The following is a 54,432-nucleotide window of genomic DNA, read 5'->3' on the forward strand; positions in this document are numbered from 1 at the left end:
AAAGCCTTTTTTACGTAAGCTTGTGAATGCTGTTTAAAATAAATTATACGGATTTACCCTTTCACATTTTGAAGGGTCAGTAGTAACATCGCATACAACAGGTTGAACAGATAAATGATGAATTCAAAGAAAATCTCAATGAATTTCCTTAGATAGCCTTGTTGATGACCTTATTAATATACATCGTGAACAGTCTGTTGCATGCGTAATTGTGCAAGGCTCTGAGTTTCTTAGTGGCGTAAGCTACGTCCCCGTTGCTATCGAACTCTTCATCAGTTAACTGCATGAAGATTCTCATTCATGAGGCATAATTAAACAATAAATATTGCGGGGCAGAGAAGTGATAATGAATAATTTTTCTTTTCTTTTTTTTTCTCATTTTTCCTTCTCTGTTTAGTGTGATATTATATTCGTATCCTGCTTTTGTCACACGTTCTTTATCGTGCACTCACTATGAAAAAATGACAGATTTTGTTTTTAAACATTAATCCCATCAATACCCTCAAGCTAGATACTTTTAACTGCAATTTGCTTTTTGTAACTGTAAAATAAAGTTGGAACCCTATTGTTGCTAGTGTCACAGGCTGTCCTAAATGCTATCCAGAAGGATCAAAGACTTCGTTTCCTAGGATTATTAATATATAATAAAGATAATTTTTAATGACACATTATTATTAGCAATTTTAAAAGAGAAACTTTCCTTTTAACCCTTTTTAGTTTAAATTCTGCGGTCTATAATTAGGCACCAAACAGAGCTACAGGATCCGGGGCAAGAATTCACATTTTAACTACGACAAGTAAAGTTCCAGAGTTGTGCTATGAAGTACCTATCAAACCTTCCTCGGATTAATGCTTATGCTGAACTAAGTACATGAAACATGCTTGTATACTTTAAAATTTTTAAAATTTACTTCGCGTTTCTATAACTTTTCAAGATCTTTAAAACATTACCGTTCTTTTCTTCATGTCATCCTTACCAATGAAGCTGAAATCACATGTTTTAAGTAGCAATATAGAAGTGCATTTAGATAAAAAGAAGATGCATCAAAATGTGAATAAATAAAATTACTTGAGATTTTAATGTTGCTTTAAAAATACTAACTAATAAAAATATCAATTATCTGAACATTGACCAAATGAGGAACACTGATGTATTGCAAATTCAAAAGTGAAAAAATAAAAGATGACAGCCTCTTTGCTAGCAGAAATTATCTACCATATACTCTATCGCATCGGTAGGAGGAATATATGACTTACAATTAACCACCGACCACTAGCAATCATGTTCTTGAGTGTATAAGCTTGAAACTTAAGGAAATTTAAACAAAATTAGCATAAAGTAAAATGTTGTACACCCCTTCCTCACGTGTCTGAAAATGAAGTGAAATTGAAACATGCAATACAAATGTTTTGATGAAAATAATGACGATAAAGGAAATATGAAGTTATAGCTATGAATATATCCTTTAAATTGAATGCAAACAGCTTCACAATTTAACATTAAATTCGATTAACTAAAACAGCTGCCAAAAATTTGCATATAAACCCGTGGAAGATAAATCAGAAGCAGTTTGCTTCTACATAGTGAATAATACAATTTGACAATGTGGCATGAAAATGGTTTTATTAGAAATAATAATGTTTATTAAAATATTGATGGAGAAATAAACAGTAAATATTTTACATTAATTGCTAACAGAGAAACCTCCCTTTACGTTACTTTGCTTTATTTGAAGTTCTGTAAAGATCAGTGACAATATTATGTGATTTTTACCTGTTCTTTCTCAAGAATCCATGTTTCGTTTTTCACCAGTACTCTCATCAAAACCTTTGTAGAGACATTAGATTAATTGGAAGCAGGCAAGATGAAAAATAGCAAACGCCTTCGCCGGGAATGGAACCACGGACCTCTGGAATACCGGCCCAGTGCAGAACCACTGCACCACGAAGGCGCGCTAGGAAGGCGGGAGAAATACTTTATATACTCCCCCCTTTTAAAGGGCAAATGGGGTTTTTAGAGGACTCAATCGCCAAATCCTGGGAGAGGAGAATCATCTTCCAAAACCCTTTTAGTTCGAGCGCCACTGTAGAGACATTATGATTATTTGGAAGCAGGCAAGATGAAAAATTAGCAACGCCTTCGCCGGGGATTCGAACTATGAACCTCTGGAATACCGGCCGATCGAGCAGATCACTACACAACGAAGGCACGCCAAGAAGGTGGGATAAATACCTTATACCTTTGCATTTTATACTTAATTTTTGCATCCTTTATTAGTCATATAGAAGAGGAGTGTATAGCATTTAACCTTATATATGTGTATAGCATTTAACCACACTAGTGTGGTTTAATTTACATTGGCAAAACTAAGAGAACCTTAAAATTTCGCGTTAAGGAACATGAGGCATATGTTAGAAAAAAGGAAATACAGAAGTCTTCTGTTGCTCACCATTGTTAGTCCGAAAATCACACTTTCAATTTTTCTGCTGCGAAAATTATTCAAAAAACATCTTCCATTGGTGAAATGGATTTTCTAGACGTATTTCACATTCAAAAAAAATCTTTCTGTTCTAGTTAACGACCCGAATTCCAATCCATATTTGCCGTCAGCCTTTAAAGAAATTATGTTTTAGTTCTGGTTTCATCAACAGATGGCGACAGTAGCTTATCTCATGTCCAGGCTTTCTTGTCTTATCTTATCTAATCATTAAATTGTTGCGTGTGTACGGGTTCGCTTAAACTGAATGCACAACTCCGATGAAAAATGAACAAACTTTATTATTATCACATCAAATAAATCAACATTCTTCAATTTTCGCAGATATTCGTACAGTACTACAATATCTCACAGTATATATCTTTTAACTACTCAAACTTTCAACAGAACTTAATTCAAAACAGCTAAAGAAAGCTAATCCGCGAATTCGCTACAGTCAACAAGAGCAGTTTTCTAAACAAACTCTTAAAGCAACAACAAACTAACTAACAACTCACTGAATTGAGAGGTTTTCCTCCTTTTTATAAGCTTTTAAGTGCGCGAGAATTTTCTGGAACTTTCTCGAAATCAAAAAGATATATTTATTTATTTATTAAATTTTAAATGCACGCGCTCTTGTATTTTTAATTTTCCGGCTTAGTTTTCTCATAATATTCGTCACGCGCTGCATTGCACAGGTAATAAATGCCGTAACAGGTAATAAATCCGTAACACTGCCCCCTTCCCAAGGACTGCACGTCCCAGGCAATATAATCTCTGGACAGGAAGCCAAAGTTACAACTAAGGCATAAATGCAAAAATAAACATTACATTACAATAACAAACAACATCAACAATAAATGCAATAACTAAAACAAATCAAATGCTATCAAACACTAAATACAAATGAAATACAAAATACAAAACAAAAAGGACCATGGTCAACAAAAAGGTCAACAAATACAAAATTAGAAACAAAAAGGACCATGGTCTTACACTATTTACAATTATTTACACTACGTACTATGGCCATAGTAATGAGCTAACCTAACTAATGACGTCATTCAGCCTATTTAGGACGGTGTACGGACCATCCCAAGGAGACTATAATTTCAGACAGAGTCCTTTACCGTATATACCCGCGTATAAGTCGAGATATTTTGGACAAGAAAAAGACTTCAAAGTGGGGGGGGGTCGACTTATACGCGGGGCCATAAAAAATTAAAAGAATCGGAAGCTAAAAAATTTCTTCATATAATGCAGTTTTTTTCTTCCCGCACTCGAATTGGACGACTTATCAAATAAGTCACTTACTTGAAGTAATTTCATGACTTAAATTATGTGACGAACTAATCACAGAGTTTCATACTTTAACTAGAGTAAGTTTCGATTAAACCAAAGAATTTTCGGCCGCCGAACAACCGATCAATATCGAGCAATAGAAAAGTTTCGCCAACACGCCAAGAAAAGAGAAATGCAGATAGTTTTTACGTACATATAAGTCTTTATAATAGTTATTGTTCATTCATGAAATACTTTTGTTAACAGGCGTACACGTCAAAATTTTAAAAAAATTAGCCCACGCAATAACTGAACAGTTTTGAATATTTCTTTCAACTTTTAAAACGTCAACATTAAAAAGCCCGATATTACATTAAAATTGCTCAGTGGGTTAAAGATGCCTGGAACGAAATACCCACTGAAATGATTATAAAATCATTAAAAAATGTTGTATTAGCAACGAACTAGACGGCACGGAAGATGATACTGTTTTTGAAAGTGAAAATGACGACGAAGTCTCTAGTAGTGATTGTAACAATACAGAGTTCGAGACTGAAAATATGTATAATGACGAGCCAATGACGACAGAAGAGTTCTATGAAATGTTTGGCGAATCTGACCATGAATCAGACGTTGAAGGATTTTGGTTTTGTTTATTTACCAAGGTACTTTTTATCGTATATTTACTTTTTTTCCTCAGATGGCTTTGAATAAATGTAGTACTTAAAAATCGATTTCGGAAGTGGGGGGGGTCGACTTATACGCAGGTTTCTTATTTTCTACGAATTTTTTATGTCGAAGTGGAGGGGTCGACTTATACGTGGTATCGACTTATACGCGGGTATATACGGTACGTCGAATTGAGTTCCACAACCACACCTTGTCTCCTTCGTTGAATCTGTGCCCAGTAGCTCTCTTGTCGTATCTGGTCTTCACTTTCTCCGTCGCCAAGTTGACTCGCTCTCGTGCAAAATTGTGCATCACTTCAAACCGGGCCTGGAGATCTTGAATGTATTCCTCAGGCGATGAAGGAGCATCCGGAGAGCAATCAAACAAGAGATCACAAGGCAGACGAAGGTCACGACCGAAAAGCATCTGTGATGGGGAATAGCCGGTAGTCTGTTGTTTCTTTCCGACCTTAGTATGATTTCGACAGCTTTCTGAGCTGGGTCTTTGAGACAAGGCGTCGGCGTTTCCAGGTGAGGATCCCTTCTGACGATGGATAGATGCTGAAAGCAATTTGTTGTTTTTGAAGTCTAAGGAAAAATTGTATTTCCTTAAAAGTCCAGTTTGAGTATGCATGGATCTGTAATCCGCCACATATATCGTGGGATGGTAGGCGGCACTTCCAAACGTGATGTTCACGTTTAACTTCCCAGCTATGTTGATCTTATCACCAGACGCAGTCTGAAGGGTAATGCAGGATGGCGTCCAAATAAGATTATCTTTAAACTGTTCAGCTAAACCTTTCTTAATAATGGTAACATTAGCTCCTGTGTGAATGATCATATTGCAAGGAACTCCATCGATATCCCCATTGAGGGACAGTCCGTTACTGTTGCCACTCACTGTTGAAATCTTGAGCGCTTTAAAACAAGGTTTTTAATTATCTGGCAACCTCCGTTCCTTGATATGGTCATTAATTTGTTTCCTGCGTCGTTGCTGAGAAATGGTCTCAATTTTCGTACCCTGGGGTGTTCTGCAATTCTTTCGTACGTGGCTTTTAGCTCCACAGTTCCAGCACTTTAGTTTCTTGTCAATCCTTTTCCGTCCCATGGCATTTAATTGTCTGTTTAACTCGCCTGTCATATTTTTCGTGCCCTGGGGTGTTCTGCAGTTCCTTCGTATGTGGCTTTCAACACCGCAGTTCCAGCACTTTAGGGTTGGTTTCTTCTGACCAGCATTCCGTCTCAAGGCATTCACTGGTCTTATCAACTCATCTGCTTTATGATCCGTGTCCTGGGGTGTTCTGCAATGCCGTCGTATGTGCCCTTCAATACCACATTTCCAATACCTTAGAGCCATTTTGTTCACCCTCCTACTTCGTATCAAAGCGTTGACTTCTCTACCTAAATCATCTAAACGAGCATTCAATTGATTCACTGGCTCGTGGACTCGCACAGCTCTGACTGGGTAGCGAACTCTACGAGGTGCTGGCTGAGCTGCCTCGAATTTAATGGCGTACACTGGAGCGCTTTTTAGATCTTTAACATCCGCCATTCGTAGAGCTTTCTGTATTTCAGGATCTCGGATGCCGTCGATGAAGTATTGCAGGGACAGGATTTCCCTTGTTTCTGTCGGGCATTCCGAGAAGGCGAGATGGGGCAAACTTTCTACATCCGTGGCGAGCTTCTGGAGTGTTTCGGTGGGCTTCTGTTGACAGGGATTTTAATTGAAGCCTGCTGTAGTCTTTCAAACATTTCTCGCCGAAGCGCAGCTCCAACACGCCGGATAGAGCTTCGAGTCTAATCTCTGGTTTTCGGGAAGAGTCTGCAGGATATCCGCTGCGTCTGCTCTCAGAGAAGCGGCGAGATGGCAGGCCTTAGCTTGGGAATCCCATCCATTCGCATCCGCCACGATAGAAAATTGTGTCTTATACACTTGCCAGGAGGTCTTCCCATCATATGTAGATAGTTTCAGAAAGGGACGAGCAAGCATAGTTAGAAATTTAAAACCATCCGGATTGCTTCCTGCCGTCGCTACGAATTTCTTTAAATCATCGACTTCTTTGGTGACCGCAGAAACCCTATCATTAATTTGTTGTTTCACGGCAGAAACTCTTTCTTCTATTTCTTCTTTTACCGAAGAAATGTTTTCTTCAATGTGTCCAACTTTATTTTCAACTGCGTTAATTCTGCCTTCCATAACCTCGAATTTGTTTTCTATTACGCTGGTAATTTCCTCTTGACATGCTTCAATCTTTACTTGAACAGTCTGCATTTCTATTTTAACAGCTTTCATCTCTTTTGTAACAAATTCTTCCCTCTTTTGCTGACCAGATCTCATCTCTGCTTTCATTTCTTCCTTAAACGAGGCAAAGGCTGATATCAACTGCCTTTAACTGTTATTCCATCGCTCTTATTATTTTCATTCAAACCCCACTCCTGACACCAAAAATTGTTTGAATTGAATGCACAAGTCCAATGAAAAATGAACAAATTTTATTATTATCACAACAAATAAATCAAAATTCTTCAATTTTCTCACATATTTGTACAGTATTACAATATCTCATAGTAGATATTTTTTAACTACTCAAACTTTCAACAGAACTTAATTCAAAACAGATAAAGAAAGCTAATCCGCGAATTCGCTACAGTCAACAAGAGCAGTTTTCTAAACAACAACAAACTACGTAACTACCACGAACTGAAATCGAAATCGAGGGAATGGTTAGGCGGCATTTAGTAGCCTCTCTGCTACTTTAACCGTCTCTTTGAAAAAATTGATGTTCTCATACTAATGAAAATGTAGTATATACTATGTACAATCCTTATTTTTTGGAGCAGGAAACATGAAAAATCAGCTATGATCATATTCAAACCTGCACCTTCTGATTGCTAGCTGCGCGTGCTTCTAGTTACACCAGGAAAAAACGCGAAAAGTAGACAGAAAGTTCCTTGCATCTATAAATTGTGTATTTCTTTAAACAATAAGCTTATACGTATTTATCATATTTTAAAAATGAATATTACCTTTCTATTTTAACTCCATTCTGATGCATCTTTTAGAATTTTATTAACCCAGAGGGGCGTTAGCCCAGAAGAGCTATTCGGTTTGAATCACTATAAACGGCTTTCGCCTTGAATCACTATAAACGGCACTATAAACAGCATTTTGCGTTGAATCACTATAAAAGGCGAATCACTTTTTAAGGGCGAATTAATTTTTCAAATTGTTGCCACTAAATATTGTCGCCCTGTATTATATTAAAAAATTAAATAATGAATTATCTACATGAATGTATGTATGTTTCTCACATTGTGAAAAAATAAGGGTAGTCCTAAATCCGAATATAAGCATCTGAAAGGCCAAATTTGGAATTTGTTTTATTGTCCATTTCATATTTTATGAAACTGTAACGAATTTTTGATTAATGAATTCAAGGATTTGAAAGCAAGCAGTGGCAACACTGTATGGAACAGAATATTTTTGTCTGTCTATCGGAAATTCTAAAGGTATGCTTAAGAATTTCCGCAAAGGGGCATTAGCCCAAATGCTTTCGAAACGTGTATTTGTGTGTAAATGGAAACAAAACACATCTTTGAGAGTAATATAAAATCTGACAGCTATCAGATTTATTTATTTATTTATTGTAATTTAGCTTCTTCCAAAACAGCTCAGAAAAAAAGATTACATTAATTTTTTTATATATGAAATCTTTCAGACAACTTCAAAGATTGTTCAGTTTATTGAAACCCGATAGAGACATATTTATGAAAAAGAATTTTATGTGCTTCTCTTTTCGCACATTTGTATTTAGTAAAGTAAGACATGGAAGTACAATAAGCACTTCAAAATCTGAAAGAAAATCAATATTTTGATCTCTCACAAATATATTTTCACATATTTTCATATAATTTCAGAATCGTATAACTTTCGTTCGTCTAATATCCTTTGTATTTTTTAATTTAAAAAAATTATGCGCGTGTAAAAAATAAGTTATCCTTTATATCATTTACTAATCAAATATCGAAAATACTATGCCTAGGTTTCTTGTCCTTTCCTTAAAACATAATTTTTTTTTATAAAAACTAAAGAATAATTTTATGATAAATTATTTTTATAATGTTAAATTTTGGTCTGCGGATAGGAAAAATAATGTAGATTTTAACAAATAAAGAAGTTATTTACACACTTTTGCAAGGTTTATGGTATCAAGGTTAGTTTTGATTGTTGCCAGTGTCTGGAATTAAATTAGTAGCCACATTTATTCCTTAAGTGGTGAAATACTTTGTGCAAAATTATGACATTCCCTGTGCTTATATTTTTTGCTTATAGTTTTGGTGTAAATAGTTAGAACACCCAAACAGCAATTGGAAGATTCGCGGACTGAATTCTGGAGATGATGCAATTAATTTATCTCATTTTCTTTTTCTCGATAATTTCCACAGTGACGCCGGGATTAAAACTTGGATGGACGACAAACGATCACCACTTCGATTTTTATCGACTAGAATTCTTGCTTTTCTCCATTTGCGTTTGTAGTCGGATAGAATGCGAGGAAATATTTCATTTCGCGTTTGTGTTTGCGTGATATAAATGGCAAGCACATTAAGTTAGCGATCGAAAGAACAATTGTCGAGTGATGGTGTGAGAACATTTGATTTTTTACATTCTGGCTTCTTGACAACCTATGCTAGTGTTCTGTTTGTTTTGGAGACATTTTATTGGACACATTGTTTGTCTATAATATATTTTCAACGTTAAAATTATTTTAGGAAAACTGAGTATATAAATAAGGTCTTTTATATAGTTACAAATTCAGCAAATAAATTCTTGAATAGAAACACTTTTTCACAATTAAATTCAAGGAGACAGTTTTTAAAAGTATATAATTAAATCGTATTAACTCAAAATGAATTGCATAAAACCAGAACTGAAGTTGCCCTCCACCCCAAAACATATTGCTAAATCCTAATATATTTAAAAATACATGTAAAATGAAATTAAATGTAATGCTGCTAGCCACTTTTAATCGATATTTTCAGTCAATAATATGCAATGAATAATTTCAGTCAATAATGTAGAATTATTCAGAGAACTGCAAAAACTTTTCATGTTTTAACCTGAGCAATAAAACTAGCAATGCTAATATAATATCCATTTTACATGCAGCTTCATATTCACCATCTCTCTTTTTATCTTCGGATTTGTTATTTAGACATTCCGTGATGCAGTGTGATGTCTCATAAATCAGAAAATATTCTAATAATTGTTTCAAAACCTTTGTTTGCAAGTTTATTCTTGGTTTGAAAACAAAAACAAGAGGTAAAATTAGCAAGGCTACAAATTTGTGTTTGGCGTAGATTTTAATTAAGAATCAATTTCGAGGGCAAACAGGTACAGGTCTCTCTTCATCAGGAATAATGAAATCTGATTAGCTGGCGAGAAACTGTGCACAGTTAATAACGTGTACAGTTCTAAGCTCTCGTTTAAAATTTTTCTCTGGTAAACCTAAGCGCAACTTTATCGGTACAGTAGTACTTTTAGTACTCCACCACAAGTAGCTTACTTGGATGTTGAACAGTAAATTTAAAACATAATATTTCAAGACCTAAATTTTTATTTAGTTGTATATTGTCTTTTTAAATTGATTTTGAACACTAGTTAAATATCTAAATATATTGTGCATAAGTTGTTCTCATATTTAATTGTATAGCTTCTTTTACTTTAAGTCTAAATAGGTTGTATTTTTTCCCTTTTCCTACTCTATTATGAAAATGTGATATTATCGCGTCCGGGAAATCAATCTTCATTGATTACATATTTACAATTTTAATTATTAAATTAAAATTTTATTTTTTTTGTTATAGTGCATAGCATAAGTAATTTATTCTTTTGTATTCAATGATCAATTGTGGCGAAACGCGATAAACCCTAAATTATTCTACATCTGCTAAAGGAAACTTATTTCTCCTTGAAAATTCAGTTCTCCTCTAGCAGGTAAACAATAATTGAATTTTGATTTTTATGTTTTGTTCCCTATTGTACAAAAATTTTTAACATTTATTTTATTTGTATAATTTTATTAATGTGTCATATATATGTTCGGGTAACTTTAATAATATTTTAAATGTTTCTATTCTTCAGCCTAATTTGATATTTATTTCTCCCACAGCTTTATATTAACTTAATTTAATTTCATATTAACTTAATTTAAGTTACAATATAGTGAAATACAGTTTATGGGAAATAGTAATTAAAAATATGGAAATCAAAATTACTATTAAAATTAGCAATAATCCTTAATTCCCCCTCTCTATTCTAAAAATCGTAACAACTTTCCTGTACTGCGATATTTCTAGGTCAACTCATCTAGCTAGGTTAATGTAATGCCGATGACGTAGTTAATTCGGAACTTAAAATTTCGAGAACGGAAACCTTTCTAACCTAAACCAAAACATTCTCTTGGTGAATCTCGATACTCGGTGCACTTTCGCTTTAGCTCACTTGCAGTCAAGATGCTACGTCGATCGCTGACGTGGCGCTTCGTCTCTGATAGCTATTGTCTATAGTTCTAAAATGTGATAATCTATATAAAAATGAGAGGTGCATACTGAGCCCATGACGATGTGTGATGAAAAATATGTTTCGTTGATTAATACGTGTCCAGCAATAAAAATTATGTTCAATTCGGCCACGTCTATCTAAAGGTCTCTCCTTCGAGTGTCATCTTTTCTAATTAAAAGTCTGTTCAAGTTATAACGCGGAGAACCATCGCTGATCTGTTGCAGCTTTTCTCCAAGTCATCTTATTACACACATACATATGTATATATAAGACATAACAAAATACGATGGCTGGTTTAAGAATAATTAGCGACCTCAAAATTAACGATTTTAGATTTTGTGCTCTCCCCCTAAATTCAACTGTTCTCCCAACGTCAAGATCTTTCCATGTTACGTAACGCTTAATGCAGATGAATCTTGTCTGTCCAATCAAAATAATTGTAAACCAGAACTTTTTAACTCAGAACTGAAACATTTGACTCCATCCCCTTTTTCCTTTGAATTGTTGCTACCCTTTCACCTAAGCTTTCTTCCTGGCCAGACGCTTTGCTACTATGCTTACTCATCTAAAATGACGTTGTACTTTAAAACTCGTGTACATGGAAATTATTATATTCAACTATAATTAAAAAATATCTTCTCTGCAAAAAGGATGATTTGATATGCTTAAAAATAAAGATTGTGATACTTCGAGCTCAGTTGAGTTATTTGAGTCATCATACCTTTCCTCTCGGTCCATATTTATATACATATATAACAGAGCAATAGACCTTCTAACTAAACGAAGAAGATTCGTCATCTAATCTGTATTGGATACTTATCGATGAAGTCTGAACTCAACACATGTACATTAAACTGCCATGTGACCTGAAATGAAATGCGATATAAAAGCTTAATTGCGTCGCAACACTCCTCTTCTTTCTTCCCTTCTGCTTCCAAACATCTTGTGTCGCCTTGCCGCTATCAATGCAGAGTTTGCTTTTCTAATCTCGTTCTTTAAGAAGATGTAATCTGTATAAAATTGGAGGAGGCATAGTGCACCCACAGTCATAATGTTTATTCAGAAATAAAATTATGTGTGGAATTTACCGTTATGTGTGTTCTTCGAGTGTCATCTTGCTAACTATGCAGTCTTCCCAAACACCAATCCATTGCAACTCTCACCAAGTCATCTTATTTTAATAATAACACAGTTTTATTATATATCTCTCTCGATATATATACATAAGCAAGCCGTAACAAAGCAAGCAAGCCGTTTGAAAGCAGCATAAGCTGATATACTAATTCAGAAGTCAAACAACAAAAATCAGCGTTAATTTACAAAATTTTCACAGGACTAGTTTCGATGGTTTTACCGAACCATCATCTTCAGCTGCAAAACCGCAAATGAACAAGATAGGAAATAATGATTAGATAAGATAAGAAAGCCTGGACAAGAATAAGCAAGTGGCGCCATCTGTTGGCGAAACCAGAACTAAAACATAATTTCTCTAAAAGCCGAAGGCAAATTTGGATTGGAATTAGGATCGTTAACTAGAACAGAAAGATTTTTATGAATGTGAAATGCCTCTAGAAAATCCAGTTCTCCAATGGAAGATGTTTTTTGAATAATTTTGGCAGCAGAAAAATTGAAAGTGTGATTTTCGGACCAACAATGTTGAGCAACAGAAGACTTCTGTGTTTCCTTTTTTTCTAACATATGCCTCATGTTCTTTGACGCGAAATTTTAAGGCTCTCTTAGTTTGGCCAATGTAAATTAAACCGCACTGGCAAGGAATCCTATAAATACCACAGGAATTCATATCCGGAATGGGGTCCTTGAGTATAGAAGTTGGAATTTTATTGATGGGAGATTAAACAACCCGAAAGTTTCATTTCTGAAAAATATGTGCAACTTTATAGCTAATTGATGGAAAGAAGGGAATGACAACAGAATTTTTATAATCTCCTAAAATAAGAGTGTGGCTTTTAGTGTGTTCAGATGAGAATTTTTTAACTGCTTGATTAATAATGTTGGGTGAAAAGCCCCTGTCAATAGCTATTGCTTTTAAATAATTTAGTTCTTCATCAAGGGATAGTTTGGAGGAGCAAACTTGAAGAGCACGGAAAACATAGGAATAAAATGAAGCTAACTTTTGTTTAGTCGGATGACATGATTTAAAGTGTGGTGGAAGGCAAACCGATGAAGGTTTACGGTAAACTGTAGTACTGAAGTTGGATGTGTTACGTGTGACCAGAATGTCGAGAAACGGAAGAGAATTGCAAGTCTCAAGTTCAAAAGTGAACTGAATAGCAGGATCAATAGAATTCATTGTTGAAAGAACTCTATTTAAATCACCTTTATTACCTTCAAACAGGGTAAAAGTATCGTCTACGTAGCGGAACCATGCCGGGAAGTTTAAAGTTTCAAACAATTTTGATTCATAATAATGCATGTAGATATCAGCCAGGATGGAACTGAGGGGGCTTCCCATGGCTAATCCCTCAGTTTGCTTGTAATATTTATTTTGGAAAACAAAATGTGTTTGTTTCAAACAGAGTTGAGTGAGAGAAATTAGCTCATCAATTTCGATGCAAGAGAAATGAAATTCGCGAAGTCTGGTTTCTAGACATCTTAATGCACCCTCCACTGGGACATTGGTGAATAATGATTTTACATCAAAAGAAACCATGAGTAAATTACGAGGAGAAATGTTTTTAACCTTTTTTACAAACTCTATTGAATTTTTTATGGTGTAAATGTTATTGTCTAATAGAGTGGAAAATCTAGAAACTAAATATTTAGCTAATGGATACGAGGCAGTACCTAAATTTGAATACCTAAATTTAGGCAGTACCTAAATTTTAGGAGATTATAAAATTTCTGTTGTCATTCCCTTCTTTCCATCAATTAGCTATAAAGTTGCACATATTTTGCAGAAATTTAACTTTCGGGTTGTTTACTCTCCCATCAATAAAATTCCAACTTCTATACTCAAGGACCCCATTCCGGATATGAATTCCTGGGGTATTTATAGGATTCCTTGCCAGTGCGGTTTAATTTACATTGGCCAAACTAAGAGAGCCTTAAAATTTCGCGTCAAAGCACATGAGGCATATGTTAGAAAAAAGGAAACACAGAAGTCTTCTGTTGCTCAACATTGTTGGTCCGAAAATCACACTTTCAATTTTTCTGCTGCCAAAATTATTCAAAAAACATCTTCTATTGGAGAACTGGATTTTCTAGAGGCATTTCACATTCATAAAAATCTTTCTGTTCTAGTTAACGATCCTAATTCCAATCCAAATTTGCCTTCGGCTTTTAGAGAAATTATGTTTTAGTTCTGGTTTCGCCAACAGATGGCGCCACTTGCTTATTCTTGTCCAGGCTTTCTTATCTTATCTAAACATTATTTCCTATCTTGTTCATTTGCGGTTTTGCAGCTGAAGATGATGGTTCGGTAAAACCATCGAAACTAGTCCTGTGAAAATTTTGTAAATTAACGCTGATTTTTTGTTGTTTGACTTCTGAATTAGTATTTATTCGGCGTGTGATTGTGTCTTAATTATAAGCTGATATATTCATGCAAATATATATCATATATCGGCTATACAAATTCCTCCTCATTCTAACTGCAAACAGTTTCCTCATCAAAACTAAAATGTGATGATAGTAATATTTTTAAGAGCACTTGGATTGTAATCTTCTTTCTAGTATATTCTTTTTACTTTTTTAAGTTTCACTCAATTGTCATGTTTAATGCTTAAAGAAACACTTGATTTTTTTGTGTCTTATAAAACTAAATAGTTTAGTTTTATTTAGCCACAGCGATTATGATTTTAGTTTAGAAAAACAAAGGAAATATTTGTATGATCACAGATTTTGACACTTTTCTGGCAATAGAATGGTATTTTAAAAGCAGGTTGCATATTCTAAGAAATACAAACTGCTTTCAGAAAAAGCTTTTAAAAGACGAAATTATCAAAGCACAGCGGAAAGCATTTTGCACTTTTTAATGTAGCGTCAATTCTTTGTACGTATTATACATATGCATAATTTTTACCATTTACTTTGCAAAATGTTCTAAGTCTAAACTTCGTGCAAATTTTCTTTAACATTCCAAAATAAATCATCTTTATCCACCTTTGCTGCATAAAATAATTTATTTCAAGTTGAAATTGGAATACATTTGTGAAGTGTATAACATAATAGTAAATAATATTTAAATATATAAGGTATTTTATGTAATTAACCAATTTTTATGGATTTGGATCTGTAATATGACTTTTCCTTTCCGTTAGCCCACACCAAGATGCAAATAAGGTTAAAACGTGCTTAAGGCGAGGATTTGTAGATACAGAGCTTTTGGCAACAACGATTTCAACTTTAATTTCTTCCCTCAATCTGCCTATTAATATTACGGCATTAGCCAATTGCTAGCCAACGTTAAATAGCGCCATTCAAGTTGAGAGAGATTAGTTAGTCCAAATTTGTGTAGTCTCTGATTACGATAGTTTTAAATTTGTAATTAAAAATTTCAAATATATCTTATTTTTCTACCCGTAAAAGGCACAGGTGATTGTGTGTATAAGTTGTGCTTTCTGTTTAAACTCAAATAATATATACGTACATATATTTAAGCCTTCTCAGGGCTTTTGTCGAATTTACGCTATACGGAGATCAGACTTTGATCCACGTTGAGTTAAAATTACACGGTTTTAGGACTTTGTGAGTAATATGGAGATTTTCCTCTGAAGTCGTAAGAGAGGAGTAGAAGTTTCATTAAATATCTTCGAATTCTGGAAAATGTTCTTTTATTGATTACAGATATAAAAAGAAGTTTTTCACGATTATTTTGTCAAAAATTTACAATTGGAATAATAAAAGCAGAAAAAGAAAAGGAATAGAATGTAATCAGGATGGGGTTACATTTATACACATAATTTCATCTGGTATTCAAAATTTGAAACATATATGACACGTGTGTTTGATATGTATGTCCTGATACAAATTTGGTACGTATGCATAGTATATATGTTCTGATCAAAATCAAAGGGAACATTCTTCTAAATTTTTGCGATTGCTGTACTGGAAGTCTTCCCAAAATCCAGCACATTTTTTACTTTGTATCTTAAATCCTTTTTTCAACCATTTGTTAAACATGCTTCTTCTTAAAAGTTGGCAATCATATTTAATTCGGTTATGTGTTGGGTTGTTAGGCTTAAATTAGGTTAAACTTAATCTATCGAGGAACCTTCATATATATGTCCCGGTACATCTGATGTTAAATCTTCTTTGAGACTGGAAAGGTCGAAGGAAGTTTTGCGTCCTTTTAAGAAGCGGGCATTATCAGATCTCATGTTTTCCATGAATTTCAGAAAAGGTTGTTTGTAGAAATCATTGTTTATGGGCCCCAGGGTGCCCCCAAATTCTTGGGGTAGCAAGGACACGTTGTAAATTTTGCGTAAGGATGCCATAGTTTCACCTTTCAACTCTCCGTGCATATGGATCTGAAAAATACAAGAACTATGAAAGAAAAATGTATTTTTATCAAGCATTTTACTTTTTATTATCATATAAAAATAATTTATAATCATATAAAAATAATTTATAATCATATAAAAATAATATAATCATATAAAAATATATTATTTTATAATCATATAAAAAATAAAGGTCTTTCAAAATTTGTTTATAATTAAAAAAAGATAAATTTCAAGAAGATTCGTTACTTAATTCGAAAAATTTTTTTTCACTTCACTTACTGATATTCATTCAGACAGAATTCAGAAATTTGGATCCGTTGAATCATTAGAAATGTGGATTATGAATCTTTTGAATCCACGTTTTAATTCTGTAATATCGCTTTAGAAACGCAAATTTTGTAAAACAGAAACAAGGCTGAAATCTTGGATCCTTCTTGAGAGAGAATAGTGAATAATTAAATTTTGTTCTTTAATTTTTATTCTAATTTGTATTATGTTTTAGATTTGAATTCTAAGTGCTATTTTAAAACACCGTGATAAAAAAAGATATCACAAATCGTAACATAATGATAACATTCCAAATATGCTTTTACTGGCTGAAACAATTGTAACTGAATTTCAGCTTAAAATGATTTATGTATCTTACTCTTTTTAATATTTTTTATACTATATTTTATAAACTTTTTAATACGGTTTCATAAAATAGGATAATTAGATTCTATTAACTGTATTCTTCTATTCTTCTGTTAAAATTTCTATTAACTGCTCTACGTCGCAGTAAATTTTAGTAATTTCCAGATTTTGACTGCTTGAAATGAAAGTTTTCTTCTGGCTTTTCCAGTAAAAATTTATTAGCTAAAACAAAAGTCTGAAATAAAGAGGAAACAATATTTATTTCTTCTTGTATTCATAAATCATTACGCGACATTCGCTTACAGTTTTTATAGTTAAAAAACGCGTGTCTGCAATGTGTTCGTAAATATGTAGATGCTTTATTTAAAAGATTAATTTGTACGACGGTGTTTTAAAACTGCAAAGGTTTTGCTATACGGCTTATATTCTACCACGGTGCTTTAGAACAACATTCTTTCCTTTTCTTCCACGATGTTTTGTTCTTGCATTGTTTTCCTTCGCAATATTTTTGTCACGATTTTTTCGGCAGACACTTAATTAACCAGCAGAAATAAAGTTGGACTATAACTTCACCAATATCTGTCTATATTGTAATTTGGGCATTTTTAGCTGTTCTGTCCTGCAAATTTGCTTTTCCTTTGTTTTTACTTCAAATGTATAAGAAAACTCTATAAAGTACGAATTTACCATTGAAAAAAAGGGATGCATTTTACTCTAATTTAACTTGTATTTTTACATTAAAATGATTTTATCAAGAATGAAGAGGGTTTGAATCCGTAATGACTGCAATTGCGCTTTTTATCACTTTCTACATTCTCCATATAACCATTTTTTTTACCTACATATATACAATTCAGAAAACTCTAGTGTGGGTACCACATGACTTCCTCGTACGGCCTGTTAAGTAATACCAATTTTTTGCCGCACTCCATTTAAACGTATTTCGTTCAGTTATTCTAACTTAATTAACCGATTCCTACAGGGAAGTTGAAAATTGCAAATTTGCAAAATCAACAATTGCAAATTTGAATTAAACTAAATATCCCGGTCAATTTTTCTCGTACGGGAGTCAACTTTCTTATAACTTTATTGTATCATAACGAGTATAAAACTTTCCTAAATATAAGTGTAGAACCATTAAATGAGGACCAGGAGACCATTTATATTAATTGTTACCTTTCATTATTTGCGAAAATTAGTTTTTAAAAAATTTCAAATATCAATATTTCCGTGATATCTGTAACTACGACCAACGATTTCGAAAATAAAAGCCACGTAAGTACTTTAAAACCGACTAAGTGAGTGTATATATATATATACGTTTGGTACTACTGATTGCAATATAATAGGGAATGGCACAACTACATGTTTTAGCAATCCCATATACGAAATTTCAACATTCTAGGACTAATTGCTTTATGCGAGTTATGCGAGATACATACACACGTACGTACGTACGTATGCACCGTCGTCACGAAAAAATCCCTTTTGAATCCATTTTACAATCCGTTTTGGAAAAAAAGAGTCCTTTTTTTGTTTGTACGTACAGATATCACGAAAAAAAATCGTTCAAATGGATTCGGGAACGGTAAAAATGAATATTTCCTTTGAAATATGATAACACGAAATTTTTCGCGTTTACAGTGCTTCCTTTACTTCGAACAAGGAAGTAAAACGGGGAAGAAAATAAAAGAAAACGATTTTTAGATTCTATTAATTGCGTTCTAATTGCTGCTGGTTGTTTTTCCTCGTTTCCTCTATGTGTAACTTGAACACGAGCCAGTTTCGCTTAAAATGCCCTACACTAAGCATTAATTAATTCGCTTAAACAAATAGTTATGGTGAACTTTGCCGAATTCACATATCTTCCAATTATTTTAAATGATTTTATTGTTTTTTTCATACTTTGTTATATTTGTTTTTGCCATCTAGTCTTGCGTTTCATGAGAATTGAGTAAAATTGAGTAACTTCGATAAAAAGATAGTTTACTCAAAAAACTCAATAAATAAATTAAAAAATGAAAACTATTAAAAAATGTGAAGGTTATATATACCCCGGTCTGCTAAACCGATTGACAAAATTCAACTTGAGTTTTTCACGTCCCAAAAGGGCGACTTAAAATAATTTACTGTCATGAATTTTGCATGCTGTGTACCCCAAACCACTTACAAGTTTTATTATTTCTTCCTCCCATTATATTGTATATGTATGAGATTCTGTTGTTTGCATTCCTTCCTGGTGTAGCAAATTTAATGATAGATTAGTGCTTTCTAGTGACCGCCTAGGCTGTGTGGTTAAACCCACCGAGTACTGGTAATTCATCCCGGTTCAAACCTCGAGGCAAACCAACTTTCTGCTTGAGTTTTTCCTCGATGCGTGTAATTTAAATAGAATCCAGTTTCCATTTGAAAGTTCTCAACGAAAGCATTCGTCCCTTTTTAGGGGCAGTTAACACCCTTGTACTCTACCATATTTAATAAATAGCCTATTTTCAAATTAGCTTTTCTATGAAACGATTGATTGAAAATTCTTAAAGAATTTGGTCAAAAAAGAAGCAAAGTTAGTACAAGAGCTTAGATTAAAAATTGAGAAAGAAATATTTCTCATAACTTGCTTAATAATACTGATAATAAGAATAGTTGTTTCAGTCTAAACAACTGATAATAAGAACAGTTGTTTTAAAAAGAAATTCAAAGTTGACGAAAACTTACTTTTTTCACTGTTTTTGAAGGTAGAATTCGGCTCAGGATGTTGTAAAACCATCGAACAAGGGTGTTTTCGTTGATAATTTCAAATCGATGTAGTCGGACAGGCACTGACAGCTGTAAGAGGAATATAATTTCAAACAAGAATCTGAAATTCTAACGTTCTTATCGATCTCGTTATTAATATAATAATCTTATTATTATGTGATATTAATCAAATTTAATACTTCATGTTGTCTTCTCTCTTACTGATAAATGTTGAAACAGTGCATAATGTCTTCTTTTAGTAAAGGAATAAAGAACTGAAAACTTCGAGCCAAAAAAGATATATACATATGCGTCACAATATAACGTAAATATATGAGTTTGGGTCTATTGCAAATGGGTTAAGATTCAATTTAGCATTTAGCAATCCTGAAACGCTGTACTTAAAATAATTAAACATATTGTCGTGCACGCAAAAGCCTAGTGTATTATGAGGTTTCAGAAGAAAAAAAAATATCACCGATTTTCCATCATCGAAATCAGCTTTCCACTTGTCTATATGGAAGATTATTATTGTATAATAAAATTACTAAAGGCTAATTCTTTAGAACTAATTAGCTACGCAAAGTTATACGAGGAAAATCTTTCAATGCAATCCTAAAAAATCCATCTGTTATTTCTTAAAAAATAATGAGTGATTTGTGGTTAATACTCTGAAAATCTGGTTCGAGAGACACATACCTCACTTGTCCTTGTCTTAAAGCCTGAATTTCAAGCTAGCGGGTATTAAACTTAGTGATACATGATACTAGAAACTGGACAGTTGGACAAGATATGTTACTTCAATGATCACCGAAAGTATGTTGGGCAAAATACTAAAAAAATTGTTAAGAATTTCGTATGCATGCAATTTTAGTGAAATTTTAGCACTTTTGTAAAATATAATATGAAATTTTTGACAAAGCAGACTTCTGCCGGAAAAATAAGGTTACAGGGGCAAGTCTATTTAACATTAAGGTGAATGGCTCTATCATTAAACTGGCGAGATGCCGGCAACATGGCGATGGTTATGGCGACTAGATTTTGTTATCCGCCAAATTCGCCAAACTTGTAAATATATATGGCGGCATTTGGGTCCGATCCCTGAACAACTGTAATTGCTACTCTAATTGATTCCTATATGCATCAGTAGCTGTATCCGGCCCTTATATGAAACTTTACCTTATATCACTTCCAATTATTTCGAGAAAAGGAAAGTGCTAGAAATTTTTCGGCGGCTAGGGGTAAATTCTATGATTCCGGAGAGAGTATTACTTCTCAGTTTTTAGATCACGGCTGACTTCGGAGTACTGAGAACCTTCCAAGTGAGTTTAGCCTTTTAGATGCGCTTTGCATTCCGTTGTGTTTAACGTTCTTAGTAGTTTGAAGTGTAACTACTAATTGTGCTCTGTAATACTGGGAACAGCTGTAAAAATACTTTAGAAATGTAAAGTGGCCTTTGGGAAAATAGATGTTATCAAGCTATCATCAGTTCTGTGTGCATTCAATTCATTACGAACTCGTACGCATTCAACATTTTTTTCTCAGAAATGGGGCTGAATGCCGATGACAAGAGCGATTGAAGAGCAACTAAGACAACTGGTAACAACCTTTGCTGCATTATAAGAGAAGAAGGAAGGGGCCACAGGCTCCGTTAAAGACGAGCTGAAAGCGAAGTAACGGTCCGTTAAAGAAATTCGACAGCAGGACAAGAAGAGATGAAACTGGGCCGAGAAAAGATGGAAGTGGTAGTGAAGTGAATTCAAGAAAAGGTTAAAGCAGGTCAGTGAAAAATGAAAAGAGAAATTACTGCCATAATATAAAACGAATTTAAAGCTATAGAAGGCAAAAAAGACACAGTTCAAAACAAATTTGGATAAACTGTAGAATAATTTCATGCTGCCGAAAAACATATCGAAGAGAATTTTGACTGTAGAACAAAAATAGGAGAAAGAGTTTCTGCTGTGAAACAACATATCGAAGAAAGAAGTAAAGAGTTTTTGCATTTGAAAAACAAATAGATTAGAGAGTTTTTGTTGCAGTCGCAAAGGAAGTTGACAGCTTAAAACATCCATAATTAAAAGCAGGAAACAAAACTGACGCTTTTTAATTCCTGAACATATCTTCTGATCTCTCCTTAAAGCTATCCATATATGATGATAAGAATTCTTGGCAAATGTAGGAGACTCAGTTTTATATAACGGCGGACGCAATTGTGGTGGGATTCCCAAGCTAAGATCAGCCACCTCGCCGCTTCTCTAAAAGCGAATGCAGCGGATATCTTCTAAATTCTGCCCAAAACCAGAGGCTACACTTTGAAGCACTACCCGACACATTGCAGCTGCGCTTTGACGAGAAGTGTTTAAAATGCTATAGCAGGCTTGAGAACATCTCCAACAGAAGTCCACGGTAAAATAACAGGAACTTTTCGGACTGTCCTTCAGAAACAAGAGTAATCCAGTCCCGGGAGTACTCCATGGATGGCATCCGAGTTCCTGACATTCACAAAGCCTTGCGAATGGTGGATGACAAGGGTTTAAAAAGCGCTTTAGTGTACTCCAGGAAATTCGAAGCTGCCTATCAAGCAACTCGTAGAGACTTCCACCTAACCAGAGCTACTCACGTCTAGGAGCCAGTGGATAAACTGACTGCTCATCTAAACAATTTAACCAGGCAAGTCAACGCCATGAGGCGAAGTAGGAGTGACAAAAAACCGAACTTAAAGTGCTGGAACTACAAAGGTAAAGACCACGTACGAATGAATTGCAGAACACTCTAAATCACGGAAGCTAAGACCCCATTCATCAAATACGGAAACTAATTAATGTACATCTCGTGACGCATAGGTTGACAAATATAGTGAAGCCCCATTTTAAAGCGCTTAATCTTTCTGCACTAAAAGACGGCAGTAATGCATTCTTCATCGTGGGATATATAAATGGAATTCCTTGTAATACTATCGCCGATGCTGAAGCCAATATTACCATTATCGAAAAAGATTTGGCTCAACAATTGGAAGATAAATTCATCTGGAATCCACCCTGCGTTACCTTCCAGACTGTCTCCGAGGATGAAATCGGCATCGATGGAATATTAAGCATTTGGAAGTGCCGTCTGCCATCACATGGCATATGTAAGAAATATTACAGACCCCTGCATTCTCGGATTAACTTTCTATGAAAATACAAATGTTTTTCCTGCACGTTAAAAATAACGAACTGTGTTCTGCCTCTAAGGATATAACTCTCTTCGAAATTAAAAATAAAGGATTCAAATCTTTGCATAAAATCATACCTGAAGACGATATCACAATACGAGCAAAAACAGAAATTTTACTACTAAGGTCTATAGCTGTAAATATAAATTTCCAGGGCTGTATAATGGAATATATTGAGATTGCCCGAAAATGGAGCACTAGTGGTCTTTGGAATCGTCGGCTTATTGAGGACCGTCGTCCCGGTGAAAGATGCCAACGTAAGTGATAAGGTAAAAGTCATTAGGAAAGGCGAAGCATTTGCACCATATACTTCGGTAACCTACATTAAACCACCCAATAGTCCTCCAGTCTCTGTGTCTTCGGAGATCATAATATCGGAGTTATTGTAAAGTTATTATTATTGGAGTTATTGCTGGCGATCATTCAAGAATTTCAAGATGTTTTCTCCCGCACATCTTTTGAGGTAAGTCAAACCAGTTTGGCACAGCATAGGACTGATACGACAGATCATCCACAGGTCAAGTAACATCCAAGACGTCTACTAATTGCTAAACAGGAGGAGGACGAAGATGTTCTAAAGAAATGCAACAAAGCGATATTATGGAGGCTTCTACAATTCCTTAATTCTTTCCTATTATCCTAGGCCATAAGAAGGATCTTCGAGTAAATTCTGCGTTGACTATCGCCAGTTGAACGAGGTCAAGATGAAAGATAGCTGCTCTCTTCCTAAAACTGATAACATTCTGGACTTACTTTCTGAAAGATTGGCTTTCGGCGCTTGATTTAAAACGATACATTCTGATGACCGAGAAAAGGCAGCATTTACTACTGGGCAAGGACTTTGACAGTTTAAGGTAGCGTGAACTAGACTAAACCGCTAAAAGACATAGTGACTTTTCATTATGACTTGTGAGTACCACAGAGACTGGGAAAGTGTGTAAAGGACCCTTTTATTTGAATCAAATAAAAGTTTAACAGACGGCACAAACTCGTCCTTACAGAAGCCAATAGTTATGGCTTAAATCAAAGATAAGAGATTGAATGAAATTTAAAAACGTAAGCTAGCCTAACGACTGCACATTTAGAAGAACGCCCAACCTGGCTCTGACCTAAGATTGGCGTAACAAGCCTAATTGGGAGAATAACTTAACATCGTACAACACTATTCGCAAGAACATCAAACTAGCAACATGGCCTTCAAACAGGCAAAACAGGCTCTGATTCAACCTCTAAAACCTTCCTTTAAATTGCCACTTATTTCTACCTCACTTGAATATCACGCAAGCTAGAAATTTACATTCTGGCTGGAGCATGAATATGAGAGTGTTAAGAAAGTAAACTACCAACATAAAATAACTGACTAGAAACTTAAACGTGTATTCTATAAAGTGATGCCGTTTGTATTATATAATGCGCTGGCAACATTCGAACACTTTATGGACACCGTGCTGAGAGTTCTTTCCTAAGAACTCGGTCTGATATACCTGGATGACGTAATTTTCGTCGGGAAAGTTTTTGAAGAACATTTGAAAAATATTCAGAATTTGAAGCCAATCTGAATGAAGTTAAATCCTACTAAATATAAATTGTTCATACAGGAAATGACGTACCTCAGACACACGTTCACTCAACCGGAGGGGTGTGTACGGATGTAGAAAAAGTGTCGAGAATTAAAGATTGGAGACACTCCAAAAATGTCCATCAACTGAGAGTTTTCCCGGGGCATTGAACCTACTAAAATATTTGTGAGGGACTTTTCTTTCATCACAAGAGCCTTTCACAATTTAACAAAGAGCAAACAAAAGTAATTGTGGATAAAAGAATGTAGGGATGCATTTAGTAGACTGAAGAAGGCTTTAACATCCGCCACAAACTTGACGTATCTACAGCTCGACAAACCATTTATTCTCGACATGAAGGCGAGCAACGAGACTGTCGGTGCTGTTTTGCCCTAAAAATTAAATGATTAAGTAGTGCACTGGAGCAAGTGTCTATCTAAACCGGAGGGGAATTACTGTGTCACGAGGAAAGTGCCGCTCGACTTGGTTAAACCCGTACGCTCGCAAAAGATCTCAAGCAACTTGCGGATATAACCCAGAGCTTGGAATGGGCACCTGCTACATGCTATACTATGCTGATACTGTGAATTTTACAGACATATTCAATGCCAGTTTGAATATTTTTCCTTGCTATATATAGAATTTGCCTTTTATTAAATAAAGATCTTAAATAAATATATCCAAGTTGCGGAAAATACATGCAAGCTGTATTGTTAACTTCATTATTTATAAAAGACTCTGATGCATTTTGATAACAATTGTAGATTTGCTTTGTACTCTAAAGAAAATGGATATTTAATATGGATGCTCACCAAAAATGGTAAATACAGCCTGTAACCTCTGAAGAAGTCGTACAAATATCGGAATTGCTGAATTCTAGCGCACGTTATGTAGTTGAAACCACTCACTGTAGTAGCCGGAAACTTCATGGCAAACTCAAGAAAGCATAAGAGACAAACAGAGAGTTCATCAACGGTGGCCACGGTTTCATCATATGCTTCTGAAAAATATGAGAAAAACATTTATTTAATGCATTATGTTTAGAAAAATCTTAATACCAATTGCTATAGTATCAAGAAACCTAAATTTATTTTGATCTGCATCCGGGATATTTAAGTATCAGTAAACAATTGCTCATTAGTTTTTTTTTAAATAACAACTGAATAGAGGCAATCCAAGGCACATGTAGTAAAAATCCACTCGTCAGGGCCATACAAAAAGAACAATTTCAGTTGAAACACATATGCAATTTCGTTAATAGTACAGGTAAAATCTCAGCCAGGTTGGAGTAATTCTCACCAGCACAGCCCCCCGTATGTTCTGTACTTGTAGTTAATTTATTTTATTTAAGTTAGCTTTTTCTGTTCTTTTCTGTTTCTACTTACTTCCTTGAACTGTGAACCTTGAATTGTGAAACTTGAATTATCTATTTTGCCGTAAATTATGTATTATTTTTACTGTTTTGTCTTATTTTATTTATGTATTATTTTGCTTTTTAGTATTTTTAGTATTTTGCCTTATTTCATGTATTTTTTTATGTTTCATCAGCCACTCTTAATTGCTCATATATTGCTCAGTACTCATTTATTGTTCACGTTGTGGATGCCTATCATAACCATCTATCTGTAACTCTGTATATGTGTAACTGAAATTGTTCTCCTCACCTGCAATGCCCCCTTCTTCCATTACTGCACAATTAACTCACCCAGCATTTGTTTGCACCGTCCCGGAGCACTCATTTTCATCACAATATACACCAAAGTGTGTTATTTGGGCCAAGCTAATTCCGGCAGCGGGGCTATCTGGCCAATATGTTAACTGTCCCAGTGGATCGGTTACCTCCCTGTCGGTGGAAAGAAAGAAAGTTCAAAAGAACACAAGTGCCTTTTTTGATAATATATCTGCATTACAAGAGTTATAAAGTTCTGAAAATGAAATGCCCTCATAAAAATCATTCTCTTCTACAACGTGATATGAATAAATAATCATGTGAAGATGTAATAGAAATAGCCTTCGTATGCGCTATACTATTTTAGGTTAAACTGTTAGTAAAGTTATAAGGCATTTTCTACCTCCATTCATCAAGCCTCCATGGTGTAACGGTAGCACACTTGCCGTATATTCAAGAGGTCCAGGTTCGAATCTCGGCGAGGGCATTGCACATTTTTCACATTTCTTGCTTTAAAATAACCTAATGACTCTGCAATATGATTTTATTTTTTTCCACAAAAACCTGTTAAGAACTCTAATTACAGAACAACTTCCAGTTTATCATATATATTCATAATCTAATTTATTGTTCTCAATCATGTTTGTACGTAGGGTGCTTCTAAAGATAATTAAGCTCTAATTCAATTCCTAGAACTCATATGTAACGATATTGGCCAGAGACATGTCATGACATGTTAATGTACTATCACATGCAATATTGTTTAGTTAGATTTAGTTATTTGACTGATTCAGTGCATATTTTTATCACTATTTCTTCAACCATGGAAGATACAAAGAGCAATCAGTTTCTTTTGTGGAAAGATGATGCCAGAACTTCAGAAATTGCTCAGGAGTATTCTGCAAGGAGTATTCTAGTCTAACATTTCCATTCCCACATTTTAAAAATCCTTCAGGATGGCGGGAAATTTGAGAATTTAACTCTGCTATAAATAAGCAGACAAAGGAGACATGGAAAATGTTGTTTCAGGATGGCATAAAGATTTAGGTTTTCGTTGCAATAAAATATATTCAATAAAATGGGGATTATGTTGAAAATTTTCATCGTATATTGATTAGAATTGATGAAATAAAAGAAAAAATATCCTTAATTTTCTAGAACTTTGAAAATATTTTTCTATATGCATTGAATATTCTTATACGAGTTTTAGATAACAAACTGAGAAGGTTTTGATTGCAAATCATAATACATTTCTTCGCGAAACTCTGTTCGAATTCATGTAATGTATCACTTCCGACTTATCAATTTTAGCCAAAATATAATATGTTGTTCTCATTGGTGTAAAAGGTCTTAAATACTAAAACTGAGATATTTCGAATTAGATTTTAATATAATTTTTCCTTAAAACCTGTTATCCACGTGAAGTAAAATAACATTTCTGGTTATCCATAAAAATCTGTTATGACCTTCAAGTTAAAGTACCACTTCCGTTTGTCCAGTTTTATTCAAAATCTAATAAACGATTTATATAATGCAGAAAGCTTAAATACAAAAACCAAAACTTCTTGGAAGTTTGATGTTTGACATAAGAGTCGTTAGGAGGAAAATATTCATTACGCCCATGTAGATCAAAGACAGACACAGATCATTGTAAAAATATTAAAAACCTCTTGTGTGAACCTAAATTTGTGCTTATTCAGGGAAAATTGACCATTGAATTTTTGGACCGATTACCTCATTTACGCATGTATTATATGTTGACATAAAGTAAAAGCAAAATTCATCATAAACTGACTCACTGGCAACTGAGCATATGATGACTCTTCCTTCGCTATCCCTATAAGGCAACAAGTTAAGCACTGCTGAATCGAGAATACTCCGAATCTTGTCTTCGTCCAGTCTATGCACCAAATCCGCTATTTTATAGCGCATAGAAATATATCTTTTGTAGCGGTCCTCGCATTTCTTCATATCGAATTTTGCACCTCTCAGAAAAGCCAGAAGGACGTCATCGTTAAACGATGGAAGTTCCTTTCCTGTTCAAAGAAAAAAATTCTGTCAATAGCTAGTGGAAATTATTGATTTCTAAAAATTCAAGCATAAAAAGAAACAAAGAGATGCAAACAATAGATATAAAAAAATTATTACACATTTATCATATTCTCAGAACTTTTCTTCCGATAATTATACAAAATAGGGGAGGGGGATGTAGTAAGAGTGACACTTGCTATTTAGATTAAGTTTAAACTTCTTTTCCGTACTTTTGTACTACTCTAATAAATAATCAAAATACGTATTACCAAACTACACTCTCTACTATGTCATGAATGCACGAAGAAATTTAGTCTGAAAACCCAAACTTAAATCAAATTTTTATTTTAAAGTCATATGTATAAACATTATGTATTAAGTAATTGGACAAGAAATGCATCTTTCCTAAAATATTATTCATTTTCATAAAATTTCCGAATGATTTTTTGTGGAGCTAATTACTGTGGAAAACAAAGCTAAATTATCTTTTTGGGGTAGACAAAAAAATAAATAAAATAAAATCTGAAAGTTTTCAGATTTTATTTTATTTCTGAAAGCTTTCAAGGACTTTTTTACCGTTTTGTGTGTTACCTTTTTATTTATTAAATATCATGTTCTTCGCATTTAAACCATAAAATTCAATTCACCAGCAATACACAAAATATTCAAAAAGAGCATATCTTTAGAATTTCCGATACACAGCCTCTCGCGCTGGCTGTAAAAATGCGGTTTTTTTCGTACAGTGTTGCCATTGCTCGTTTTGAAATCGCTGAATTTGATGTTCAAAATTTTTTTTAATTTTCACAAAATCTCTCCATATAATAAAAGGAAGAGTCTGTGTGTGTCTTTCGTTCGTGCTGCGCGTAAGATAATAGACCCAGGTTTGCGAAATTTGGTACATAGGAGTGCATCTAGACAAGAGCTAGTGCCCCTCGAAGCGATTGTTTCAAAATTCGAATGAGATTTGTTTTTATTTTATGTCTTTTGATGAAATCGCACCAAACATAGTAGGCATACCAGCAACAAGCCATAGTTGCTGATATCAGCACTGCCGCCGCTCGGAAAAATGAGGGCGAAAATTAACGTTTTAAGAGTTTTTAATTAATATTTCTGGTTTTTAGCTACGCTTTTTGGAAAAAAAGTGAACATCGACCTTTTCCAAGACCCAGAAAAGAATTGTAGAAAGTTTGGTGCGATAGCTATAGTAGTGACTGAGTTATTAGCGAACAAACACACAGACTTTCTCGATATACTTTGTATACCGGACTGCTAACTATTTTCTCTTGAAAATATGAGATAAAATATTATTAATTATACTTTCCTTTCCAGAATGTTTTGTGCTTGGCGTTTCTTTCATGTTATTTATTCTTTATTGTTTCTATGATATTGAAAAGTTTTGCATGATATTTTTAGGAAACAAAGTATTTAACTTGTAAGATCTGTCTCTGTCATTCCACATAAATTAAATTAGATCCTACAATGAACCTGGCGAATTTTCGCACAGGCGTGAATTAATTACCAACACAGAAGAAGAGTCAAAATAACCCTTTATTAGTTTAAACTAATTTAGCAGAAAGGCACGGACTCCCTCCTTAACTTCTACTCTCGAATTGAACAATTGTTCTAGAGTGCTGGAGTTTCTTACTTCAATATAATCCTGAACTTCCGGCAATAGTCGAGGCAAGATAATTATGATTAATTCTTCGTCGGGCTTTTTATCATATAATAAATTAGCCGACTTGGACCTTGCGTAGGATAAAGTTAGACAACTCTTCAATTTTATGTTAGTACTTGCCGTACAATTCGGCTTCAAGCCTAGCTCTGTCCTTCACCACGGGAAAAGGGGTCCACTTTTACCACGGGGTACTTCCCTACGGGGTCACTTTTACCAAGGCGGCTTTAAAATTGTCGAACGTATAAACGGGGCTCCCAATTTCTCCCAATCGAAATTTTCCAACTCCTTTGAACCAGTTTAATGCCTGTCCTCGTAAGGCGGTCGTTACTATCGTGATCTTTTGTACATCAGGAACGGGATAAAGTAAAAAGTGATTATCTAAATTTTCTAGGAAGCTAGTGACTGATGTTCTTCCGTCAAATGTCACTGAGGGTTTCATGGAGGCACTCGTAGTGTCCACGAGATAACCAAAGCCTTCTATCATATTGCCAAGAGCCAGTGGAGTTTGCGATGTTGATGGAGCTAACTCAGCTGCACCTTCGTTGTTAGCCATAACTTCGGAAAAGTTCGAGCGCCACTTGTAAGATCTGTCTCTTTTATTCCACATAAACTAAATTAGATCATAAAATGAACCTGGCGAATTCTCGAACAAGCGTGAATTAAATATCAGCACAGAAGAAGCGTGAAAATGACCCTTTATTAATTCAAACTAATTAACAGAAAGGCACGGACTTCGTGCGTTACAAAAACACCGACCACTTGTGGTGAAAACTAAAATGTAGAATATAATACAAGTCAAACCTGAAATAAATGGAGCAAGAGCGCACTTAAGTTTACGCCTAAGAGGTGAACTTACAGGAGTCTAACCGGCGTGTTACTAATCTGATGAGGCCAAGAAGCCTACTAGCGAGACCGCGAAATAACAACGAAACGTGCGTTTTGCTAGCGAAACATGCTCTGAATATACTGAGATATTCACACGTTTAAATAGCACTTCACTTAAATTTACATCCTGGCGAGAGAATGTGAGGGGAAGTTGAGAAGTTTAAAACAGGTAATCAAACTTAAAATAAACTTGTTATGCAAAATAAGGAAAACCCTATCGCAAAACAAGGCTTTGAAAGCCTGGATAAGATAGCTAAATTATAAATCTACATGCGAGTTCACCTTTACAATCTTAATCAACATCTTATCTAAATTTAAGGCTTTACAGATGGACAATGTGGCAGATATTTACAATATCTTCCTTCTTTAGCAATTCTTGCTCTGTCTCCTTCCAGGCATCCTGGAAGTTTAGTACGTGCTTACACATATCTTACACTAGCCATGTTTTTTTTTTTAACAGTTCAACCTTTTCTACATTTACTCAATTCAATCTTTCTATCCACATTAAGACTCCCCCATGCTCTCCAGCATCATTACCGTAAAATGCGAGCGTACTTTATGTAAAACGAGTACAACACTTACCGACTACCCCCACATTTACTTGTTAGAATTAAACCAACTAGACCTAGACAGACACACTGCAATCAAATCTCAGCCTGAGGTGGTAACGCTAGTGAAAATTAACTTAGTGTTGGCTGGAGAACCTAAAATTTTACTTTGCATTCATTTTCAATTTATCTTAACTTTCTTTTAGTACTTTTGATAAGTAACATAGACTACTCTTTCATTCGAAGCACAATTTCAAGCATATAAAATACTTTTAAGTATTTAAGAATTCAAACATTTTTACATAATTAATTTCTTACTTTACTCAGTTAAAAATAAGCATAGATTAATTACATGCACGAGTTTCTAACGCTTTAATGAAGTTCGTTTTCTTAATATCATAAAAAAAAACATTTTCCTACCACAGTCTCTACGACCGAAGTTAAGATTTCGTTCTAAATCTGCGAAGATTCTTTGCTAATCTTCCTTGCTTCTTGCTTTTTAGATTTTTGCCAAACACAATATTGTAAGCTTCTTGCTAAATACAAAATTGTAAACCTCTTACTAAATACAAAATTATAAGCTTCTTGCTAAATACGAAATTGTCCTCTTCCAGAGGCAAAACTGAAATAAATATTTTCAACCACTTTCGTACTAGATTTTAAAATAAATTGAAATAGAATAATTTTGACTTATCTTTTGTTTGGCGTATACTCTGTCATACTCTTTTTGACGAAGTCTTCCCGCGGATAGAACTTAATTTACGTGTTTACCTATTATATTGTTACGAAATGTACAGGCGCGGTAAGATGGCTTCCCTGCAAAGCAGTTTTAGGGTTGCCATAAAATGACAAGGGAAGGCGGGGGGTTGCCACATTTGGAGAGAAATCGCCCGTTTGGCGACATTTGGCAACACGATTGGCGATTTGTCATGGACGACGATGTTCTCGAACCCAGAATGTTCTCGAACACAAGCTGAAAGCTATATAAACCCTGCTGGTCTGCAGTCAGTTAGTATGTGTGCCTCATCTCAGTTAGTGTCAATCAATTAGTGTCTCAGAGGGAGTGCCTCGTCTAGAGGGCGAGTTAGTTAGTATTGAGTTGGTGTCTCGTCTAGCGAGTCAATCGTGTTCACAGCCGGGCAGCGAGTGCCGAGTGGGTCGTCGAGTACATCGAAGAGTCTCTTAGTGTATCGCGGTTAATGCATCGTCGAGAGAGTGTGTTAAGCTCGGAAACGACTGAACCGAAGAGTCGGGTGCTGTGCTCTGTGTGCCGTTGAGTGCATCGCGAGTTGTAGAGCGGAGAGTCTCGAGAGTACGTGGAGTTCCGAGAACGACCGAATCGAGTCTGGAAGCTGTACTCTGGTGCTTTGCAGTGAAGCTGTCTCCACCGTTATTGCCTGGCAGTGTGAAGGCTGTGTCCCTGATTGTTCCAGCGAGTATACAGTAGATCTTCGACGACTGTAAAAGTTGACTTTGGAGCTGTCCTAATTAATATTGGTTAAATAAAGTGTGTTTCGATACTTCATCGTCGTAATTATTCACTTCAAATCCACACGAACCCCGTACTTATGAACGTGTAGTAAAGGAAAGAAACGTAACAACTGGTGTCAGAAAAAATAACGCAAAAATATGAAGAAATTTTCCTTTCAAATAATGAAGCTATGCTTCTTTTTTTATTAGTTGTCTTAATGAAGGTTTAAAAAAAGCAACTTTATATTAAATAGATATAGAATAATAATGGGTGCATTTAACACTGAAAGATGTACAAGACGTTTCTATCGAGATGTAAGTAACATAAGCTTGAATCACTTCTTCATATAATGGTATTTCTGTGAATGTGTCCTTGGCTGTCTAGCGAATGAAGCGAATATAGTAGCACACACATGATTTCAGACAAGCGTCTGGTCAAGAGGAAAGCACCAGCAAAAGTGACGCATCAGTTCATAGAAAGAAGGGAGGGAGTCAAAAGTTTCAGTTTTTAGTTTTGGTTTACAATTTGATGATTGGTCAAGAGACATCTGCATTAAGGGTTACGAAAGTTCGCATGATAAATTTGAATGACGCAGTTTAGACTTACAGCGCTATTTTTAGGACAGACAGATGAAGTTCCCAAATGAAATAAAAAATATAACAGGTTATAGTGAATTAAGTTTAGAAGTTTGCTTTCATATTTTTTATCTTACATATATACATACATACATATATATATATATATATGTGTGTGTATATATATATATATAATTTGTTGCTTTTAGTACTACCGTACTTTCTTCTTCCCTCGTTAACTACTTCTTTTCTTATATATACAAAAGAACGGGTTTAAAAATTTTTTACGGGCGGGTTTAAAAAAAATTTTAATTCTAATTTTTAGCCTCTTTTTATATTTATTTTTATATATATATATGTAAGAAAAATAATATGTAAAAGGTTAAATTAGCAGCGTAAATTAATTTCCCTTCTCAATTCTAAAAATAGTAACCCCTCTCTGCACTGCGTCATTTCGAGACTATTCTATGTCATATGATTATTACGTAATTAGGTGGAATTAAAACTCAACTAGCCAATAGTAATTTTGGAGCAATATTAGCTGTCCAATCAGAATACTTTGAAAACCAAAACTAACTCAGTCTGACTTAAGATTTCATCCTGAACATTACGCACCTCCTTTCTATGCTTTGGCCTGGCCGCACTGCAGTCTGTCTGCTCTTTCTTTCTTATTGCAAATTTATCTAAAATGTAAAATCTCTTGGAATAGGCACAATTAATGTGCCAAGTTATTGTCGCCGCAACATGTTTGCTAAAAAAAATTAAGATTTAAATCTGCCTCCGTCACCACTTTCCTCGTCATTATGGATCAACACTTCTTCGCCATCAAAATTCCTCATCCTGCTCCTGAATATATTACATATATATACTGCTCGACATTGAAAATGCAACACCAAGAAGGAGTGGTCAAAAATTGATGAAATTGGGAAAAAAGACAGAGACAGCAAGCAACAATAAGTGATCTTTATTTCAAAATGATAGTCATAATACAGAGCGAGAACGGCGTGGCTCAGTAGGATGTTCGACTACCTTGGACAGCGATGCACGAAAAAACACGTCTAGGGATAGAGTCAATAAGAGTGCGGATGGTGTCCTGAGGGATGATTCTCCATTCCCTTTCAACCATTTGCCACAGTTCGTCTTCTGAAAGAGGCAGGGGCAGAGTCTGCAAACGGCTTCCAATCACATCCCACATATGTTTGATTGGTGACAGGTCAGGTGAGTACGCTAGCCAGGCAAGCATCTGTATACCTTGCAGAGCAAGTTGGCAGATGCGAACACTGTGTGGTCGGGCGTTATCCTGCTGAAAAATTGCATTAGGCAGCACCTGAAGGTAGGGGGATTGCCACCGGCCGCAGTACATTATTCAAGTATATTTGGGCCGTCGTAGTGCCCTGAATACGAACTAGAGGAACTAGGAATCGTAGGCAATAGCGCCCCAAACCGTTATGCCACGTTGTCGCTTGGTGGGCGTTCCACAGTTATTGCCGGATTAGATCTGTCTCCACGTCGACGCCACACGCGTATGCGGTGACTGTCACTGAATAACAGAAGCACGACTCATCTGAGAACACGACGTTTCTCCATTCTTCCACATCGCTCCAGTCCGGCACCATTCTAAACGTTGGCGTCTATGCTGTGGGGTCAATGGCAGTCATCTTAACGGACACGGTGAGTGTAGGCCACGTTCAACCAATCGACGGCAAATGGTTCTGGTCGACACGGGAACATTCAGGGTATCTTGCACATGCTGCAGAATCGCGGTTCAAGTGACTTGCGAGACGCCACAGCTTGTCGGCAAATGCGTCGATCCACGCGTGCTGACGTCATTCTGGCTGCCCCTGCAGCCCTCTTTCTTCCTACATTTTCTTGTTCCAACCTTGTTCGCCATAGCACCGTGCTCACATCCGATGCACTGTGCTCACATCTATGTGGATATCAGCTGCGATTTGACGTAAGGACCAACCCGCCCTTCTCAGTCCGATCACCATACCCCTCGTAAAATCGTCTATCTGCTGGAAGTGCCTTCGTTGACGGCGCCTGGCATTCTCTCCAATTATACGTATCCTCCGGGACAAAAACCAACTTTCTTCGATAATTCGTCTAGCAGAAATAACGACACGAATATTGCCCATTCTTCACGATCCTTCCCTTATATCTTACTTCACGTGCGTCGGAGAGGTGCGCATTTCACATCATTCGCATAACTAAGTGACGTGCGTCTACTCTAAAATTTGCATACATTTCTGACCACTCCTTCTTGGTGTTGCATTTTCAATGTCGAGCAGTGTATAAACGAATAATTTATAATAATAAAACTTTTCATATACCATCTCCAAGGAACAGAAATTCAATTAAAAACATGAAAAATTTAAACGTTTTAGTCAGAATTTTAATTACATTTTTAAATTAGTATTTTCCAAACCTCTGTTGCTTTAAAAACATAAAATTCTGTAAAGAAAAATCCTTAATTGCAAAAAAAAAAAAAGCAAACGTAAAAATTTTAAGCATTGAAAAAGTAGCTATTGTCATTTATAAAAGATTAATAGATTTATTAAGGGGATAATCCAATCTACCATCAATTTACAACATATATATATATATAAAGAGACAGGTTTATTGTTTGCAAATTACAATAATACTGTAAATGTTCGCAAAAATTACCATGAGGTCACATTATAATTTAAATTTATTTTATTTATATTTAAATTTATTTTAAATTATAACGGAACCTTATGGTTCTAATAGTATAATATACTATGTAATAATATAATATTGTGTAATGCATTTTGTATTTTAGTTGTACTTTAAATTATCTCAATTAGGCACATCTTTCACAAGAAAAATGGAAGAGTTATATGCGTACCGTTCTACTTGGTTGACGAACTTTCGTTTTTCATGTCACAAAAACGCGGCTTAGGATATATATTAGATTTATATATAGCTTTGTTCTAACATAGATTTTTTGACACAAAATTGGACTTTTTCTAAAATAACATATACATTTTTTTCCTTATTTAGATTCTACGATTCAAATATTAAATTTTGTAAAATGTAATAAGAAACTTCGCGAGAAATTTAAAAATTTATCTTGGGGCAATTTTTTTAGCTTTCGCCAAGAATAATTCACTTCGCGAAAGTCTTAATTTATAGTAATTTAGTTTCTTTTCCCCTTTTTTCACTGTGTGCGACCGAAAAAAATTGCATTGTTTATTCTTTCAAATAAATTGAACCTTTGTTCAATTTATTTTTTTAATTTCAAACACGTTTGGCGTTACTACCGCTTATAACAAATATGCCAAATTTTAAAACCCTCTAATATATAAATTCAAATTATTATTCGAAATTTTTTATAAAAACGCTAATGTTTTGCAGGTATGGCTAGAAATACATTTACTTTAAGATTATGGTAACATTTTTGTAGGTTGTCGAGACATTCGGTATTTTTTTGGGAACAGGCAAGAGGAAAAGTTAGCAACGCCGGGAATCGAACCGCGAACCTCTGAAATACGCGCCCAGCGTGCAGACCTCCACACCACGAGAGTAAGCCAAGAAGGTTGGAGAAGTACCTTATATACTCACTCTTTTAAAGGGCGGCTGGGGTTTTTTATGGGACCCAATCGCCAAATCCTGGATGTGGAGAACCATCATCCAACGCCTTTTTTTTAGTTCGGGCGCCACTTTAGAGGCATTAGGTATTTTTTGGAAGCAGGTAAGATGGAAAATTAGCAACACTTTCGCCGGAAATCGAACAGCGGATTTCTGGAATACGCGCCCAACGTGCAGACAACCACATCACGAAGGCATGCCAAGAAGGTGGGAGAAATACCTTATAAGATTATAATTCGAAAGTGTTTTAAAAAATTAATAAAACCTACTAAAAATAAAAATTTTAAAATAAATCTATTTTTACAAAACTTTAGCATAATTTGGGTCGTACAATCGAAATAAGGAAAAACTGGGTATATTATATCAGAAAAATCCGATTTTGTGTCGGAGTGTCTATGTTAGGACAGTATATAAATCTAATATATATCCTAAGTCGTGCTTTGTGGCATGAAAAACGCAAATGAAATTTCGTCAGTCGGCGCAATAGAATGGGTAATATAAAACTGATGCTTTACCCCCTTTTTTGGTACAAGGTGTACATTATTAATAAACTGAGAAATAAATTATAGATCTTTCGGAATGCTGAATGACAGTTCTTAAAAACTCACTACCAGGTCACATGGAAAACAAATTAAAATCGTTTCTAGTGTATGGAGAAATCTGTTTGTCTGCAGAAAAGTCAGTCAGTTACTTTCCGAGAGCATACAGCTGCTGAATATTAATAACTCGGTTCACTCTCAAATTCTGAAAAAATGAGCTAAAGACATAAGGTTTTCATGCATTTCTTCTCTGTAATGAGAATTTATGTTAACCGCAGAATATCCCCTCACGAAGAATAATCTTTACCATAGGCAGATAATCCTTTGCCTTAATTAACTAACAGCAATCTGCAATAAAACAAGAAGCATATATGATTTTTAAAGAGAAATTTCAGATACAGAATGATTAAAAATGTCATTTTAGCCTTTGTTTTTAAAAGGGTAATAATGAATGTAAAACTCAGAATTTCCCCAAAGTAGTTTATGTAAGAAGCATATTAATCCTAGAAGATTTAGCATTTAGAACTCGGGAAAGAAAAGCGATTATTCCATTGATGTCATTAAGAGAACATTTCCTTCACTTTTCATCCTAAAGTTTTCTTTCCTTAAAGGTGCAATTCTTCCTTAAAGGTGCAATTCTTCCTTAAAGGTGCAACCTTTCTTTCCTTAAAGGTGTAATCAAAATTTGTACTTTTCCGACAACAGAACAATTTACTAAATTTCAAAATACCTTACACTTCTGTTATTTTACTTATTTTCAAAATTTATACAAATAAAACTACTAATTGAAATTTTGAAAGATCTTACGCTATTGCAATTCATGTAAAGCCAGCTGCTCAAAACGTGAACGTTTATTATAGCATAATTTTTCGATTTTCCTTGTTTGTCGCAAAAATATTCAGTGTTAGTTAAATTTTCTTTCTCATTTTAAGTGTGATTCATCCGCATGCTGTTTGCAGATATGCGTTATATAATATAATATTTCCTGTAAATAGAAAAGAAGAAATATATAACTTACTTAGAATGAAGTCCTTGAGATGTTGTATTCCTCGTCGGAAATTTTCTTCTGTCTCGTTCAATTCTTTCTTCGCTTTCAGCCGCAGTTTTTCCGGTAATGTATGGCACATAAGAGGCAAGAACTCTTTCAAAGGACTGTCTGATTCCTGGCTCATTTTTCCTATGTTTTGTTGTAAATTGCTTTTTGGACTCTGTTTTCTACCTGTAATTATGGATGCATCGAGAAATATTTTAGCATCTTCAATTTCAAATTACAGACAAAATCATGCTGGTCAAAGGCTAAATACAAATAGTCAGAAAACTGTACTCAGTAGCTTTATGTACGTATTTATTTATTTATTTTTGGAGGACTGTAGCTATAATTGTGACACCAGCTGCCTTACATTTCATAATTTGTCTGCCCGTGCAAAGTTCGTATGACGAGCTTCCTCAACTAAAATTTAATATTATTGTTTAATTTTAGAGGAGAATAACTTGTCTAAGATAACAAAAAGAGTTATACATAATGCATTATAGTTTGAAAAACATTATATATATATATATATATTCGAGCATAATTTTGTTTGTTCAATGATTCAAACATTTATTTTCATTGTCAAAGATTAAAGTGATAAAATAATATCTTGACAAGGAAAGCTTGCTCTTGAAGTAAACTAATCAAACTTCGCATCTTTGAAAATTTTGTTTTCCTTCCGTTAACAGAACAATTTACTAAATTTTATGAAATCTAGAGAGATTGTAATTGCTGAATATATGAAATAAATATTCCACTTTCGATGGAATGGGGGTGACGAAACTGACTAACTGAAGTATCTAACATATTTTCTTGCCTTAGATTCTTCTAGAAATTCCAAAGCATTGCCCTATCTGATATTTTTTTTCCAATGGCAGATTGGGAACAGTTACATTGTAACACAGTCCATTAATTTAAACAAGGCCAGATATAGTGGTCTTACGGAGGCACCTAATAGGTGGGCCACCATCGCCTTCTATGAAGGAACGGACAGTTACAACCATGCCTTCTCCGGGATTAGAACCCAGGCCCTTCGGTATCGCACTCAGGCTTCCCTAACCACTATACCGTCTGGGCTGCGCTCTATCTGATATACTCTTCAGAACACCTAACAAACTAATTGTTAGGTGTATAATGGCACCTAGCCATAATTTTTATGCGCTCTATACAAACTAATTGTTAGATACACCTAACAATTAGTTTGTATAGAGCGCATATATTGTTAGGTATAGAGCGCATAAACAAATGCGCTCTGTCTGATATACTCTTCAGAACACCTAACAAACAGAACAACATTTTTTAGAAATTTCTTTTCTCGTGAAGCATTTACCAGTCATCATTCTATAGAATGACTTATTCTATAGAATGCTATGTTTATGTTATTGAGTGTCCTTTCGTTTTTAATGTGCACAGCAGCTACATGCATCTTTCCACCGAATTCAGTTTCTTTAGATGCTAAAATAAAATGTTACGCGTAATCTGTTCAGAATCTGTTACGCCCAGTCTGTTCAGAAAATTGCACACATTTACGTCAAGTAAACATCACCTAGGTCAAGCCTCGGCAAAGTATCATCCGGGGTTACCAAGTGACCCATTTCATAATTTCAAGTGGCCCACTTGAGTTCCGAAAGTAAAGAATAATATATAAAAATAAATTATAAAACATAAATATGAAATGAATACTTGAAGAATACATAAAAACAAACCGAAAATGAACAATATTAATAATATTTTTGTTTGATTACAAAGTAGCAGTGGCGAATATGCATTTTTATTTTTAAAATATGAAAACTGTAACATAATTTCAAGAAGAAATTGGTAAGTTTGGCTACGCCAGTCCACAATCCATAATTCCATAAAACTGGCTTTGCCATCTTGTCTGAATTCGCATTCGTCTTAAGATGACTAACCAAAAGCCATACTTGACTAAATTGGCATCACAAGTTTAGCATCAGGGTAGCCATTAATATTGAAGAGAAAAATAAAATTGATTCAGTTACATTTATTTTTATAATAATTATAATTAGCCCAAGGAGCGTTAGCCCAGAAAGACTATTAGTCTCAAAACTGCATTTTGTGTCTAATCACTTTTCAAACTGCTGCCCCCCAAATATTATCGCCATGTATTACATTTAACTAAACTAAAAACTAAACTCAGTGGCGCAAACAGCCCTAATGGGCCAAGGCCTGCAGTGCCCCAAATCTGCTTTCTTGACCGTGGGCCCCGGGGTGCGTAAGCATATGCCCTGTTCGAACCCCGGACCTGTGATGCTGCTGCGCGATGCACTAGTCACTGCGCCACCGGGCCTATGTATTATATTTAAAGAAGCTAAATAATGAAGAATCTGCATGAACGCATGAATATTTCTCGCATCGTGTAGAAACAACGGTACATAAAGCCATCAAATTTTGAAAAACGTAGTCCTCCAATCAAACATGGGCACTTGGAAGCCCGAATTTTGAATTTGTTTTAATTTTAATGTTTAAAGCGTATTGTAATTATTTTCTCAATAAAATTTATCTTATTATTCACCAAGAAAGACTGTTCTAAAATTAAAATACCTCTGACCCGAAACGTCTTCTTAATACACGTATTTTGACTAATTTTGACCCGCAGCCAAATAAGGTTGCCGACGCCTGGCCAGGTTAATTATATGAGACGCCCCGTAACCAAATAGCTTTTAAAATCTAAACTAAAAATTGATAAATCTGTTATTAGATTACTTATTTAAAAGATTTGTTAAAGTTAAAAGCTGAAACAAAAATTTCTATATTGCATCGAGTTCATAAATGAAATGTCACCATGTTTCTAGCTTAATCTGTGTACCTAGTAATTTAAACAGTTCAATAAGTCATAATCTAATATTTCATATTTTGGCATAGGCTTAAAATTTAAGCTTCGAGTTGCTATTAAATTTTGCAAACTAACTACAACTTTGCAATACATATAACAAACAATATCTAGTGTAATAGAGGAAAATTTACGATAAAAAGGTAACACAAATAATACAATACGTACAATTACTTAATTAACTTACAACTTCATATATTGTTATTATTTATGTTTCAATAACCGAATCAGCTACTAGTTTCTAATATGTCGCCAATGTAAATCGTAAAATAATTTTTACACTTATAAGGTATTTCTCCCGACTTCGTGGTGTGGTGGTCTGCACGCTGGGCGCGTATTCCAGAGGTCCGTGGTTAGATTCTCAGCGAAGGCGTTATCATTTTTCAAGTCCCCTGCTTCTAAAAAATACCTAATGTCTCTACAGTGGCTTCCGAACTAAAAAAGGTGGTGGATGATGATTCTCCACACCCAGGATTTGGCGATTGTGTCCCCTAAAAACACCAGCCGCCCTCTAAAAGAGGGAGAATACATATATACATTCTCCCCGCCTTCTTGGCATGCCTTCGTGGTGTGGTGGTCTGTACGCTGAGCGCGTATCCCAGAGTTCCGTGGTTTGATTCCCGGCGAAGGCGTTACTCATTTTTCATCACTCCTGCTTCTAAAATAACCTAATGTCTCTACACACTCTCTGTCTTGCTTTCAGTGTGTCTAAATTTATATCGTTAAGTTTATATTTGTATTTTGTATCAAAAACGGATTCATACATGTTTCATTTACAAAGGAAGAATGAGATGCATTTTACCTTTAAAATATGAAAAAGGAAAAGTTTGAAAAGACCTAATTTTGGGTTTAATATTTCTGTACTTTTATTTATTATCTAATAACCGTTTAAAATTTTAAACTGCTTGAAACTGTTTTTCCTTCAAGGCGATTGTTTCAAGTTATACGTTATCGCCATACTTTGTCCTCAGTTCCTTTCAATTTATTTTTTCTCATAAATAAATATTTGATTGGTTTTTATGGCGTAGCAGTCTGTTTATTTGATTTAATAAAAAAAATACGGACAGTAAATTTTATTAAATGATAGAAATAAATACGGGCTTCTTTTCAGAAAAGAACCAGCAGATTTTATCAGCTTGGAAAACTCTTTGTTTTTGTAATATAAAAATATATTGTATATTAAATTATAGGGGAAAGAAAAATATTCTTCTTTTTTTCTAGTTTTGAGTTGAATATTCAAATACAGTTTTTCGTCTACGTTGAACGTCGATAGTGGCTGCTTGTTGTGCCCTTTGCTTCCCGATTATTCAGCCATAACACTTTATGATTTATCACTCAAGAACCTTTAACGATAACATGTGTACAGACCATCCTTATCTCTCATCTTATCGCTCATAATGTGAAATCCAATAATAAATCTTTGAAACCAAATCTAACTGCGAGAGAAAGAGCTACAATGCGCGAAATTCATTCTAACCCGGATATTATCATTTCAAAGGCCGACAAAGGCGGCCAGATAGTCGTCATGGATAAGAACACTTACATCGATGGTGTCACTAAACTCTTAAACGAAGGACCATATAATCCGATCCCTAAAGATCCTTCACCTTCGGACTTATCCAAAATAAAAACTGCGATCAAATCTTCGCAAATCATTTCAAGCAACTTAAAACATTCGCTTATCCCATCTGTTGCGAATTGTGCCAGATTATATGCTCTTCCCAAAATTCATAAAAGTGGTATTCCTTTCCGCCATATTGTATCAAATTTAGGTACTGCCTCGTATCCTTTAGCTAAATATTTGGTTTCTAGATTTTCCACTCTATTAGACAATAACATTTACACCATAAAAAATTCAATAGAGTTTGTAAAAAAGATTAAAAACATTTCTCCTAGTAATTTACTCATGGTTTCTTTTGATGTAAAATCATTATTCACCAATGTCCCAGTGGAGGGTGCATTAAGATGTCTAGAAACCAGACTTCGCGAATTTCATTTCTCTTGCATCGAAATTGAGGAGCTAATTTCTCTCACTCAACTCTGTTTGAAACAAACACATTTTGTTTTCCAAAATAAATATTACAAACAAACTGAGGGATTAGCCATGGGAAGCCCCCTCAGTCCCATCCTGGCTGATATCTACATGCATTATTATGAATCAAAATTGTTTGAAACTTTAAACTTCCCGGCATGGTTCCACTACGTAGACGATACTTTTACCCTGTTTGAAGGTAATAAAGATGATTTAAATAAAGTTCTTTCAACAATGAATTCTATTGATCCTGCTATTCAGTTCACTTTTGAACTTGAGACTTGCAATTTTCTTCCGTTTCTCGACATTCTGGTCACACGTAACACATCCAACTTCAGTACTACAGTTTACCGTAAACCTTCATCGGTTTGCCTTCCACCACACTTTAAATCATGTCATCCGACTAAACAAAAGTTAGCTTCATTTTATTCCTATGTTTTTCGTGCTCTTCAAGTTTGCTCCTCGAAATTAGCCCTTGATGAAGAACTAAATTATTTAAAAGCAATAGCTATTGACAGGGGCTTTTCACCCAACATTATTAATCAAGCAGTTAAAAAATTCTCATCTGAACACACTAAAAGCCACACTCTTATTTTAGGAGATTATAAAAATTCTGTTGTCATTCCCTTCTTTCCATCAATTAGCTATAAAGTTGCACATATTTTGCAGAAATTTAACTTTCGGGTTGTTTATTCTCCCATCAATAAAATTCCAACTTCTATACTCAAGGACCCCATTCCAGATATGAATTCCTGGGTATTTATAGGATTCCTTGCCAGTGTGGTTTAATTTACATTGGCCAAACTAAGAGAGCCTTAAAATTTCGCGTCAAAGAACATGAGGCATATGTTAGAAAAAAGGAAACACAGAAGTCTTCTGTTGCTCAACATTGTTGGTCCGAAAATCACACTTTCAATTTTTCTGCTGCCAAAATTATTCAAAAAACATCTTCCATTGGAGAACTGGATTTTCTAGAGGCATTTCACATTCATAAAAATCTTTCTGTTCTAGTTAACGATCCTAATTCCAATCCAAATTTGCCTTCGGCTTTTAGAGAAATTATGTTTTAGTTCTGGTTTCGCCAACAGATGGCGCCACTTGCTTATTCTTGTCCAGGCTTTCTTATCTTATCTGATCATTATTTCCTATCTTGTTCATTTGCGGTTTTGCAGCTGAAGATGATGATTCAGTAAAACCATCGAAACTAGTCCTGTGAAAATTTTGTAGGTATAACGCTGATTTTTGTTGTTTGACTTCTGAATTAGACCATCCTTGTTTAGTTAAGAATCAGAATTTCGACAAAGAAATGTCGCAACAATTCTTTCTACAACTGTTGGAAATTTACAAAACGCATGACAAAAACTGATTATTGTTCTTTGATCTAACCTATTTCAAATATTCAAAATTCTTACTTTCGAAATATTGGTCATGAACCCTAAGCAGCGGTAAAAAAGAGTTACTTCAATAAGCAGTTCTTTCTATTTATTTTATTTTAATTTTTAACGTACAAAACACAAAATTTATTTTCACAGATGCAAACTACCAATGGAATACGTAAATAGTACTATTAACGAAAACTCTTATTGCATTAAAATAAATTTTATATTTAAGTACGGGTATTATCTTTTCTATTAATTACTCTACCTTGTCACTGATAATGATTTAGTTATGAGCAAAATATTTTTTAATAGCCGGAATTTTCTGCCATGTATATTCTGCCTTTTGCTACTGCAAAAGGTAAGTCGAATTGAATTAGCTTGCAGAAGAGACCAATGTACCACATTTTATCCAAAAACATTTCTGTCTTCAGAAAGATTGCAGAACCTATCCCTTTTTTAAAAAAAAAAAAGATTCAACAAGTGATTAATTTATTAATTAGATGGATAGTTTGGATCACCTCTGAACATCCTCCAGAACAGTTGTTAAGAATTCCATCTGAGTCATTCTAAAGGATTATTTAAAGAAAAAGAATATTCTATCCTTCTGAGAACTACCTTTTTCAAGAATATTTGTCAGTGAAGGAAGAAGACTGATAGATCTTTAGCTTTATAGACATTTCTTCTTTTCCAGGTTTTTTTTAATGCTCATGCAGCTACTATTACCATTTCTATGCAGAGGAAAAGAATTTAAGGCAAACATTTTGCATATTCCTTAATGAGACAACTCTATCGTTAAAAAAATCCTGAAATGCTTTGCTGGAGATTCTGGACCTTCAGGTGCTCGGAGGAAACTCTACTATAACTAGCGTCCATTGGTGGCAAAGTAGTAAAGTTCTGAAATGCTAGATACACTGGGTCGATGAACGGTCGACTCCATGTGAATCTTCATGCTTTTTCTCATGTTTAAAGTGGATGCGAGTCAGTTTCTTTTATAAAATCCTTCCCGAAAGCATTCCTTTCCCTAGGCAGATAAAATTCGTTTGCTTTGCCTTAATTAAACCAAATTACTATTGTTAACTTCACTTGAAATTAATAAAATTGTACTTGACCACGTACATTATAATTTTGAGACTCATACCTGAATTTCGTTTTCAAAGTATTTGGATAGAATGTGAACTATGTCCATAAGAGAGTTGTAAATTTAAGAATCTTGTGTGAAAGGCGAATTTTGTTAGCCTCTTCAAATTGACGAAATATTGCACGAATTATTGTTACGAAAGTCTAGACATACAGACTGAACTTCATTAATAGCCTGTTTGTTTATTTGAATACGGTCACGAAATCGAGGTCTAATTTGCCTGATATGAAGGAGGTTTAAGTTTTAAATATTTAGGTTTTAAGATGTTTGATAGGAAGAGCTGTCGAAGCAATACTAATTAGTATTTATATAATACGCTGAGAAAATCATAAAAATATCCCTTTCGCTCGGAATCGAACAGGGATGGACCTATTAGTGTTCTGCAAATTTAACTATTAGTTGGTCCATATTGGACCATATTAATAGCCTAATTATATCTTTTCTTACCAGTTGAACCTTCTGACCTCTGAACATTTTGATAAGACAGGTTTTTTTATTTAAAGAACCATCTAGTTAAAAGATCTGCATTTCTGCACATATAACTTCAGAAGTAGCATTAGAAGTTTTACAGGTTATCGTCTTACCAGCTGTTCCAATTTCTGCGTTAGAAAGCAGAGTTTTACCAGAAATTGACTAAAACGACCCACTGTAAATCAGCTCTAATTTATCTCAAATGCACGAATAGGAGAAACTTGTGTTGAAATCTAAATCGTATAAAAAATTAGGAAGATAATCTCAGAACATACCTACTTTTAAACTGTAAGTTTCAAAATATTACTTATTTTTAAAGTGACTATTACCATAACATCTCCGAAATTTCCATTGAGAAGGAAATGCTTTCTGTCCTCTAGTGTTAAAACAGCAATAGGTCTTTCAATTAACATAATTACATATCAAATCTCCATTGCGATTACTGGGTCCGTAGTTACAGTTGATGTATTTTCAATCAAAGTCGTCTGCAAAGACTGTTAAACATCATAAATTTATGCTAGAATCTAAGGCCTGCAATTCATACAGCTTGATTTGAAGACATATAAATTGACACAAAGGAGAATAGATTATTCTTATTATAATTTATAGGAACAGCACATGCTTAAGGTACATCTTGGGAACTGCTCATATCTTTTTAACTCGTAATTAGCTGTGCAGCTTCCTTTCTATTAAGGCAAGTATTTATCTATATAGTATAACAGACTATTTTAGCATATCTGGACGCAGGTGGATCGCATTATTTTGAAAGTTTTTATGTTTCTATTCATTACAGACCGCGAGAGTTCATATATTTGATTTCTGTTCCGATGCAAATTAATTTAGCAAGCGCGCGCTTCGTAAATAGTATGATAAATGATATAATGAAGCTGTTAGAATGATTATTTATCATCGCCACAGAATAGTTAAAACGTCTTAAAGACGATTACTATCTGATCCATAAGAATTTTATTAAATTCATTTACGTGGTTTTCGACTTTATTGAGTAGCTGTTTGGGATCTGTTAGAGTTATTCAATTGTTAAGATTTTGAAATCATTTTCATCATCTTCCGTGTCCATTATGAGGATTTTCCTTCACTTCATATCTTTTTTTTTTTTTTTTCCTTTTAAGACTATTAGGCTTTATACGTTTACATAATTGATTATCATGCAGTTTTTGGGATTTTCGTAATATGCTTATAATTTTTGTCAGCGTCATTGACTTTGAAAGCATTATTACGATCGTTAACATTTTGATTGTGCACGTTTTTCTTTCTACTTTAAGAGCAAAATCCTCTTTATTATTCCTTTTATTTTGCGGAAATTTCAGGCAGCTCGTGATTCCAGCTACTTATAAAGCTTTTCCTGTTGTTTTTTCTTTCCCTACGGGATAATTTTTTGGGGGGGGTCTAGAACTTCAAGAGCAGATCCGTAGGAATAAATCTTCAGCTCTCCATACAGCAGTACTCTGCATGGATCTCAAAAATGCGTTTGACTCCGTGTGGTGGCCTGGTATCCTTGAAGCCTTGCGCAACATTAAATGCCCTCAGAACATATTCAAGCTAATGAATAGTTTCCTAACAAACAGAGCAACGATAATCATCAGCAACAACTGTATAGTAGAAAGAATAATAACGAGGGGCTGTCCACAGGGTTCTTGTCTAAGTGCAGACCTGTGGAACATCACCTTCAATTATATCACCTCCTACAAGTGGCCGGACCATACAAAGCTCATCGCCTTTGCCGACGATGTGGCCTTTGTAACAAATGGGCATTCAAGAGACATACTAGAAAAGAATAGTAAAGAGACTCTCTCCATATTCCATTCACTCTGCGTCAATCAAAAACTAATAATTTCAGAGTCTAAATCACATATTATTTTATTTCCAAAACCGGGCAAATCGCTACAAAGGCTACCTTGCATTAAAATCAATAATAGAAGAATCAAGATCTCAAAAGAAATCAAATTTCTTGGATTGAAAATTGATCAAAAGTTTTCTTGGATCCCACACCTCATGGAAATTCGGAAGAAGACCCAAACTATTTCTAGAGCCCTCGCGAGGATGCAAGGCACAACGTGGGGCCTCAAGTCGAGGATGCAAAACATTCTCTATAATACCGTGATCGAAAAAATAATCCTCTACGGGGCATCAGCATGGACTCACCCTATGACAGTGAAAAGGAAAAGACTCTTAGCTTCGATCCAACGCCCCTTCCTCTTACAAATAGCAAAAGCATACAGAACTACCTCAACGGCAGCTCTCTGTGTATTAACAGGAATCCCACCCCTCCACCTGAAAGCAAAAGAAGATGCAGACTTAGCCACGTTATTCCACCTCAAGAAAAACATAGAGGTAGAAGATCAAAACCTGTGCCCTCTTGATTTTGAACAGCCACGAAATCCTTACCTAAGACACCCTGCAGTACATGCAAAACTCAGAATATCTACAAAAGAAGACACCCACAGTGTACCTTCATTTCCAGTCGTGTACACAGATGGGTCAAAGTTAAACGAAGAAGTAGGATGCGCATTCTTTGCACTCCTCTCAGAACAAGAAACAACAGAATGGAAAGGACACCTAAGGAACAACAACAGCGTTTTCCAAGCTGAGCTTTCAGCCATAAAACACGCTATTCTGTGGTCTCATCAAAAGCATCTAACATATGTTACCATCTACAGTGATAGCCAAGCGGCAATTAAAGCTGTCGATGATGCAAGAAACAAATCATCAATAGTGCAAGATATCTACGATTTATTATCACAGCGCAAGAGAACATCTATAAAAATAAAGTGGGTAAAAGCGCATGCTGGACAAGCCCAAAATGAAAGGGCAGATGCGCTTGCTAAAAATGCAGCTCAAGATCCATCTCTACCTCCAATCAATGTCCCATTCCCTAAATCGTATGTGAAACATATGTTGAAAAAAATTACATTAAAAAAATGGCAAACTGAATGGGAAAATGCAGAAGTAGGTAGAAGGCTTTTCAACTTCTACAAGAAACCCACATATGATCCAATCTCTTATATTTTCTTCATCAACATATTCTTATCTGGACATAGTCCTTTCCCCACGTACTACTTTGCACGAAATTTGAGCGATTCAGACAAGTGCGTATGTGGGGAAAAGGGAGACCAAGAACACTATGTTTTCAAGTGCCAGCTCACAAAAGAGCTACACTGCAAAGGAAGGTCACAAATTACGCCTGAGTACATTAAATGCATGCTAACGATACCTCAATTACAACAAAAGGTTTCCTTGATTATGAAGAAACTTTTTGCATATAAAAGAGAAGACATATGTCAAGATGCTATCACATCTGTATAAATACCTCTTATTCTACAACTTGCAAAAATAATGCAAGATTTCAGAAATATTGCAAGTGTCTGAAACAGCATAATATGGTATAAACAGTTTTTATAAAATAGTTACATTAAGAATTTGGACTGTATTAATGTAATAATTAAATCATTAATTAAAAAATAATATAAATAATATACGACTCTATTAGATATATTAGTGTAAATGTAAGTATTATGTGATTTTCTAATGTATATTTTCTGTATTTATGATACATTAATTTACAAAAATAATAATGTAAGATTTCAGTGCTGATGCATTTGTGTGTAACAAGTTAAAAAAAATGAAAGGAAATGTATTAATAAGAGAATTCACCTTAGTAATTCAACTAAGTATGATAAAGTGCACAAAAAAAAAAAAAAAAAAAAAAAAAAAAGAAATCCTTCAATTAGCTCCTTAAAATGATGTTTATTTTAATTCGATGTAACTAGATATACTAATGTAAATATATTGTTTGTATGAAGTACAATGTACAATGAAAGTTTGTATGTATGTTCGAAGTAATTATGTTATTTCAATCTGCCATAGATTATAATGTGAAATCTGCGTGTCTATAGATCATTGATATTATCCGTTTAGCTCTGCGTTTTAGATTTTAATCTTTGAGGGCAAGATAAAAAAGGTGATTAAAAACTTTTTAAACTTTTTATCCTTCCTTATTATGAAAGTTTTATAAAAAAGATAGGAATATTATTTACTTTCTTCGTCTTTTGCCGACTTCTGCTTCTTTAATTCTTTAATCGGAGTGTTTGTGGAAAGACTGTTTTGTTATAATTTTTACATTTCACCGCTGCTAGTTTTGATAAGTATGAAATGAAATGTTTACGGTAACGAATTTTGTTTGAATCTTTCAAAAGTTATCAACGATATAAAGCTTAATATTGAAATTTTCTGTTGTAACTCACTTTTCGAAAGAACCCTTTACTTAAATGCCTTTATTTAAATTTGCCCAATTAACATGTGTTTCAGAAATTATTACCGAAGGTATTATCTAGATATGCTCTATATTTGAAAACTGCATTCAAAAATCCATATAATCAGTTTCATTCTACACATTTCCATCAAAATGAAAAATTGCAGAAAACTTTATTCAATTGTTCTTATACTTCTGTTACTGGTAAATAAATGTCTGTGTATTTTTTTCCTCCTCAACCTCCTATCATTCCTCGTTTCCTAGTTTGCGACTAGGATTAGCTGTAATGTCATTAATTGGAATTACTGGTACTTTTACAATGATGAAACTATAGATAGATGTTAATTGCTTAGGGTTGTTTGTGGATCCGTTTTCACTTTTAGCATTTTGCCTAGAGACTAGCCTAAATTATTTTTAGCTCTTTCATTAGTTTTGCCTATAATTAAAATAATTTTAATTCATTACTTTAAAAGTTAATTCATTACTTTGATAATTCTTTTAAACATTTACAAATACTTGTTACTTTTAACTCATTTATTGATTACTTTGATTACTCGAGGTATCTGCTTAAGAAGAGGGGTGCATGCGGGGGTAACGTTTTAAGGGAATTTTTCTCATATTCAAATTAATCATGGTAAAAATAACAAAAAATTGCGTACAGATCGCTCCTTTGCAGTTTATATAAATAGCGTGTTCATAATAATACACATCAATAAATAGAGTAATAAGAAAAAAAAAAAAAAGAACTGCGATCTGGAATTTTAAGATTCTAGCCTAGTACCACAAAAAGCCTATCGTTCAAATATCAAAAAATGAAAAAAATATCTTCAAAAATTAAGAAAAATTATAAAATTAAAAAGAAATTACAATTTCATCTTGGTAGGCAGATTGAGGTTTGACACCTAATGTTAACTAAAATCTTAACTAAGTTAAGCCATTACGATGTTTTAGGTATTAGTGCTCCCCCAAAAATAGAGACATAATATATAAAATTACCTATACGATAATACAAAGCTAAATATTAGAAAAATGTTTTTTAACTTTCGTCGTGAATTAACACTACGTTGAACTTGTGCACATTTTTAATAAAGAAAAGATTTAGTTATATAAAAAACAGCTATGCATTAATTTCACTGAATATCCTGCGCAATTTTTCAAAATATAATATGGGTTCTCTTTTTAGTCTACGCTACATGAAAATGATAAAAGTATTGCAGTTCCAATAGGTCAATTTCGGAAAAAAAAAAGAACTCAAAGTTTTCTCAGATTTTTGTATTAGGACCAAACAGGCGTTTTCTTTTTTTTTTTTTTTTTTTTTTTTTTTTTTTTTTCATTTACAGGCACATACACGTTTCGAAAACATTTGGAATAACGTCACATTGAGGTAAGAATATTTAAAAACAGCATATCTCTAGAATTTCTGTTAGACAGTCTGTTGCTCTGGAGATAAAAATGTTTTATTCCGTACAGTGTTGCCACTGCTCGCTTTGAAATCGTCGAGTTTTTTAATCAAAAATTCGTTAAGATTTTACAAAATTTTAAATACGCAAAAACTATATTTAAAAGCATCATATCTTTAGAATTTCCGATAGACAGTCTCATGCACTGTAGATAAAAATGTTTTTATTTTTCCGTACCGTGTTCTCGCTTTGAAATTGCTGAGGTTTTAAATCGAAAATTCGCAATATGAAAATATGATAATTCGCAATATGCAATATGAAAATTCGCAATATGAAAATATTCTCAATATGAAAATATTCGCAATTTTGCAAAATATGAAATAGATAATAAAATAAATTCTTAATTCAAAGTTCAGGCTTCCAAGCGCTCATGTTCGGATGGAAGATTACATTATTCAAAATTTGATGGCTCTAGGTACCGTCGTGTCTTCACCATGCGAGAAATGTACGTACAGTCATGCAGATTCTTGATAATTTAATTTCGTTAAATATAATACAAAAATATTTGGTGCAACAATTTAAAAATGTGATTCATCGCTCATAGAAATGCGTTCATGAAACGAAAAGGCACACAAAAAACGCAAGAAAAGGTCGTTTTCAGATTAATAGCCCACCTGTACTACAGCCGCTTTGGGTTAAAAAGTATTATTATAAGCGATTTCAAGCTGTTGATATCTCATCTATACAAGCTGTTCGAATTAAGAGGAAAAAACTATTTAAATATTACTATTATTATGATTTGAAAAAAAGTTTTGTATATGATATATGATACTGCACTTTCTGGTTTTGAAATCAGAAATGTCGTTACGTCATAACATTAATGAACAAAATAGCACACACCAGATTCATTACTATTCTAAGCAATGTTTCTTAAAATCATTAACACTATGTCAAACCTCTTAATCCTATAATCAGGTAATTTGATGTTATTTCGAAAACAATTCTTAAGAATAAAAAATAACTTATAACTGTTATTAAAGAAACTTAAAACTGTTATTCTAAAGCCACTTTTTCAAAACATTTGTACAGTTTTGTATGTGTCTTCATAGAAAGACAGTATTACAAAATTGCTCCTGTAATTGCTCGTCTTCTTTAATAAAACTTTTGTTTCGAAATTATCAACTAAACATTTTCCCTTCTAGTTTAAAATAAAACTAAAAGAGATACATATGTCTACTGCTTACTGCTTTCTTAATTTAACTCATCAGATCAAAACCTTTTCCGTAACCTGAACTTTTAGATTAAATTTTTAGTTGATTTATTAAATAATAATGAGAAGCTATATTATTTATTGTCGTAGTTTCATATATATCATTCTCTTATAAAGATTTCTAACTAATCTATATATATATATATATATCGGATGATATAAATAAATCTTTTTAACACATTTTATTAGCCCAAAGGGCGTTAGCCCAAAAGGGTTATTAATTTCTTCAAGTGCGAAGAATAGTATATTTAATAAATAAAGTTAACACACAAAACGTTCAAAAACGCCCCCTTGAGCGTAATATAAAATTTGAAAGATTTAAGATTTTTTTATTTATATATATTTTTTATTTTTTAGAAATATGAACTTTATCACATTATTTACGAAATTATTTGCTTTCATTATTCATTTCATTATAATTTTGCACATTATAATTATTTGCTTTCCGTAGAGCATTTCTAGTAAAATTATGAATCGTGGAAAATATTTCAGAAATAAAGAGAAAGTTCTTACTGCACCTGACCCTTTAATTGTTCTCTTTTAAAGACGTCGTTGCTCTGCAAGCCTAAGCCAATAATTTCATTCCAGGAGTTGCTAGTTGTCAAAATCGTTCCTCTTTCCAAGGTGTATTTTAAAGAAGTGAAAGAGTCGTGCTGTAATAAAACGGCAATTTTATTTTACCGATTGTCATTCTACCAGCATTTATGATTTTAGCTACACACATATGATAACACAGAAATGTGCTTTTCCCTAAAGAAATATTTTATAAGAGGAAATGTTCGAGGCCATTCGTGCCAGAATGACGTATTTTGAGATAAATTCAATTGACTGCAATTACTTGAAAAACGAAAGCGGTGAAGGAAATTTTGTGTATTGGGTAGACTCTACGAAATATATAATATTTTTTAACTTTTATATTGTCAGCGAGAAAAAAGGTGTTATATAAATGTCTAGAGTTAATGTTCTTGGGATACGATATTCTTCTAAATTAAAA

The 54,432-nt window shown here is 34.2% G+C and overlaps 1 protein-coding gene across 3 annotated transcripts; it reads right to left on the bottom strand.

The window, feature by feature from the left end:
• Positions 1 to 15,114: 15,114 nt before the first annotated feature.
• LOC118202832 (retinaldehyde-binding protein 1-like) lies at positions 15,115 to 54,171 on the bottom strand. 3 transcript variants are annotated; one of them, XM_035375035.2, is made up of 6 exons: positions 53,962 to 54,171; positions 38,616 to 38,816; positions 28,064 to 28,300; positions 25,408 to 25,595; positions 19,802 to 19,912; positions 15,115 to 16,480 (listed from the first exon to the last, which is right to left on the bottom strand). In XM_035375035.2, exons 2-6 carry the CDS (start codon positions 38,767 to 38,769, stop codon positions 16,208 to 16,210), a joined length of 963 nt encoding a protein of 320 aa, XP_035230926.2. In that variant the 5' UTR covers positions 38,770 to 38,816; positions 53,962 to 54,171; the 3' UTR covers positions 15,115 to 16,207. The 3 variants fall into 3 exon arrangements, with proteins under 3 accessions (XP_035230926.2, XP_035230927.2, XP_035230928.2); XM_035375036.2 differs by having other exon boundaries at positions 53,957 to 54,171; XM_035375037.2 differs by having other exon boundaries at positions 53,952 to 54,171.
• Positions 54,172 to 54,432: the final 261 nt, after the last annotated feature.

Source organism: Stegodyphus dumicola, chromosome 2 (genome assembly GCF_044657685.1).
Source record: "Stegodyphus dumicola isolate Sdum_Otavi_A_Nest chromosome 2, ASM4465768v1".
In the NCBI taxonomy this organism is placed as follows: Eukaryota; Metazoa; Arthropoda; class Arachnida; order Araneae; family Eresidae; genus Stegodyphus; species Stegodyphus dumicola.

Coding starts and splice junctions, on each gene's coding strand:
- LOC118202832 (XM_035375035.2), bottom strand. CDS start 38,769: ATGAGCCAGGAATCAGACAGTCCTTTGAAAGAGTTCTTGCCTCTTATG. Junction 25,596..28,063: donor CATCATATGCTCAGTTGCCA/GTGAGTCAGTTT, acceptor CATATTTTTCAG/AAGCATATGATGAAACCGTG. Junction 16,481..19,801: donor CTTCAAAAACAGTGAAAAAA/GTAAGTTTTCGT, acceptor TGTATTTTTCAG/ATCCATATGCACGGAGAGTT.